The 72,089-nt window shown below is 51.9% G+C and overlaps 1 protein-coding gene across 5 annotated transcripts; it reads right to left on the reverse strand.

The window, feature by feature from the left end:
• Window positions 1-12,819: 12,819 nt before the first annotated feature.
• Window positions 12,820-35,834, reverse strand: KRAS (KRAS proto-oncogene, GTPase). 5 transcript variants are annotated; one of them, XM_078619786.1, is made up of 6 exons: window positions 35,669-35,824; window positions 34,805-34,879; window positions 26,821-26,954; window positions 21,998-22,176; window positions 13,843-14,002; window positions 12,820-12,973 (listed from the first exon to the last, which is right to left on the reverse strand). In XM_078619786.1, the coding sequence occupies exons 3-6, from the start codon at window positions 26,929-26,931 to the stop codon at window positions 12,857-12,859; spliced, it is 567 nt and encodes a 188-aa protein (XP_078475912.1). In that variant the 5' UTR covers window positions 26,932-26,954; window positions 34,805-34,879; window positions 35,669-35,824; the 3' UTR covers window positions 12,820-12,856. The 5 variants fall into 5 exon arrangements, with proteins under 5 accessions (XP_078475912.1, XP_078475911.1, XP_078475913.1 ...); XM_078619785.1 differs by having other exon boundaries at window positions 26,821-26,951; window positions 35,669-35,820; XM_078619787.1 differs by lacking the exon at window positions 34,805-34,879 and having other exon boundaries at window positions 26,821-26,948.
• Between the last annotated feature and the right edge of the window lie 36,255 nt (window positions 35,835-72,089).

Genomic DNA, 72,089 nt, shown 5'->3' on the forward strand with positions numbered 1-72,089 from the left:
ACCATCACTCATCACTCACCATCACTCATCACTCACCATCACCATCACTCATCACTCACCATCACTCACCACTACTCACCATCACTCATCACTCACCATCACTCATCACTCACCATCACCATCACTCATCACTCACCATCACTCACCATCACTCATCACTCACCATCACCATCACTCATCACTCACCATCACTCACCATCACTCATCACTCACCATCACTCACCATCACTCACCACTACTCACCATCACTCACCATCACTCACCATCACTCACCATCACTCACCACTACTCACCATCACTCACCATCACTCACCACTACTCACCACTACTCACCATCACTCACCATCACTCACCATCACTCACCATCACTCACCACTACTCACCATCACTCACCATCACTCATCACTCACCATCACTCACCATCACTCACCATCACTCAACACTACTCACCATCACTCACCACTACTCACCATCACTCATCACTCACCATCACTCACCACTACTCACCATCACTCAGCATCACTCACCATCACTCACCATCACTCAACACTACTCACCATCACTCACCATCACTCATCACTACTCACCATCACTCACCATCACTCACCATCACTCATCACTCACCATCACTCACCACTACTCACCATCACTCAGCATCACTCACCATCACTCACCATCACTCAACACTACTCACCATCACTCACCATCACTCATCACTACTCACCATCACTCACCATCACTCACCATCACTCATCACTCACCATCACTCACCACTACTCACCATCACTCACCATCACTCACCACTACTCACCATCACTCACCACTACTCACCATCACTCACCACTACTCACCATCACTCACCACTACTCACCATCACCACCATCACTCACCACCACCACCCCTCACTCAGACGCTGTGGCACGGATCAGCATAGCAGCGTAGTGTATAGTGTAGTGTATAGAAGTGTAGTGTATGTAGTGTATAATGTACACAGAGACCCAGAGACTCACACGGTGACCCACAGACTCACACAGAGACCCATAGACTCCCACAGAGACGCATAGACTCACACAGAGTCCCATAGACTCACACAGAGACCCATAGACTCACACAGAGACCCATAGACTCACACAGAGACGCATAGACTCACACAGAGACCCATAGACTCACACAGAGACCCATAGACTCACACAGAGACCCATAGACTCACACAGAGACCCATAGACTCACACAGAGACCCATAGACTCACACAGAGACCCATAGACTCACACAGAGATCCACAGACTCACACAGAGACCCATAGACTCACACAGAGACCCATAGACTCACACAGAGATCCACAGACTCACACAGAGACCCATAGACTCACACAGAGACCCATAGACTCACACAGAGACCCACAGACTCACACAGAGACCCATAGACTCACACAGCAGAAACCCATAGACTCACAGAGACCCATAGACTCACACAGAGACCCATAGACTCACACAGAGTCCCATAGACTCACACAGAGACGCATAGACTCACACAGAGACCCATAGACTCACACAGAGAGACATATACTCACACAGAGACCCATAAACTCACACAGAGACCCATAGACTCACACAGAGACACATAGACTCACACATAGACTCATAGACTCACACAGAGACCCATAGACTCACACAGAGAGACATATACTCACACATAGACCCATAGACTCACACAGAGACCCATAGACTCACACAGAGACACATAGACTCACACATAGACTCATAGACTCACACAGAGACCCATAGACTCACACAGAGACCCATAGACTCACACAGAGACCCATAGACTCACACAGAGACCCATAGACTCACACATAGACTCATAGACTCACACAGAGACCCACAGACTCACACAGAGACCCATAGACTCACACATAGACTCATAGACTCACACATAGACCCATAGACTCACACATAGACCCATAGACTCACACAGAGACCCATAGACTCACACAGAGACCCATAGACTCACACATAGACCCATAGACCCACACAAAGACCCGTAGACTCACACAGAGACCCATAGACTCCCACAGAGACGCATAGACTCACACAGAGTCCCATAGACTCACACAGAGACCCATAGACTCACACAGAGACCCATAGACTCACACAGAGACCCATAGACTCACACATAGACCCATAGACTCACACAGAGACCCATAGACCCACACAGAGACACATAGACTCACACAGAGACCCATAGACTCACACAGAGACCCATAGACTCACACATAGACCCATAGACTCACACAGAGACCCATAGACCCACACAAAGACCCGTAGACTCACACAGAGACCCATAGACCCACACAAAGACCCGTAGACTCACACAGAGACCCATAGACCCACACAAAGACCCGTAGACTCACACAGAGACCCATAGACTCACACATAGACCCATAGACTCACACAGAGACCCATAGACCCACACAAAGACCCGTAGACTCACACAGAGACCCATAGACTCACACAACTCACACATAGACTCATAGACTCACTGACCACCCATGTCCTCCCTAGCCCCGCCCCTCACTCCCCTGCCCCCGCTCTTCCTCCCTAGCCCCGCCCCTCACCCCCCTGCCTCCCTAGCCCCGCCCCTCACCCCCGTGTATAAGCAGGGAGCCAGAGGCACAGGAGGAGGTCGAGAAACAGCGAGAGTCTGTGCCTGTCTCTCAACCCCCCCGTGTCTCTCTCCCCCCGTGTCTCTCTCCCCGTGTGTCTCTCAACCCCGTGTGTCTCTCCCCGTGTCTCTCTCCCCGTGTGTCTCTCCCCCCCGTGTGTCTCAACCCCCCCGTGTCTCTCTCCCCGTGTCTCTCTCCCCGTGTGTCTCAACCCCCCCGTGTCTCTCTCCCCGTGTGTCTCTCAACCCCCGTGTCTCCCTCCCCGTGTCTCTCTCCCCGTGTGTCTCTCCCCCCCGTGTGTCTCAACCCCCCCGTGTCTCTCTCCCCGTGTCTCTCTCCCCGTGTGTCTCAACCCCCCCGTGTCTCTCTCCCCGTGTGTCTCCCCGTGTCTCTCTCTCCCCGTGTGTCTCTCCCCGTGTCTCGTTCCCCGTGTGTCTCACCCCCCCGTGTCTCTCTCCCCGTGTGTCTCTCCCACCCCGTGTGTCTCAACCCCCCCGTGTCTCTCTCCCCGTGTGTCTCCCCGTGTCTCTCTCTCCCCGTGTCTCTCTCCCCCCCCCGTGTCTCTCTTCCCCCCGTGTCTCTCTCCCCGTGTCTCTCTCCCCCCCGTGTGTCTCAACCCCCCCGTGTCTCTCTCCCCGTGTGTCTCCCCGTGTCTCTCTCCCCGTGTCTCTCTCCCACCCCGTGTGTCTCAACCCCCCCGTGTCTCTCTCCCCGTGTGTCTCCCCGTGTCTCTCTCTCCCCGTGTCTCTCTCCCCGTGTGTCTCTCCCACCCCGTGTGTCTCAACCCCCCCGTGTCTCTCTCCCCGTGTGTCTCCCCGTGTCTCTCTCTCCCCGTGTGTCTCTCCCCGTGTGTCTCCCCGTGTCTCAACCCCCCCGTGTCTCTCTCCCCCCGTGTCTCTCTCCCCCCGTGTATCTCTCTCCCCGTGTGTGTCTCTCTCCCCGTGTGTCTCCCCGTGTCTCTCTCCCCGTGTCTCAACCCCCGTGTCTCAACCCCCCCGTGTCTCTCTCCCCCCGTGTGTGTCTCTCTCCCCGTGTATCTCCCCGTGTCTCTCTCTCCCCGTGTCTCTCTCCCCGTGTGTCTCTCCCACCCCGTGTGTCTCTCCCCGTGTCTCTCTCTCCCCGTGTCTCTCTCTCCCCGTGTGTGTGTCTCTCCCCGTGTGTCTCCCCGTGTCTCTCTCCCCGTGTCTCAACCCCCCCGTGTCTCTCTCCCCCCGTGTCTCTCTCTCCCCGTGTGTGTCTCTCTCCCCGTGTGTCTCCCCGTGTCTCTCTCCCCGTGTCTCAACCCCCCCCGTGTCTCTCTCCCCCCGTGTGTGTCTCTCTCCCCGTGTATCTCCCCGTGTATCTCCCCGTGTATCTCCCCGTGTCTCTCTCCCCCCGTGTCTCTCTCCCCCCGTGTCTCTCTCCCCGTGTGTCTATCTCTCCGTGTGTCTATCTCTCCCCGTGTCTCTCTCTCCCCGTGTCTCTCTCCACGTGTCTCTCCCCCCGTGTCTCTCTCCCCGTGTCTCTCTCCCCGTGTGTCTCCCCGTGTCTCTCTCTCCCCGTGTCTCTCTCCCCGTGTGTCTCCCCGTGTCTCTCTCTCCCCGTGTGTCTCTCCCCGTGTCTCTCTCCCCGTGTCTCTCTCTCCCCGTGTCTCTCTCTCCCCGTGTCTCTCTCCACGTGTCTCTCCCCCCGTGTCTCTCTCTCCCCGTGTCTCTCTCTCCCCGTGTCTCTCTCTCCCCGTGTGTCTCTCTCTCCGTGTCTCTCTCTCTCCGTGTCTCTCTCCCCGTGTCTCTCTCTCCCCGTGTGTCTCTCTCCCCGTGTGTCTCTCTCTCCGTGTCTCTCTCCACGTGTCTCTCCGCCCGTGTCTCTCTCTCCCCGTGTCTCTCTCTCCCCGTGTGTCTCTCTCTCCCCGTGTCTCTCTCTCCCCGTGTCTCTCTCTCCCCGTGTGTCTCTCTCCCCGTGTCTCTCTCTCCCCGTGTCTCTCTCTCCCCGTGTCTCTCTCCGCGTGTCTCTCCCCCCGTGTCTCTCTCTCCCCGTGTCTCTCTCTCCCCGTGTCTCTCTCTCCCCGTGTCTCTCTCTCCCCGTGTCTCTCTCCCCCCGTGTCTCTCTCCCCCCCGTGTCTCTCTCCTCGTGTCTCTCTCCTCGTCTCTCTTTCCCGTGTGTGCCTTTCTCTCCCCGTGTCTCTCTCCGTGTCCCTCCATATCCCCGTATCTATCTCTGTGTGGTGTGTGTGGTTTGTGTGTGGACAAAGTCCCATCGGTGAGCTCCTCCATGTAGCTCGCATGCCCAGCCACCGCATGCCAAAACAGCTTTTGTTCGGCCGGATCGAGGGGGCTAAACGGGCGCGGCACGGGCTGGAGAAGAGATGGAGTGATGTGGTACAGGAGGACGTGGAGCTGAGTGGACTTGCCGATGACTGGTACCAGCGGTGTCACACACTCACCACACAAACCACACAGACAACACAGACACCACACCACACAAACCACACCACACAAACCACATACACTACAAACTACACACCACAACACACAAACACCACACACACACCAAACACACACCGCACACCACACACACCACACCACACACACCACACACATGGTAGCGATGTGATAGCTGAGGTGAGAGATGATAGAGATGAGATAGATGGTTGAGATGTGATAGAGAGAGATGGTGAAGATGAGATAGAGATGTAATACTGGTAGGAACCTCCTGGTTACACCAGCCCACAGGGGATTATTGTGTCCGTCCGTCGTGCAGGGAGGGGCTGGGTGGGGAGGGTGGGGAGGGGCTGGGTGGGGAGGGTGAGGAGGGGCTGAGTGGTGAGGGAGAGGTGGGGCTGGGTGGGGAGGGGCTGGTCACCCCGTGGTGCCCTTATAAAACTCAACGTTTCACCTACTCACGCCGGCTTGTGCCCGCCCTCACAGTCGGGCATATTTGCGGAATACACCACGCCGCCGTTGACCCTGCAGGCCATTGACCGAGCAACCCGACGTTCCTACCAGCTCCCCCCGCAGGAATGAGAGAGAGAGAGTTGAGGCTTTCCCAAGCAAAATAGAATCATCGATTAAAGTCACAAATGAAAAGAAAATCATATTCTTAGGTGTTTTCGGTAAAGTCACGTAGGTAAAAAATTACAATTATTAAAAGTAAAATAACATTTTTTACCTACCTGGTGACTTTACCGAAAAAACCTAAGATTATGAATCCTTGCAGTCACGAAAGCTTCAAATCTAGAAGGAAAGAAAATCACGCGTTCCAAAGTTGTTAGCATTCAGAATGCACCCACCTTCAACAAAACACACCGCACACACAGCAACAACCACAACACCACCACAACACGACCACCAACACTTTCAATTACGTATTGAATTGTTTGTTTATTAACAATGTGTACATTGAAATCTAGTCATTATACGAACCTTGCAGGTGTCTGGGGAGGTGTGGGAGGGAGGTGGCCCCCCTCCCCTCCCCCCCTTTACAGAGAGAATGGCAATGGTTTGGATGCAGCTCACAGATGCCCCCCCCCCACACACACTGGGAGGGGGGGGGGTGTTTGCCTGATAGCGCTGGGGGTAACGTGGGGGGAGGGGGTCACAGGATAAATTCACGGCGGCACCATCCAGGGATGGCCAAAACGCACGGATCTTCCATTCCCGCCTGGGATCCTTCCAACCCGATTTGGGGGGGCCTGGGGTTTGTCCCAGTAGAGAGGTGGGGGGGGTGGTGGTGGGGGGCTCTTGGGCGAGTGCCCCCCACCACTCGAGCGAGAGCCGTGGATGGCATGCCGAGTAAAGACGATGGGAGATGATGGCGAAGGCGAGTGAGATGAGTTTAGAGACGGGGTGTTTGCGCGCTGTGGACGAGCCATGAGATGGACAGACGGGCATGATGCAACAGAGAGAGAGAGTGAGAGAGTCGAGGCCAACTTTACCGAAAGTTGCCAAATGGCCTCTTTCGGCAAAGTTTCTGTTTCGGCCGAAGCCAAAAAGTTGACTTTCGGTTTCGGTCAAAAGTAAAAAAAAATTGACTTTTTGTCGAAAGTTGCCAAATGGCTTCTTTCGGCAAAGTTTCTGTTTCGGCCGAAGCCAAAAAGTTGACTTTCGGTTTCGGTCGAAAGTAAAAAATGTTTTACTTTCGAAAGTAAAAAATGTTTTACTTTCGACCGAAAGTTGCCAAATGGCTTCTTTCGGCGAAGTTTCTGTTTCGGCCGAAGCCAAAATGTCTTCTTTCGGTTTCGGCCGAAAGTCAATTTTTTACTTTTGGCTAAAAGTTGCCAAATGGCCTCTTTCGGCAAAGTTTCTGTTTCAACCGAAACCAAAACGTTCACTTTCGGTTTCGGTCGAGAGTCAATTTTTTTCACTTTCGGTCTGGTTCTCGCTTTCATCCGAAACCAGAAATTCAGTTTGGGTCGGACTCTTAATCGAGAGATCGAGGGGGGGGGGGGCGGTGAGGATGGAGAGCGCTAAGTGAGGGGGGGGGGGGTCGGAGAGCGCTGAATGAGCGTGAGGGTTTGCCCGCGGTGGCGAACAAACATGGCGGGTGCTGCGGTCACCGTGCACGTGGTAACGTGACGTCACAGAGTTGACGTCACAGAGTTGACGTCACGGCACAGGGCGACGTCACAACGGTGCTACACGTGGTGACGCGTTTCTCCACCCCACCACCAAACCCCTCCCCCCACACCCCCAGCGTCCAATGGGATCGCGACACGAGCCGGGGTCAATTTCGTAACCATGGGGGGGGGGGGGGGCCCTGACTGCACCTCCCCTCCCTCCCTCCCCCCTCCCTCCCCCCTCCCCCCTCCCTCCCTCCCATCGCCCCTGAAAGATGGTCGCCCAACGGTTCTTGCGGGAGGTCTCGGAATTCAATCTTGTTGTTGATGTTGTTGTTGATGCTGTTGTTGTTGATGTTGTTGCTGCTGTTGCTGCTCGTATCGTGGAGCCGACGGCCGTCTGGAACGCTCTTCCCCTTCCGACACGAGGGAAGCAACACGGGGAGCCGAGCGACTTGTAAACCGTCGTCGATAAATCGACGCGCCGATTCCTCGTCGCTCGCTCGGCCGCGTTTGGTCCGTCGCTCCTTTCCCCACCCGCACCGCCGATTGGAGTTCAACACAAAGACAAAGATTCCCCCCCCCGACCCCCCCATGTAGCCTGCAACAGACTGTAGGGGCAAGTGCTGTTAGCGAGCAGCACCTATGAAGGCCGGCACAGCACACGAGGGGGTGGGTGGCCAGCACCACGCCCGACCGCCTTTGTCTCCCCAGTGGCGATGTTTACTACACACCGCACCAGATACTCATTTGAGGCCGAGTCGACCTAGGGGAGGCCCAGGACCGGTTCAGATAATCGTCACTGGGTGTTGGCCGTGAGCGGGAATCGAACTCGGGTCGCCAGGTTCGTAGCGCAGCGCGCTAACCGCTGCACCACCGCTCCCCCTCTTACACACGCGCACCGACAACACACGTTCAGTTTCACCCCTCGTTCTCTTTAACCGTACGTCCCACCCCCTCCCCGTCGCAACCCACACGCGCGGCATGAGCCGCCCCGGGATGTCAAGGAACAACAACTCGACCCCCGTCAACCGCCAGGGTGCCAAGCGGCGGCGCCGTTAAACGAACCACAGGACGACAGCCGCCCTCCCCCTCGCTGAACCTCAATCACGTGACTCAGGCGGGGGCAGGGCGGGGGCCAAGCAGGGCCAGGGGAGGGGGGGGGGCCAGGGGAGGAGGGGGGTGGGGGAGGAGGGGCCCGGACGATGGATTCATCGCGGGGTTGACGTCGTTTCGGCTCGTTCACCGCGCGCGTCGCAAGCGACACGGCGTCGCGAGCGACACGGCGTCGCGAGCGACACGGCGTCGCGAGCGACACGGCGTCGCGAGCGACACGGCGTCGCGAGCGACACGGCGTCGCGAGCGACACGGCGTCGCGAGCGACACGGCGTCGCGAGCGACACGGCGTCACGGTGACGGCTTCTGCCTCCTCGAACTCGCACGGCGGTGGCGGCTGGCTCTGTTAGTGCCACGGGGTGTAGGGGGAGAGGTACCAAAGGTTTTTTTCACACCCAGCTGAAGCACAATTTTTTGCGATGGATATTAGGCGGTGGGGGGGTGAGCGCGCATCACCAAACAGGTAAAAACTTTGCTTCACTCAAATCGTTATAAAGCGTGGAGTTAAAATTCCCAACGTTCATCGTCCGTCCACCCCTCCCCGTCTCCTCCCAACACGAACGCCGGAGAGAGAAGGGTACAGCCGATGGCTCCGTCTCTCTCGCTCCGTGTCAACGTTCCCAGAAGAAAAAAAATATATAACGTCGGCAGAAATCGACTAATTTAAATTCCCTTCGCTCCACACATCACCACCACCACCCCCCAAGACAATTATTTAACAGCGGGGCACCTTCTTGGTTCTTTCGGTAAAGTCACGTAGAAGGGAAGTAATAAAATAATAAAAATAAAACATAATAAAGCTTTCGTGACTGCAGGGATTCATAAAATAATAATTTTATGTTTTATTTTTATTATTTTATTACTTCCCTTCTACGTGACTTTACCGAAAGAACCAAGAAGATGAATCCCTGCAGTCACGAAAGAAGCTTTAAATCGAAATTATTTTATTATGTTTTATTTTAATTATTTTATTACTTCCCTTCTAAGTGACTTTACCTAAAGAACCAAGAAGATGAATAATATGAATGATGAATAATAAAATAATTTCGATTTAAAGCTTCTTTCGTGACTGCAGGGATTCATCTTCTTGGTTCTTTCGGTAAAGTCACGTAGAAGGGAAATGATAAAATATTAAAAATAAAATATAATAAAATTTCGATTTAAAGCTTTCGTGACTGCAGGGATTCATCTTCTCGGTTCTTTCGGTAAAGTCACGTAGAAGGGAAACGTCGTGAGAATTATTTAATGTTTTATTTTCATTATTTTATTATTTCCATTCTACGTGACTTTACCGAAAGAACCAAGAAGATGGATTTATCTCGTACGCCAGTCGGAGTTGATGTGATTTGTAGGACTTTACTGGATGCGTGCGTGCGAGATCTGTATCGTTTTACTGAGTGCATCTTATACAGGCGGTGTGTGTGCGTGTGATCACGTGTGTGCGCGTGTGATCACGTGTGTGATCACGTGTGTGCGTGTGATCACGTGTGTGCGTGTGATCACGTGTGTGATCACGTGTGTGCGTGTGATCACGTGTGTGCGCGTGTGATCACGTGTGTGATCACGTGTGTGTGCGTGTGATCACGTGTGTGCGTGTGATCACGTGTGTGATCACGTGTGTGTGCGTGTGATCACGTGTGTGATCACGTGTGTGCGCGTGTGATCACGTGTGTGTGCGTGTGATCACGTGTGTGATCACGTGTGTGCGCGTGTGATCACGTGTGTGTGCGTGTGATCACGTGTGTGATCACGTGTGTGCGTGTGATCACGTGTGTGCGTGTGATCACGTGTGTGCGCGTGTGATCACGTGTGTGCGCGTGTGATCACGTGTGTGCGTGTGATCACGTGTGTGATCACGTGTGTGTGCGTGTGATCACGTGTGTGATCACGTGTGTGCGCGTGTGATCACGTGTGTGCGTGTGATCACGTGTGTGATCACGTGTGTGCGTGTGATCACGTGTGTGCGCGTGTGATCACGTGTGTGTGCGTGTGATCACGTGTGTGCGTGTGATCACGTGTGTGATCACGTGTGTGTGCGTGTGATCACGTGTGTGATCACGTGTGTGCGCGTGTGATCACGTGTGTGTGCGTGTGATCACGTGTGTGATCACGTGTGTGCGCGTGTGATCACGTGTGTGTGCGTGTGATCACGTGTGTGATCACGTGTGTGTGCGTGTGATCACGTGTGTGCGTGTGATCACGTGTGTGATCACGTGTGTGCGTGTGATCACGTGTGTGCGTGTGATCACGTGTGTGCGCGTGTGATCACGTGTGTGCGCGTGTGATCACGTGTGTGATCACGTGTGTGCGTGTGATCACGTGTGTGATCACGTGTGTGCGTGTGATCACGTGTGTGATCACGTGTGTGTGCGTGTGATCACGTGTGTGATCACGTGTGTGCGCGTGTGATCACGTGTGTGTGCGCGTGTGATCACGTGTGTGCGTGTGATCACGTGTGTACAGATTCATCATCCGATTGGCTGCGTGGGAGTGTGTCATCAAATGCGTGAAGCACTATGGGACAACGGTCGTGTCATCAGATCTGCGCATCTTCGTTTTGGTCCATCTGATCAACTAGTTTCATTTTACCAGGTTAAGGCTGTGTAGTAGATTACGAGGGCTTCAATCATTAAGCACTTTCAAAATAAATCTTTTTTTTTTTAAACTTGCTTTCAATCAGGATTTTCTTCCGCGTGCTATTACGTCTTTGCTCGAAATTTGTCCCGACGATTTTATTTTGCCGACGATTTTACTTTCATTGTTCATGCCTGCGAAGCATTTTTTTTTTTTTTACGAATAGTGCGATGGAAATAAAACGATCGGGGCCAACCACAAATGAGAGCTCGCACCAAGTGGTTTTTACCATCATCATCAACCACGTGGGATAATCTGAAAGTGTGGCGATGTCCATTCTAAAATGTGGAGCGGGGAGGGTTGGGGGGGGCAGAAAACCCGGTCAAAAAATCCACGCGACCACGGGGAGAGAGTGAACGCGCCAAGTCCAAATACGCAGCAGGTGTCAGAGTCGGGTACGAACCCACGACCTCCTGCGCACCAGGCGAGGTAGTCAACATCTCCACGGGGAGAGAGTGAACACGCCAAGACCAAATACGCAGCAGGCGTCAGGGTCGGGCGCGAACCCACGACCTCCTGCGCACCAGGCGAGGTAGTCAACATCTCCACGGCGAGAGAGTGAACACGCCAAGACCAAATACGCAGCAGGTGTCAGGGTCGGGTACGAACCCACGACCTCCCGCGCACCAGGCGAGGTAGTCAACATCTCCACGGGGAGAGAGTGTACACACCAACCTCAAATACGCAGCAGGCGTCAGGGTCGGGTACGAACCCACGACCTCCTGCGCACCAGGCGAGGTAGTCAACATCTCCCTCTGGAGTGGTGGTGGGTGGGGGAATTTCATTTCTCTCCGGAGTATCCCAGAACAGTATCCAGAGAATGCGGCGGTAAATAAATGACGGACCTCGCTTATATCTCTGGCGCACAGCAACAACAACCGTCAACAACATCACCACCACCACCATCATCATCATGATCATCAAATCGTTTTCACCGGGCATTTTCCACAAGCGCAAAAAAAAAAACCCAACAATCGTCTCAACCGAACGTTTACATTTTAGTAATTTTTGTTTTTTTCCGTTTCTTTCCATCAAACGCAAACTCTCCGCACTCCACCGATTCGCTCGCTCGCTTGCGTTCGAGAAATGCACAACAACAACCACCCCCCGCACCTCCCCCTCCCTCCCTCCCAAAATCGCACCCCCCCACACCCCCCCCTCCCCCGACCCCCCCCCCCCCCAATATCTACGACGGTTCTCATCGTTACAAAAAAATAAAACCTTAAAAGCCAAAAAAATTAACTGGCAACCAAATTAAATTTCTTTTCATTCTCCAAAGCCGTCACCGCCCCCCCCCCCGACCGACTCCCTCTGCCAGTTACCACTAGGAGGGAGGGAGGGAGGAGGGATGGAGGGAGGGAGGAGGGAGGGAGGGAGGGAGGGAGGGAGGGAGGGGAGGGAGGGAGGGAGGGAGGGAGGGAGGGAGGAGGGAGGAGGGAGGGAGGGGGGGGAGTGAGGAGGAGGAGGGAGGGAGGGAGGGGGGAAGGGAGGGGGGGGGGAGGGAGGAGGAGGAGGGATGGAGGGAGGGGAGGGAGGGAGGGAGGGAGGGAGAGAGGGATGTGTGGCCGGTCGATAATTTTTTTTTATTTCCCGCCTCCCCCTCAAAACCAGGGGAGGGAGGGGGGGGGTCAGATGGAGGGGGGGGGGACATTGAAATTCCTTCGCGAGTTAAAACCGGGCCCCAGTTTCAGCCGAGCTCAAAATCGTTTAGCGGTGGGCGGTCGCTGAGACACAGGGGGGGGAGTCTCCCCATCGTCGACACGTGTGGGTGGAGGTTTCGGTTCTGCGGTTCGACCCCCTCCCCTCCACCCCCCCCACGACCCCCCACGACCCCCCACCCCACCCCCCTCTGTTCTCTCGTCACCATCGGAGGGAGGGGAGAAAGGGGGGGGCGGGGAGGGAATGAAATTTACATGAGGACACACTTCCTCTTCGATTTCTTTTTCTTCTTGCGCCCGTCTTTGCTCATGCGGTCCTTGTACTTGCGGATCTCCCGCACCAGCGTGTAGAAGGCATCGTCCACGCCCTGCACGACACACGCACACACGCACACACACACACACACACAGACACACACACACAGCACACACACGCACACACACAGACAGACACACGCACACACACAGACACACGCACACACAGACACACGCACACACACACGCACACACACACGCACACACAGACGCACACACAGACGCACACACAGACACACACACACACGCACACAGACACACACACACACACGCAGGGCGAACACACACAGACACACGCGCACACACAGACACACGCACACACACACGCACGCACACACACACAGACACACGCAGTGGCAGCCGCCACCATCGCGGGGAGCTCTCGTTAGAGGGAGGGACTCGTGCGCAGAGACGCGGACACGCAGGGCCAACACTGGTAGCCTCACACACACAGACACACACACGGACACACACAGACTCTCACACGCACACAGACACTCACACACACACGCACACACACAGACACTCACACACACGCGGACACACACACACAGACACTCGCACACACACAGACACACGCGCACACACAGACACACACACACACACCCACTCACACACACCCACAGACACACACACACAGACACTCACACACACACAGACACTCACACACACGCACACACACACAGACACACACAGACACACTCACACAAACACACACACACACGCACACACACACTCACACACACAGACCAACACCGATAGACTCACACACACACACGTGTGGCCACGTGGGCACGCGACCTCCCAGGAACGTGGGAATCGAACCCCCCCCCCCCCCCCCCAATTGCCTCCACCTCCCCCGCCCCCTCCCCCCGCCCCCCTCCCCCCCGCCCCCCTCCCCCCCCCCCCGCCCCCCTCCTACCTGCCGAGTCTTGGCGGAGGTCTCGATGAAGGGGATGCCGTAGCTGCGTGCCAGCTCCTGGGCCTGCTTCGTGTCAACGGTCCGCGTGGGCAGGTCGCACTTGTTCCCCACCAGCACCATCGGCACGTCCTCCGAGTCCTTCACGCGCTTGATCTGTTCCCTGCAACAGAGAGCCGGCGGGAGGGCGCGCGGCAGAGGTCGGTCGCGCGTCGTGGTGGTGGTCGTGGTGGTCGAGGTGGTGGTGGCGGTGGTGGCAGCGGTGGTGGTCGTGGTGGTGGTGGTCATGGTGGCAGCAGTGGTGGCGGTGGTGGCGGTGGGTGCCGACGCTCCGAGCGAGGGCGCATCGCTGCCGACCTCTCGTCAAGGGGTCGTGGTGGTGGTCGTGGTGGTGGTCGTGGTGGTGGACGTGGTGGTGGTGGCAGTGGTCGTGGTGGTGATGGTCGTGGTGGTGGTGGTGGTGGTGGTGGTGGTCGTGGTGGTGGTGGTCGTGGTGGTGGTCGTGGTGGTGGTGGTCGTGGTGGTGGTCGTGGTGGTGAGTGGTGGTGGTCGTGGTGGTGGTGGTCGTGGTGGTGGTCGTGGTGGTGGTCGTGGTGGTGGTCGTGGTGGTGGTGGTCGTGGTGGTGGTGAGTGGTGGTGGTCGTGGTGGTGGTGGTCGTGGTGGTGGTCGTGGTGGTGGTCGTGGTGGTGGTGGTGGTGGTCGTGGTGGTGGTCGTGGTGGTGGTGGTGGTGGTCGTGGTGGTCGTGGTGGTCGTGGTGGTGGTCGTGGTGGTCGTGGTGGTGGTGGTGGTCGTGGTGGTGGTCGTGGTGGTGGTCGTGGTGGTGGTCGTGGTGGTGATGGTGGTCGTGGTGGTGGTCGTGGTGGTGGTGGTGGTCGTGGTGGTGGTCGTGGTGGTGGTGGTGGTGGTGGTCGTGGTGGTCGTGGTGGTGGTCGTGGTGGTGGTCGTGGTGGTGGTCGTGGTGGTGGTGGTGGTCGTGGTGGTCGTGGTGGTCGTGGTGGTGGTCGTGGTGGTGGTCATGGTGGTGGTGGTGGTCGTGGTGGTGGTCATGGTGGTGGTGGTGGTCGTGGTGGTGGTCGTGGTGGTGGTGGTGGTCGTGGTGGTGGTCGTGGTGGTGGTCGTGGTGGTGGTGGTGGTGGTCGTGGTGGTGGTCGTGGTGGTGGTGGTGGTCGTGGTGGTGGTCGTGGTGGTGGTCGTGGTGGTGGTGGTGGTGGTCGTGGTGGTCGTGGTGGTGGTGGTGGTGGTGGTGGTCGTGGTAGTGGTGGTGATGGTGGTGGTGGTGGTCGTGGTGGTGGTCGTGGTGGTGGTGGTGGTCGTGGTGGTCGTGGTGGTGGTGGTGGTCGTGGTGGTGGTGGTCATGGTGGTGGTGGTGGTCGTGGTGGTGGTGGTCATGGTGGTGGTGGTGGTCGTGGTGGTGGTCGTGGTGGTGGTGGTGGTCATGGTGGTGGTCGTGGTGGTGGTGGTCGTGGTGGTGGTCGTGGTGGTGGTCGTGGTGGTGGTGGTGGTGGTGGTGGTGGTGGTCGTGGTGGTGGTCGTGGTGGTGGTCGTGGTGGTGGTGGTGGTCGTGGTGGTGGTCGTGGTGGTGGTCGTAGTCGTGGTGGTGGTGGTGGTCGTGGTGGTGGTCGTGGTGGTGGTGGTGGTCGTGGTGGTGGTCGTGGTGGTGGTCGTGGTGGTGGTGGTCGTGGTGGTGGTGGTGGTGGTCGTGGTGGTGGTCGTGGTGGTGGTCGTGGTCGTGGTGGTGGTCGTGGTGGTGGTGGTCGTGGTGGTGGTCGTGGTGGTGGTGGTGGTCGTGGTGGTGGTCGTGGTGGTGGTGGTGGTGGTCGTGGTGGTGGTCGTGGTGGTGGTCGTGGTGGTGGTCGTGGTGGTGGTCGTGGTGGTGGTCGTGGTGGTGGTGGTCGTGGTGGTGGTCGTGGTGGTGGTCGTGGTGGTGGTGGTGGTCGTGGTGGTGGTCGTGGTGGTGGTCGTGGTGGTGGTCGTGGTGGTGGTCGTGGTGGTGGTCGTGGTGGTGGTGGTGGTCGTGGTGGTGGTGGTGGTGGTCGTGGTGGTGGTCGTGGTGGTGGTCGTGGTGGTGGTGGTCGTGGTGGTCATGGTGGTGGTGAGTGGTGGTGGTCGTGGTGGTGGTGGTCGTGGTGGTGGCAGTGGTCGTGGTGGTGATGGTCGTGGTGGTGGTGGTGATGGTCGTGGTGGTGGTCGTGGTCGTGGTGGTCGTTGTGGTGGTGGTCGTGGTGGTGGTGGTGGTCGTGGTGGTGGTCGTGGTGGTGGTGGTGGTCGTGGTGGTGGCCGTGGTGGTGGTGGTGATGGTCGTGGTGGTGGTCGTGGTGGTGGTCGTGGTGGTGGTCGTGGTGGTGGTGGTCGTGGTGGTGGTCGTGGTGGTGGTGGTGGTCGTGGTGGTGGTCGTGGTGGTGGTCGTGGTGGTGGTCGTGGTGGTGGTCGTGGTGGTGGTGGTCGTGGTGGTGGTCGTGGTGGTGGTCGTGGTGGTGGTGGTGATGGTCGTGGTGGTGGTCGTGGTGGTGGTCGTGGTGGTGGTAGTGATGGTCGTGGTGGTGGTCGTGGTGGTGGTCGTGGTCGTGGTGGTGGTGGTCGTGGTGGTGGTCGTGGTGGTGGTGGTGGTCGTGGTGGTGGTCGTGGTGGTGGTCGTGGTGGTGGTCGTGGTGGTGGTCGTGGTGGTGGTGGTGGTGGTCGTGGTGGTGGTCGTGGTGGTGGTCGTGGTGGTGGTGGTGGTGGTCGTGGTGGTGGTCGTGGTGGTGGTCGTGGTCGTGGTGGTGGTGGTCGTGGTGGTGGTCGTGGTGGTGGTGGTGGTCGTGGTGGTGGTCGTGGTGGTGGTCGTGGTGGTGGTCGTGGTGGTGGTCGTGGTGGTGGTCGTGGTGGTGGTGGTCGTGGTGGTGGTGGTCGTGGTGGTGGTCGTGGTGGTGGTCGTGGTGGTGGTCGTGGTGGTGGTGGTGGTGGTCGTGGTGGTGGTGGTGGTCGTGGTGGTGGTCGTGGTGGTGGTCGTGGTGGTGGTCGTGGTGGTGGTGGTGGTCGTGGTGGTGGTCGTGGTGGTGGTCGTGGTGGTGGTCGTGGTGGTGGTCGTGGTGGTGGTGGTGGTGGTCGTGGTGGTGGTCGTGGTGGTGGTCGTGGTGGTGGTCGTGGTGGTGGTGGTGGTCGTGGTGGTGGTCGTGGTGGTGGTCGTGGTGGTGGTCGTGGTGGTGGTCGTGGTGGTGGTGGTGGTGGTCGTGGTGGTGGTCGTGGTGGTGGTCGTGGTGGTGGTCGTGGTGGTGGTGGTCGTGGTGGTGGTCGTGGTGGTGGTCGTGGTGGTGGTGGTGGTGGTCGTGGTGGTGGTCGTGGTGGTGGTCGTGGTCGTGGTGGTGGTGGTCGTGGTGGTGGTCGTGGTGGTGGTCGTGGTGGTGGTCGTGGTGGTGGTCGTGGTGGTGGTCGTGGTGGTGGTGGTGGTGGTCGTGGTGGTGGTCGTGGTGGTGGTCGTGGTCGTGGTGGTGGTGGTCGTGGTGGTGGTCGTGGTGGTGGTGGTGGTCGTGGTGGTGGTCGTGGTGGTGGTCGTGGTGGTGGTCGTGGTGGTGGTGGTGGTGGTGGTCACGTCAACTTGCTACGGTCGTCATCCTCGCAGCAGCGGATTTTGGCTCGGCCGTCGAACAAAGACGTCGGTCACCACATCGCGCGGCGCTTTCAGATAATATACACTATGTACACTACACTATACACTACACTACTATACACTACACACTACACTACTATACACTACACACTACACTACTATACACTACACTATACACTACTATACACTACACTACTATACACTACACTACTATACACTACACTACTATACACTACACACAACACTACACTACACACTACACTACACTACACACACTACACTACACACACTACACTACACACACTACACTACTATACTATACACTACACACTACACTACTTTACACTACACACTACACTACACTACTATACACACTACACTATACACACTACACTATACACTACATTATACACACTACACTATACACTACACTACTATACACTACACACTACACTACTATACACTACACACTACACTACACACACTACACTACACACACTACACTACACACACTACACTATACACTACACTACTATACACTACACTATACACTACACTATACACTACACATACACTACACACTACTATACAGTACACACTACGATACACTACACACTATATAACACACTACAATACACTACGCACTGCACACACTACTATACACTACACTATACACTACACATACACTACACACTACTATACAGTACACACTACGATACACTACACACTATATAACACACTACAATACACTACGCACTGCACACACTACTATACACTACACACTACTATATAATACACTATACACTACTATACACACACCCTTCCTGCTGTACTGGTGAATACAGTAAGACACACACACACACCCTGCCACCTGTAGTGGTGGGTGGTGTAACACACACACACACACACCCTGTCACCTGTAGTGGTGGGTGGTGTTAGACACACACACACACACCCTGACACCTGTAGTGGTGGATGGTGTAACACACACACACACACCCTGCCACCTGTAGTGGTGGATGGTGTGAGACACACACACACACACCCTGCCACCTGTAGTGGTGGATGGTGTGAGACACACACACACACACCCTGCCACCTGTAGTGGTGGGTGGTGTTAGACACACACACACACACCCTGCCACCTGTAGTGGTGGATGGTGTGAGACACACACACACACACCCTGCCACCTGTAGTGGTGGGTGGTGTAACACACACACACACACCCTGCCACCTGTACTGGTGGATGGTGTAACACACACACACACCCTGACACCTGTAGTGGTGGGTGGTGTAACACACACACACACACACCCTGCCACCTGTAGTGGTGGGTGGTGTAACACACACACACACACACCCTGCCACCTGTAGTGGTGGATGGTGTTAGACACACACACACACACACCCTGCCACCTGTAGTGGTGGATGGTGTTAGACACACACACACACACACACCCTGCCACCTGTAGTGGTGGGTGGTGTTAGACACACACACACACACCCTGCCACCTGTAGTGGTGGGTGGTGTAACACACACACACACACCCTGTCACCTGTAGTGGTGGGTGGTGTAACACACACACACACACACCCTGTCACCTGTAGTGGTGGGTGGTGTAACACACACACACACACACACCCTGCCACCTGTAGTGGTGGGTGGTGTAACACACACACACACACACCCTGCCACCTGTAGTGGTGGGTGGTGTAACACACACACACACACACCCTGCCACCTGTACTGGTGGGTGGTGTAACACACACACACACACACCCTGCCACCTGTAGTGGTGGGTGGTGTAACACACACACACACACCCTGACACCTGTAGTGGTGGGTGGTGTAACACACACACACACACACACCCTGCCACCTGTAGTGGTGGGTGGTGTAACACACACACACACACACCCTGACACCTGTAGTGGTGGGTGGTGTAACACACACACACACACACCCTGACACCTGTAGTGGTGGATGGTGTAACACACACACACACCCTGACACCTGTAGTGGTGGGTGGTGTAAAACACACACACACACACCCTGCCACCTGTACTGGTGGGTGGTGTAACACACACACACACACACCCTGACACCTGTAGTGGTGGGTGGTGTAACACACACACACACCCTGCCACCTGTACTGGTGGATGGTGTGAGACACACACACACACCCTGACACCTGTAGTGGTGGGTGGTGTAACACACACACACATCCTGACACCTGTACTGGTGGATGGTGTGAGACACACACACACACCCTGACACCTGTAGTGGTGGGTGGTGTAACACACACACACACACCCTGCCACCTGTAGTGGTGGATGGTGTAACACACACACACACACACCCTAACACCTGTAGTGGTGGGTGGTGTAACACACACACACACATCCTGACACCTGTAGTGGTGGATGGTGTTAGACACACACACACACACCCTGTCACCTGTAGTGGTGGATGGTGTAACACACACACACCCTGACACCTGTACTGGTGGATGGTGTTAGACACACACACACACACCCTGCCACCTGTAGTGGTGGGTGGTGTAACACACACACACCCTGCCACCTGTAGTGGTGGGTGGTGTAACACACACACACACACACACACCTGACACCTGTAGTGGTGGGTGGTGTAACACACACACACACCCTGACACCTGTAGTGGTGGATGGTGTAACACACACACACACACACACCCTGTCACCTGTAGTGGTGGGTGGTGTAACACACACACACCCTGCCACCTGTAGTGGTGGATGGTGTAACACACACACACACACCCTGTCACCTGTAGTGGTGGATGGTGTGAGACACACACACACACACACCCTGTCACCTGTAGTGGTGGGTGGTGTAACACACACACACACACCCTGTCACCTGTAGTGGTGGATGGTGTGAGACACACACACACACACCCTGCCACCTGTAGTGGTGGGTGGTGTTAGACACACACACACACACCCTGACACCTGTAGTGGTGGGTGGTGTAACACACACACACACACCCTGCCACCTGTAGTGGTGGGTGGTGTAACACACACACACACACACACCCTGACACCTGTAGTGGTGGATGGTGTTAGACACACACACACACACACCCTGCCACCTGTAGTGGTGGATGGTGTTAGACACACACACACACACCCTGTCACCTGTAGTGGTGGGTGGTGTAACACACACACACACACCCTGTCACCTGTAGTGGTGGATGGTGTTAGACACACACACACACACACCCTGTCACCTGTAGTGGTGGATGGTGTTAGACACACACACACACACACCCTGTCACCTGTAGTGGTGGATGGTGTTAGACACACACACACACACCCTGACACCTGTAGTGGTGGATGGTGTAACACACACACACACACCCTGACACCTGTAGTGGTGGGTGGTGTAACACACACACACACACCCTGACACCTGTAGTGGTGGGTGGTGTAACACACACACACACACACCCTGCCACCTGTAGTGGTGGATGGTGTTAGACACACACACACACACCCTGACACCTGTAGTGGTGGGTGGTGTAACACACACACACACACCCTGACACCTGTAGTGGTGGGTGGTGTAACACACACACACACACACACCTACCTGTACTGGTGGATAGTGTTAGACACACACACACACACACCCTGACACCTGTACTGGTGGGTGGTGTTAGACACACACACACACACCCTGTCACCTGTACTGGTGGGTGGTGTTAGACACACACACACACACCCTGTCACCTGTACTGGTGGATAGTGTTAGACACACACACACACACACCTGTACTGGTGGATGGTGTTAGACACACACACACACACACACCTACCTGTACTGGTGGATGGTGTTAGACACACACACACACACCCACCTGTACTGGTGGATGGTGTTAGACACACACACACACACCTACCTGTACTGGTGGATGGTGTTAGACACAGACACACACACCCTGTCACCTGTAGTGGTGGATAGTGTTAGACACAGACACACACACACCCACCTGTACTGGTGGATGGTGTTAGACACACACACACACACACACCCTGACACCTGTACTGGTGGATGGTGTTAGACACACACACACACACACACCTACCTGTACTGGTGGATGGTGTTAGACACACACACACACACACACCTGTACTGGTGGATAGTGTTAGACACACACACACACCTACCTGTACTGGTGGATAGTGTGAGACACACACACACACACACACCTGTACTGGTGGATGGTGTTAGACACACACACACACACACCCACCTGTACTGGTGGATGGTGTTAGACACACACACACACACACCTACCTGTACTGGTGGATGGTGTTAGACACACACACACACACACCTACCTGTACTGGTGGATGGTGTTAGACACACACACACACACACACCCTGACACCTGTACTGGTGGGTGGTGTTAGACACACACACACACACCCTGCCACCTGTAGTGGTGGGTGGTGTTAGACACACACACACACACACCCACCTGTACTGGTGGATGGTGTGAGACACACACACACACACACACCCACCTGTACTGGTGGATGTCCTCGAAGGACTTGGAGTTGTTGATGGCGAAGACGCAGAGAAAGCCCTCTCCCGTGCGCATGTACTGGTCTCGCATGGCACTGTACTCTTCTTGCCCGGCTGTGTCCAGGATGTCCAGCAAACACGTCTCCCCGTCGATCACCACCTGCTTGCGGTACGAGTCCTGTGCACAAGGCACGCCCCGACCCCCCAACAGCCGACGGTAGCATTAGCCTCCCGCAGACGCGGACGTTCAGCCCCCGTGCCTCCCGCCACAAGGGCGGCGCGATGGATACGCGGCGCGATTGGGGAACGCATCTCTGTGGTTCTTTCGGTAAAAGTCTCTCTCTCTCTGTGTGTGTGTGCCCATGCGTGTTCTCTCTCTCTCTCTCTTATTCGTATTCTTAGGTTTTTTCGGTAAAGTCACCGTGTAGGTAAAAACATTAAAATTAATAAAAGTAAAATTAAAATAAAAATCACGACGTTTCGGAGGCAACAACACAAGCTTCCGTCTTCAGGTGGAACCGTCACAGCCACGACAGCTGTATCAAGTAAATGAGAGATTGCAAGAGCTACCACTCCGTATATATAATGGATATAATGAAGGGCCAAGTACGGCCCTTCCCCTCTTCAACCACTATATATACGGAGTGGTAGCTCTTGTAATCTCTCATTTACTTGATACAGCTGTCGTGGCTGTGACGGTTCCACCTGAAGACGGAAGCTTGTGTTGCCTCCGAAACGTCGTGATTTTTATTTTATTTTACTTTTATTAATTTTAATGTTTAACCTACCTGGTGACTTTACCGAACAAACCTACGAATATGAATCCTTGCAGTCACGAAAGCTTCAAATCTAGAAGAAATATTCTCTCTCTGTGTGTATCTTTGCGATATCTGTCCGCTTGTATGTCTGCCTATAGTTTCGTGGTTAGATTTGTGTTGCTATTTCTTTAATACCTGATGACGATTGCTTGCGTTGCAATCGAAACGTCGTAGTATGCTAGTATTTAATTTATTACTTTATCTTCATACGTCACTTTACCGAAAGAACCAAACAGTAACTCCTGCAGTCACGAAAGCTCCAAATGAAGATTGGGGAATGCATCGTGAAGGGGTTTGGAGGGGGGGTGGGAGAGGCGTTTGTTTTTGTAGTTTTCTCCCAACGAGGAGCGCTGCGTCGATGCTAAGGCGACGTGGGCCGAACGCGAGCGAGTGTGAACGAACGTGGACGAGCGTGGACGAGCGTGAACGAGCGTGAACGAGCGTGGACGAGCGTGAACGAGCGAGAACGAGCGTGAGCGAGCGTGAGCGAGCGTGGACGAGCGAGAACGAGCGTGAACGAGCGTGAGCGAGCGTGAACGAGCGTGAGCGAGCGTGAGCGAGCGTGAGCGAGCGTGAACGAGCGTGAACGAGCGTGGACGAGCGTGAACGAGCGTGGACGAGCGTGAGCGAGCGTGAGCGAGCGTGAGCGAGCGTGAACGAGCGTGAGCGAGCGTGAACGAGCGTGGACGAGCGTGGACGAGCGTGAACGAGCGAGAACGAGCGAGAACGAGCGTGGACGAGCGTGGACGAGCGTGGACGAGCGAGAACGAGCGAGAACGAGCGTGGACGAGCGTGGACGAGCGTGGACGAGCGTGAACGAGCGTGAGCGAGCGTGAACGAGCGTGGACGAGCGTGAACGAGCGTGGACGAGCGTGGACGAGCGTGAACGAGCGAGAACGAGCGAGAACGAGCGTGGACGAGCGTGGACGAGCGTGGACGAGCGAGAACGAGCGAGAACGAGCGTGGACGAGCGTGGACGAGCGTGGACGAGCGTGAACGAGCGTGGACGAGCGTGGACGAGCGTGAGCGAGCGTGAACGAGCGTGGACGAGCGTGGACGAGCGTGAACGAGCGTGGACGAGCGTGGACGAGCGTGGACGAGCGTGAGCGAGCGTGAACGAGCGTGGACGAGCGTGGACGAGCGTGAACGAGCGTGGACGAGCGAGAACGAGCGAGAACGAGCGTGGACGAGCGTGAACGAGCGTGAACGAGCGTGGACGAGCGTGGACGAGCGTGAACGAGCGTGAACGAGCGTGGACGAGCGTGGACGAGCGTGAACGAGCGTGGACGAGCGTGAACGAGCGTGAACGAGCGTGGACGAGCGAGAACGAGCGTGAACGAGCGTGGACGAGCGTGAACGAGCGTGAACGAGCGTGGACGAGCGAGAACGAGCGTGAACGAGCGTGGACGAGCGAGAACGAGCGTGAACGAGCGTGGACGAGCGAGAACGAGCGTGAACGAGCGTGGACGAGCGAGAACGAGCGTGAACGAGCGTGGACGAGCGTGAACGAGCGTGGACGAGCGAGAACGAGCGTGAACGAGCGTGGACGAGCGTGAACGAGCGTGGACGAGCGAGAACGAGCGTGAACGAGCGTGGACGAGCGAGAACGAGCGAGAACGAGCGTGAACGAGCGTGGACGAGCGTGAACGAGCGTGAACGAGCGAGAACGAGCGAGAACGAGCGTGAACGAGCGTGGACGAGCGTGGACGAGCGTGAACGAGCGAGAACGAGCGAGAACGAGCGTGAACGAGCGTGGACGAGCGAGAACGAGCGAGAACGAGCGTGAACGAGCGTGAACGAGCGTGAACGAGCGTGAACGAGCGTGAACGAGCGTGAACGAGCGTGGACGAGCGAGAACGAGCGAGAACGAGCGAGAACGAGCGTGGACGAGCGTGAACGAGCGTGAACGAGCGTGGACGAGCGAGAACGAGCGAGAACGAGCGAGAACGAGCGTGGACGAGCGTGGACGAGCGTGAACGAGCGAGAACGAGCGTGGACGAGCGTGGACGAACGTGGACGAGCGTGGACGAGCGTGAACGAGCGTGAACGAGCGTGGACGAGCGTGAACGAGCGAGAACGAGCGTGGACGAGCGTGAACGAGCGTGAACGAGCGTGAACGAGCGTGAACGAGCGTGAACGAGCGTGAACGAGCGTGAACGAGCGTGGACGAGCGTGGACGAGCGTGAACGAGCGTGAACGAGCGTGAACGAGCGTGGACGAGCGTGGACGAGCGAGAACGAGCGAGAACGAGCGTGGACGAGCGTGAACGAGCGTGAACGAGCGTGAACGAGCGTGAACGAGCGTGAACGAGCGTGGACGAGCGAGAACGAGCGAGAACGAGCGTGAACGAGCGTGAACGAGCGTGGACGAGCGTGAACGAGCGTGAACGAGCGAGAACGAGCGAGAACGAGCGTGGACGAGCGTGGACGAGCGTGAACGAGCGTGAACGAGCGTGAACGAGCGTGAACGAGCGTGGACGAGCGAGAACGAGCGAGAACGAGCGTGAACGAGCGTGAACGAGCGAGAACGAGCGAGAACGAGCGAGAACGAGCGTGAACGAGCGTGGACGAGCGAGAACGAGCGAGAACGAGCGTGAACGAGCGTGAACGAGCGAGAACGAGCGAGAACGAGCGAGAACGAGCGTGGACGAGCGTGAACGAGCGTGAACGAGCGAGAACGAGCGTGGACGAGCGAGAACGAGCGAGAACGAGCGTGAGCGAGCGTGGACGAGCGTGAGCGAGCGTGGACGAGCGTGAGCGAGCGTGGACGAGCGTGGACGAGCGTGAGCGAGCGTGGACGAGCGTGGACGAGCGTGAGCGAGCGTGGACGAGCGTGAGCGAGCGTGGACGAGCGTGGACGAGCGTGGACGAGCGTGAACGAGCGTGGACGAGCGTGAACGAGCGTGAACGAGCGTGAGCGAGCGTGGACGAGCGTGAGCGAGCGTGGACGAGCGTGGACGAGCGTGGACGAGCGTGAACGAGCGTGAGCGAGCGTGAACGAGCGTGAACGAGCGTGAACGAGCGTGAGCGAGCGTGGACGAGCGTGGACGAGCGTGAACGAATTTCGTGACTGCAGGGATTCATCTTCTTGGTTCTTTCGGTAAAGTCACGTAGAAGGGAAACAATAAAATAATAAAAATAAAACATAATAAAATAATTTCGATTTAAAGCTTCTTTCGTGACTGCAGGGATTCATCAAACATTATAAAATACAATTCTCACGACAGGGTGGGCGAGAGGGGGGTGGGCGAGTGGGTGGGCGAGGGGGTGGGCGAGGGGGTGGGCGAGGGGGTGGGCGAGTGAGTGGGCGGGCGAGCGGGGCGAGCGGGTGGGCGAGCGGGTGGCCAAAGGGGTGGGCGAGTGAGCGGGTGGGCGAGCGGGTGGGCGAGTGGGGGGGGCACCTAGGTGAGTAGGTGGGTGGGCGAGTAGCAGAGGTCGCAATCGGGTACCCGATACCCGTACCCTACCCGATACCCGTTTGCGACCCTGGTGCGGCCGGGTACGGGTTGGGTGAGTAGGTAGGTAGGTGGGTGAGCGAGTAGGTGGGCGAGTGAGTGGGTGGGCGAGCGGGTGAGCGAGTAGGTGGGCGAGTGGGTGGGCGAGCGGGTGGGGCGAGCGGGTGGGGCGAGCGGGTGGGCGAGCGGGTGGGGCGAGCGGGTGGGGCGAGCGGGTGGGCGAGCGGGTGGGCGAGCGGGTGGGGCGAGCGGGTGGGCGAGCGGGTGGGCGAGTGGGTGGGCGAGCGGGGGGGGCGAGTAGATGAGTGAGTGAGTGAGTGGATGAGTGACTGAGTAGGTGGGTTGGGTGAGTAGGTGGGTGGGTTATTAGGCGAGTGGGTGGGTGAATGAGTGGGTGGGCGAGTAGGTCGATGAGAGAGCGGGTGAGCAGGTGGGTGGACGGGTGGACGAGTAGGTTATTGGGTGAGGCGGGCGGGCGGGCGAGCGAGCGAGGGAGCGAAGCGTGCAGGCGAGTTCCAGTCTGCGAGGTCGCTGCGGCTCCACCGCTCACCTCGATGGTGGGGTCGTACTCATCCACAAAGTGGTTCTGGATGAGCTGGATGGTGAGGGCGCTCTTGCCAACGCCTCCAGCGCCCACCACCACCAGCTTGTACTCCGTCATGGCGCCCGCTGTCCCGCCTGCTGCTGCCACGACAACGACAACAACGACGACAACAACGACAACGACGACGACGACAACTTCACCCACGGCGCTTATGCGAGGCCACGTGAAGTTGTCCAACTGCCGCTGGCGGGAGGTCAAGGTTCAGACCCAGGTGGTGCCACGGGTTGACTGGCCGAGACCTGCATCAGATGCAAGTGGTGCATCTCTTGCGTCACGCGTGCACACACACACACACACAAAGACAAAGGTCCCCCGTGTAGCCTTAGCAGGCTGTTGGGGCAAGTGCTGTTAGCGAGTAGCAGCACCTATGAAGGCTACCGGCGCTGTGGCACACGAGGGGGTGTGTGGCCAGCACCACGCCCGGCCGCCTTTGTCTCCCCAGTGGCGATGTTTACTGCACACCGCACCAGGCACTCATTTGAGGCCGAGTCTACCTAGGGGAGACCCAGGACCGGCACTGGTGGTGTCGGTGGCCGTGAGCGCGGAATTTAACCCGGGTCGCCAGGTTCGTTACGCATCACACTACCGCTACACACAAGAGACAAAGATCCCTGGTATAGCCTTCAAAGACTGTAGGGGCAAGTGCTGTTAGCGAGTAGCACCTGTGAAGGTGGGGGGATGGATATCTTTGTCTGCTGTGTACAAAGATGACATTGCGTACGCGAGTACTGTACAACCTCATTTTACTGAACATCTGTAACAAAACACGCACTAAAGACCCTCGGATTCCTCCGTATTAATATTCTGATTATGTGCATACACATGGTGGTGCCACAAGGAGATGTTGACTACCTCGCCTGGTATACAGGAGGTCGTGGGTTCCATCTGGACCCTGACGCCTGCTGCTGTGTATTTGGAGTCTGCGTGTTTACTCTCCCCGTGGTCGCGTGGATTTAGGAGATGTTAACTACCTCGCCTGGTGTACAGGAGGTCCGTGGGTTCGATCCCGACTCTGACGCCTGCTGCTGTATAGTTGGAGTTTGCGTGTCTCTCTCTAATCATCATCACGGTGGCTAGGAGATGTTAACTACCTCGCCTGGTATACAGGAGGTCGTGGGTTCGATCCCGACTCTGACGCCTGCTGCTGTATATTTGGAGTTTGCGTGTCTCTCTCTCATCATCATCACGGTGGCTAGGAGATGTTAACAACCTCGCCTGGTATACAGGAGGAGGTCGTGGGTTCAATCTGGACCGTGACGTCTACTGTTCACTCTCCCCTCCACATTTTAGAATCGACGCGCATTCAGAGTGTTTGACTGCGACACATTCCCACGCGATTGGCCACTTCGTCGGGCTATCACGTGGCGAGAGCCGGGGTCGCTTCTCAAATAACCTCAGTGGGTCCTTACCTGGTAACGTAAAATAAACTCTTTTAAAAAAAGTTTTTTTTTTAAATAACAAAAAACAACAGTCTCTCAGTCACAACTTTGAGTAACTCGCCCCTCTAGAAGTACGCCAAAGATGCGGCTGCCGCTCACACATCAGGGAGGCCCAGGACCGGTTCAGACAATCGTCACTGGTGGTGTTGGCCGTGAGCGGGAATCGAACCCGGGTCGCCGGGTTCGTAGCGCAGCGTGGCGCTAACCGCTACACCCCCCCCCCGACAACAACAAAGACAAAGATCCCCCGTGTAGCCTTAACAGACTGTAGGGGCAAGTGCTGTTAGCGAGCACCTATGAAGGCCGGAACGGCACACGAGGGGGTGGGTGGCCAGCACCGCGCCCGACCGCCTTTGTCTCCCCAGTTGCGATGTTTACACACCGCACCAGGTACTCATTTGAGGCCGAGTCGACCTAGGGGAGGCCCAGGACCGGTTCAGATAATCGTCACGGATGTTGGCCGTGAGCGGGAATAGAACCCGGGTCGCCAGGTTCATAGCGCAGCGCGCTAACCGTTGCACCACCGCTCCCATAGACGTGACACACACACACACATCTACTAGACACATACACACATCTACTAGACACATACACACATCTACTAGACACATACACACATCTACTAGACACATACACACATCTACTAGACACATACACACATCTACTAGACACACACACACACATCTACTAGACACACACACACACCTACCTACTAGACACACACAACAACCGCCATTCGCCACTAAGGGGCGGTGACGTCACCACGACGCTTGTGCCAGGCCATGTGCACCTTGAGGCCACGTGAAGTGTCGAACGCCCGCTGGCAGGAGGTCACGGGGCAGACCCTGCAGGTGCCACGGGTCGACTGACCGAGATGACCGAGATGACTGGCTGATGCACCACCTGTGCCCCCTACTGTGCCAACTTGCTGTGCTTTAGCCACCCGGCGCTCCGCTCGTTGTTGTGAGCGTCGCTCCTCCGCCCTCCGTTGTTGCTGGAGGGCGACTGCCTCCAACTGCCCAGTAGCGTCCTTCACGAGCCTCCTCCACAGAGGCCGATCTTGACACCGCTGGTACCAGTCATCGGCAAGTCCACTCAGCTCCACGTCCTCCTGTACCACATCACTCCATCTCTTCTCTAGCCCGTGCCGTGCCCGTTTAGCCCCCTCGATCCGGCCAAACAAAAGCTGTTTTAGGCATGCGGTGGCTGGGCATGCGGGCTACATGACCCAGCCAACGCAGCCTTGCCTGCCGGAGGAGCTCACCGATGGGACTTTGCCCAGATCTTTCAAAGATTTGTGAGCTCCTCACACAATCCAGCCTGGTTAAACCCAGGATGGATGGTAGGCAGGTCAGCCTAAATGTTTCCAACCGGTGAAGATGCTCCATTAGGGGGGTCCACGTTTCGCAAGCGTAGAGAAGGGAGGGAATGACTGTGGCCAAGAAGACCCGAAGCTTCGTGCGGAGCGACAGACCAGGTAGCTTCCACACAGCGTTACGCAACCGATGAAAAGATTATACCGCTCGACTGATTCTGAGTGAGACCTCTGCTGTTAAACTGGAGCCGGTCATAAGCACACTGCCCAGGTAGGGGAAACTCTCCACTCTCTCCACTACTGCCCCATCACCGATTGGGAGTTGTGGGGGTGGAGTGTTCGATGGTACAAAATACCCAGGCAGGTGCTTAGTTTTGGTGGGGCTGAAGGTAAGGCCCCAACTCTTAGTGGCATGCTCCAGTCCCCACAGCAGCGTCTCCAACTCCTCCTCTGAATGAGCAGCTATTACCAAATCATCGGCATACATAACGTGGTTGACCAATAGGGAGCCATCCCTTGATCGCACCCGAGCATCAATCAGCCTCCCATTATATCTGTACCAAATGGAAATTCCCCCGGTACAGCTATTGAAGGCTTCACGAACTACGTGGTCAAAATAGATGTTAAATAATGTGGGAGCCAGAGGACATCCCTGTCGCACCCCAAGGTGTACAGGGAAAGGCTCCGACTCCCGGCCACGTAGTTTTACCCGGGCCCGCTCACCATCATGAAGGGCCTTAATGATCATGAGCAGAGGGTCAGGGACTCCGAAAGCACGAAGAACAGCCCAGAGCCCAGGCCTACTGATGGCATAATAGGCCTTGACCAGGTCAATAAAGCAGAGATGTAGGTCTTGTTGGAATTCCCTACACCTCTGCTGTAGCAGACTGACAGAAAATATGGCATCTGTGCAGGATCGCCCTTTCCTGAAACCACATTGGGGATCCTTGCCAGGACCTTTCCCGGCACACTGAGGAGTGAGATGCCCCTGTAGTTGTTACAGCCTGTGCGGTCCCCCTTCTTAAAGAGCGGGACCACCAGGGCATCCTTCTAGTCCTGTGGAACCCGTCCAGTGATCCAGACTGTTGTTATGATGTAATATAGGGCACTCTGTTCAAAAACGCCACCCTCCCTCAGCATTTCGCTTGGGAGATCATCTCTGCCCGGTGCCTTTCCTGGTCTCAGACTCCGGATCGCCTTCAGTACTTCCTCAACAGATGGCACCTCAGCCAGCCACTCACAGGGGGTGACTTCTTCCTATATTTGAGGCACCGCAGCCTCAGCAGGGTTATCCCCACTTTGTGCCATGATGTTTTCCTGGCTGAGGGATTTCCCCTCCCCTAGGACCTCACAGAAATGCTCAGCAAATCTGCAAACCTGTTCCTGGGGGTCGGAGATTGGATCACCGTTCTTTCCCTTAATTATGGTAATAGGTGTGGCGCTGCAGGTTACTTTTTTGATGGAATTAAAAACTGATTTGTGATCACGGGTCATTGAAGCAGACTCCATCTCCTCAGCAACCCGCGACCACCACCCATCCTTGCAGCGCCTTACGGCTCTCCGAACCTCTGAGCGAAGGCTGCGGTAAGCCTCCTCACACACACACCTACCTACACACACACCTACCTACACACACACACACCTACCTACCCACACACACACCTACCTACCTACACACACACACCTACCTACACCCACACACACCTACCTACACACACACACACACCTACCTACACACACACACACCTACCTACACACATCTAGACACACACCTACCACACGTGACGCGCCTACAACACGTGACGTGCCTACCACACGTGACGCGCGCCTACCACACGTGACATGCCTACTACACGTAACATGCCTACTACACGTGACACACTACACGTGACACGCTACACGACACACGTGACACACCTACTACACGGGACACACCACACGTGACGCGCCTACCACACGTGACGCGCCTACCACACGTGACACACCACACGTGACGTGCCTACTACACGTGACACGCTACACGACACACGTGACACACCTACTACACGGGACACACTACACGTGACACGGGACACACTACACGTGACACGCGCCTACCACACGTGACGCGCGCCTACCACACGTGACATGCCTACTACACGTAACATGCCTACTACACGTGACACACTACACGTGACACGCTACACGACACACGTGACACACTAGACGTGACACACCTACTACTCATGACACACCTACTACACGTGACACACCTACTACACGTGACACATCTACTACACGTGACACATCTACTACACGTGACACACTAGACGTGACACATCTACTACACGTGACACACTAGAGGTGCCACATCTACTACACGTGACACATCTACTACACGTGACACACTAGACGTGACACACTAGAAGTGACACACTAGAGGTGACACATCTACTACACGTGACACACTAGACGTGACACATCTACTACACGTGACACATCTACTACACGTGACACACTAGAGGTGACACACTAGAGGTGACACATCTACTACACGTGACACATCTACTACACGTGACACATCTACTACACGTGACACACTAGAGGTGACACATCTACTACACGTGACACACTAGAGGTGACACATCTACTACACTTGACACACTAGACGTGACACATCTACTACACGTGACACACTAGAGGTGACACATCTACTACACGTGACACACTAGACGTGACACATCTACTACACGTGACACACTAGACGTGACACATCTACTACACGTGACACACTAGAGGTGACACATCTACTACACGTGACACAGTAGAGGTGACACATCTACTACACGTGACACACTAGAGGTGACACATCTACTACACGTGACACACTAGAGGTGACACATCTACTACACGTGACACACTAGACGTGACACATCTACTACACGTGACACATCTACTACACGTGACACACTAGAGGTGACACACCTACTACACGTGACACACTAGAGGTGACACACCTACTACACGTGACACACTAAAGGTGACACATCTACTACACGTGACACACTAGAGGTGACACATCTACTACACGTGACACACTAGAGGTGACACATCTACTACACGTGACACACTAGACGTGACACATCTACTACACGTGACACTAGACGTGACACATCTACTACACGTGACACACTAGAGGTGACACATCTACTACACGTGACACACTAGAGGTGACACACCTACTACACGTGACACACTAGAGGTGACACATCTACTACACGTGACACACTAGAGGTGACACATCTACTACACGTGACACACTACACGTGACACATCTACTACACGTGACACATCTACTACACATGACACATCTACTACACGTGACACACTAGACGTGACACAACTACTACACGTGACACACTAGAGGTGACACATCTACTACATGTGACACATCTACTACACGTGACACACTACACGTGACACATCTACTACACGTGACACAGAGGTGACACATCTACTACACGTGACACACTAGACGTGACACATCTACTACACGTGACACATCAACTACACGTGACACATCTACTACACGTGACATACTAGAGGTGACACATCTACTACACGTGACACACTAGAGGTGACACATCTACTACACGTGACACACTAGAGGTGACACATCTACTACACGTGACACACTAGAGGTGACACATCTACTTGACACATCTACTACACGTGACACATCTACTACACGTGACACATCTACTACACGTGACACACTAGACTTGACACATCTACTACACGTGACACACTAGACTTGACACATCTACTACACGTGACACATCTACTACACGTGACACATCTACTACACGTGACACATCAGAGGTGACACATCTACTACACGTGACACATCTACTACACGTGACACATCTACTACACGTGACACACTAGAGGTGACACATCTACTACACGTGACACACTAGGTGACACCTACTACACGTGACACATCTACTACACGTGACACACTAGACTTGACACATCTACTACACGTGACACATCTACTACACGTGACACATCTACTACACGTGACACATCTACTACACGTGACACATCTACTACACGTGACACACTAGAGGTGACACATCTACTACACGTGACACACTAGACGTGACACATCTACTACACGTGACACACTAGAGATGACACATCTACTACACGTGACACATCTACTACACGTGACACATCTACTACACGTGACACACTAGAGGTGACACATCTACTACACGTGACACACTAGACGTGACACATCTACTACACGTGACACACTAGAGGTGACACATCTACTACACGTGACACGCTAGAGGTGACACATCTACTACACGTGACACACTAGAGGTGACACATCTACTACACGTGACACATCTACTACACGTGACACATCTACTACACGTGACACACTAGAGGTGACACATCTACTACACGTGACACACTAGGTGACACATCTACTACACGTGACACATCTACTACACGTGACACACTAGACTTGACACATCTACTACAAGTGACACATCTACTACACGTGACACATCTACTACACGTGACACACTAGAGGTGACACATCTACTACACGTGACACACTAGACGTGACACATCTACTACACGTGACACACTAGAGGTGACACATCTACTACACGTGACACATCTACTACACGTGACACATCTACTACACGTGACACACTAGAGGTGACACATCTACTACACGTGACACATCTACTACACGTGACACATCTACTACACGTGACACACTAGAGGTGACACATCTACTACACGTGACACATCTACTACACGTGACACACTAGAGGTGACACATCTACTACACGTGACACACTAGAGGTGACACATCTACTACACGTGACACACTAGAGGTGACACATCTACTACACGTGACACACTAGAGGTGACACATCTACTACACGTGACACACTAGAGGTGACACATCTACTACACGTGACACACTAGAGGTGACACATCTACTACACGTGACACATCTATTACATGTGACACACTAGAGGTGACACATCTACTACACGTGACACATCTACTACACGTGACACATCTACTACATGTGACACACTAGAGGTGACACATCTACTACACGTGACACACTAGACTTGGCACACACACCTACTAGACGCTATACCTTGATTACACGAGACACAAATCCACGCGCTTAGTCCACGACGCCGCGACGGACGACCACCGCAGAGATCTGAGACTGAGAAGAAGAAAGAAAAAAAAACACACACAAAGCGCTTCATAGCTCATCGGATTCCTCCGGTCAACACAAACACTCTCATTCTTCCCGCGGAAGAGCGATGTTCATTGCGTTCGCTTCACGTTGTAGCAGCAGCAGCAGCGTTTGAATGCAGGCCTGGGTGATGATGATGGTGATGATGGTGATGATGAGATCGGTTCACGTGTAGCGAAGGTACAGCGAGGTTTGGAAGAGATGGGGGTAGCAGGCAAAGGTGGGGAGGATAGGCGGGCGAGGGTTGTGATGGGTGGGTGGTTACGGGGCGTTGATGATGGGGCCGTGCATCATCCAGCAGTAGAGAGACCCACGGAAGATCAGGGACAACACGTAGGAGGTTGGCGTGAAGATCGATCGATGTCTTGTGCGGTTAAGCGGCGAGCAGGCGAGACCCAATCGGTTCGTTCGTTTCGATCGGATCGATAATCGATCTCCGGACGCGGCAGTTCAAAACACGGAGAAGGGGGGGGGTGGGTAAGATGATGAGGAGGAGGAGGAGGTTGTTGAATTTTTTTTGTGTGTCGACTTTACGGGGGACGGGAAAACGCACGCCGGCTCGCCTGAAAGCCCCTACCGCGAGCCTGCGCTAGGCCGCAGGCAGGCCAGGGCGGGGACGACGGTGAACGCGGGCGGGCGGGCGGGTGTTGTGTGTGTGTGTGGGGGGGGTGGGTGGGTTGAGATTGCCACCCACCACCACCCCCCCACGCCGTTCCCGAACGGGGGGCTCGTGCCGGGCCCCCTACGCCGACTTACCCCCGGGTGTCCCCGACGGAACGAAAGGCCGAGAGCCGCCGTAGCCGCTATGGAGTCCGTCGCTGCCGGCGGTAGGAGAGTGTCAGGGACATGGAGGTTGGGGAGCCTTCGACTCGCACGGAGAGAGGGGTGGTGGGGGAGGGAGGGGTGCGGTTAGAAAGGGGGCGGGGCGAAGAGGAAGAGGGCGGGGCGAATGAAAAGAGGGCGGGGCGAAAGAAAAGAGGGCGAGGCGAGTGGAAAGGGGGCGGGGCGAGTGGATAGAGGGCGGGCGAGTGGAAAGGGGGCGGGGCGTGTTGAGGGGTGGGCGGGGCGGAGAGGGTGAAAGGGGGCGGGGCGAGTGGAAAGAGTGCGGGGCGAAGAGAAAGGGGGCGGGCGTATTGAGGGGTGGGCGGGGCGAAGAGAAGGGGGGCGGGGCGACGTGGAAGGAGGCGTGGTCGGACTGGGTGGGGTGGGGGGGACGTGGGTGGAGGGGGTGGGGGAACTCCCCACTGTGGAGGCGATTGCCGCGGTCTCTCGATTGGTCGAGAGGCGCTCACGTGACCCGCTTTCGGCAGAGCGTTCGTTAGGGTGAGGGGTGGGGGGGTGAGCGATACCGCTGTCCCCCGATTGGTCGAGAGGCGCACGTGACCGCGTTCCTCTCCCCGTGCAGCGTTAGTTGGGGGGAGGGGATGGGGAGGGCGATTCCACGTCTCCGATTGGTCGAGAGGCACGCACGTGACCACGATCTGCTGTGGGTGCAGCAGCGTTAGTTGGGGGGAGGGGATGGGGTGGGCGATTCCACGTCTCCGATTGGTCGAGAGGCACGCACGTGACCACGATCTGCTGTGGGTGCAGCAGCGTTAGTTGGGGGGAGGGGATGGGGTGGGCGATTCCACGTCTCCGATTGGTCGAGAGGCACGCACGTGACCACGATCTGCTGTGGGTGCAGCAGCGTTAGTTGGGGGGAGGGGATGGGGAGGGCGATTCCACGTCTCCGATTGGTCGAGAGGCACGCACGTGACCACGATCCGCTGTGGGTGCAGCAGCGTTAGTTGGGGGGAGAGGATGGGGTGGGCGATTCCACGTCTCCGATTGGTCGAGAGGCACGCACGTGACCACGATCCGCTGTGGGTGCAGCAGCGTTAGTTGGGGGGAGGGGATGGGGTGGGCGATTCCACGTCTCCGATTGGTCGAGAGGCACGCACGTGACCACGATCTGCTGTGGGTGCAGCAGCGTTAGCTGGGGGGAGGGAGGTGGGGGTGGGTGAGCGATTTCGCGGTCCTCTGATTGGTCGAGAGGGCGTGTCACGTGACCGATTCAGGGTGATGGGTGAGCGAATTCGCGGTCCCCTGATTGGTCGAGAGGGGGTGTCACGTGACCGATTCAGGGTGATGGGTGAGCGATTTCACGGTCCCCTGATTGGTCAAGAGGGGGTGTCACGTGACCGATTCAGGGTGATGGGTGAGCGAATTCGCGGTCCCCTGATTGGTCGAGAGGGGGTGTCACGTGACCGATTCAGGGTGATGGGTGAGCGAATTCGCGGTCCCCTGATTGGTCGAGAGGGGGTGTCACGTGACCGATTCAGGGTGATGGGTGAGCGAATTCGCGGTCCCCCGATTGGTCGAGAGGGGGTGTCACGTGACCGATTCAGGGTGATGGGTGAGCGAATTCGCGGTCCCCTGATTGGTCGAGAGGGGGTGTCACGTGACCGATTCAGGGTGATGGGTGAGCGAATTCGCGGTCCCCTGATTGGTCGAGAGGGGGTGTAACGTGACCGATTCGGGGAGGGGATGGGTGAACGATTTTGCGGTCCCCTGATTGGTCGAGAGAGAATATAACGTGACCGATTCGGGGTGCAGAGGGGCCGAGTGCGTTTGTGTTTACGGCGGTTGTAAGGGGGGGAAGGGGCGATTCCCGCGTCTCTGATTGGGCCAAAAAGTCACACAACGTGATTCAGTTCAGAGCAGTTAAATGTCATCTTCTTCTTGGTTCTTTCCGTAAAGTCACGTAGAAGGGAAATAATAAAATAATAAAAATAAAACATAATAAAATACAATTCTCACGACGTTTCGGCCACAACGCAAGCAGCCGTCCTCAGGTGAAGACCAGGTCTGTCGGAAAGACGAAATTCAATTCAATTTCGTTAATTTGTTTCTCAGTCCGCTCGTCCTGTTGAGGGTCGCGGTGGTGACATTGAGTAGTGGCGGTCCAGGCCTCCCTTTCCCTGGCGACAGACTCTAGCTTCCTCCTGGAGAATTCCCAGGCGTTCCCAGGCCACCCCGAGCGTGCTATTCTTCTCTTTGATTGCCGGTGCTTAGCCAGATTCCGATCTTTCTATTGGGTTCGAGCTCGTGTCTCACGTGACCCCAGTCCGTTGGCTCGCCATGTTGGATGCGGTCCTTTTTTCAACGGTTTTACTTCATAATTGTTTTTTTACCCTTCTATCTGGCAACAAAACTGACACCTTTTTACAAGGAGTCATGTTTGCATTGACCGCAATACCTGCAGTCATAAATACAAACAAAAGACACAACTCTGATAATGTGCACTGTCCTTGAAGTTGATTGGTCCACACCCAAGACAGCTTTCCTTAGAGCCTAGTCTCACATGAGGTTCCCATAAGGTTTTACTTCACTTCACTCCGATGTGTGCCGTGGTCAAATCTTGTCATCAACATTTAGTCTACTTCCTGTTGTCCAATCGATTAAAAAAATTGCACACGTACTCAGATCCGGTGACGATGCATGCCTGTATCAAAACCAATTAATCAATTAATTCGCTACTTGAAAGCGATTTACATTTTGAATGAACGCCTCATTATTTAAATATATTTGTGTAGATGTAGAGGAGTAGAAGAGGGTAGTGACGTCACGTGCGCTGTCCGGTGCGATGGCGTCACGGGACGTGGGGTCACGCGCTCTGGACGGCGCACACGACGACACTGCTCCTCGAGTATAAAGGGGCGACCCCGTGACGTAAGCAGGGTCATGGCTGGAGTCAAGGGTCAGAGTAGGGTGGAACGGGGGGAGCCAGGGCAGAGGTCGCAAATGGGTTTTGATTCCTTACCCGTACCCGTACCCGGCCGCACCAGGGTCGCAAATGGGTACCCGTACCCGTACCCGGCCGGGTACGGGTACCCGTTCCCTACCCGTACCCTACCCGAAATGAGTGACAAACGGTTACTCACCAGTGACTCACGGCCTACCCGTACCCATACCCGGCCGCACCAGGGTCGCAAACGGCTACCCGTACCCGTACCTGGCCGGGTACGGGTAGCCGGGTATCGGGTAGGGTACGGGTATCGGGTACCCGGTTGCGACCTCTGAGCCAGGGGCAAGAGGGTAGGAATAGGGGATAGACAGCGTCAGAGCCGGACGTGGCTGTGCTCCTCGGTCGGCCGTGTTGGCTGATCCCACGGCCGGCGCAGAGGAGACGGCACGGGGCAGCCGGCTTTGTCGGGACCGAGTGGGACCTCTAACCCCTGGGAAGTGCCCCATTGGAACCTCATTTGCTAGTAAAAAATATGATAATTGTTTTTTTACCCTTCTATCTGGCAACGAAACTGACACCTCATCTCCAAAGCTGTCTCGGGTGTGGACCAATTAACTTCAAGGACAGTGCACATACATTATCAGAGTTGTGTTTTTTTGTTTGCATTATGACTGCAGGTATTGCGGTCTATCATATTTTTTACTGGCAAATGAGGTTCCAATGGTATAATGATCGTTATCTCTGTGGCACGCGGTCACCCCCCCCCCCCCACAGCTTGCCTCACGTGATCTCCGTCAGCCAATCGCGACGGGGCATATTCTTGTGCCGTGCACCGGAACCAGAAGCGGTGGGGGGGATTCGCGATGAACAAGCGACAGCCAATCAGAACCCTCCCCCCCCCACAGCTTGCCTCACGTGATCTCTGATTAGCCAATCGCGAGGAAGTTATATTGTGCAGTGCCGGTTAGTGACGTAGGCAAGCGGGGGAGGGGGGGAGATGGAGGAAGGGGCGGGGAAGGTGGGCGGGGCATAGGGAGGTGGGCGGGGCATAGGGAGGTGGGCGGGGCAAGGTGTAGGGATTCATTCTAGATTTGAAGCTTTCGTGACTGCAAGGATTCATATTCTTAAGTTTTTTCGGTAAAGTCACCAGGTAGGTAAAACATCAAAATTAATGAAAATTTAAACAAAAATCATGTGTTGCCTCCGAAACGTCGTGATTTTTGTTTATTTTATTTTCATTAATTTTGATGTTTTACCTACGTGACTTTACCGAAAAAACCTAAGAATAAGGTGTAGGGATGGTCACGCTGACGTCACCTGGTCTAATACACTTACAGATGACCCCCTCTTAACTATAATAGAGGAAAATTATCGAGCAAATTACATTTTATAACAAAGCGTCCCCCCCTTCTCTGTACGTCTCTCGCCATACCGATGTCAACGCTTTTATTATTTTCAATGTATTATTTTTTAATTTTTAATTTCGTGACTTTACCGAAATAACGAAATAAAACACGCAGTACACTCGTTAAAAGCGCTCTAAACAAAACGCGTCCTCGTTCTACGCGAACGAGACACCCACCTGGGTCCATAGAACACGTCGCCGCGCAGACTTTAGACTCCGCGCTGCGCACAGAGCAACCCTCCCGGTCACCACGAGCCTCACGAATACATCTTAATCAATGACAATGAAGGCCTCCATCCAGCAGTAGAATGATCATGGCTGCTGTGATGATGATGATGATGATGGTGGTGGTGGTGGTTTAGAGAGGCCTTCATCCAGCAGTAGATCGACCCTGGCTGCTGTGGTGATGGTGGTGGCTTAGTGAGGCCTCCATCCAGAAGTGGAATGACCCTGGCTGCTGTGATGATGATGGTGGTGATGGTGGTGGCTTAGAGAGGCCTTCCCTTCATCCAGCAGTCGATTGACCCTGGCTGCTATGATGATGATGGTGGTGGAGTGACCCTGGCTGCTATGATTATGATAGTGGTGGCATAGAGAGGCCTTCATCCAGCAGTGGAGTGACCCTGGCTGCTGTGATGATGATGATGATGGTGGTGGTGGTGGTTTAGAGAGGCCTTCATCCAGCAGTGGATCGACCCTGGCTGCTGTGATGATGATGATGGTGGTGGTGGTGGCTTAGAGAGGCCTCCATCCAGCAGTGGAGTGACCCTGGCTGCTGTGATGATGATGATGGTGGTGGTGGTGGCTTAGTGAGGCCTCCATCCAGCAGTAGATTGACCCTGGCTGCTGTGATGATGATGGTGATGGTGGTGGTGGCTTAGAGAGGCCTCCATCCAGCAGTAGATCGACCCTGGCTGCTGTGATGATGATGATGGTGGTGGTGGTGGCTTAGAGAGGCCTCCATCCAGTAGTGGAGTGACCCTGGCTGCTGTGATGATGATGGTGATGGTGGTGGTGGCTTAGAGAGGCCTCCATCCAGCAGTAGATCGACCCTGGCTGCTGTGATGATGATGGTGGTGGTGGTGGTGGCTTAGAGAGGCCTTCATCCAGCAGTGGAGTGACCCTGGCTGCTGTGATGCTGATGGTGATGGTGGTGGCGTAGAGGGGCCTTCATCCAGAAGTGAATTGACCCTGGCTGCTGTGATGATGGTGGGGGTGGTGGTGGCGTAGAGGGGCCTTCATCCAGCAGTGGAGTGACCCTGGCTGCTGTGATGATGATGATGATGGTGGTGGTGGAGTGACCCTGGCTGCTGTGATGATGGTGGTGGAGGTGGTGGTGACTTAGAGAGGCCTCCATCCAGCAGTGGAGTGACCCTGGCTGCTGTGATGATGATGATGGTGGTGGTGGCGTAGAGGGGCCTTCATCCAGCAGTGGAGTGACCCTGGCTGCTGTGATGATGGTGGTGGTGGTGGTGGCGTAGAGGGGCCTTCATCCAGCAGTGGAGTGACCCTGGCTGTTGTGATGATGATGATGATGGTGGTGGTGGAGTGACCCTGGCTGCTGTGATGATGGTGGTGGTGGTGGTGGTGACTTAGAGAGGCCTCCATCCAGCAGTGGAGTGACCCTGGCTGCTGTGATGATGATGATGGTGGTGGTGGCGTAGAGGGGCCTTCATCCAGCAGTGGAGTGACCCTGGCTGCTGTGATGATGGTGGTGGTGGTGGAGTGACCCTGGCTGCTGTGATGCTGATGGTGGTGATGGTGGTGGCTTAGAGAGGCCTCCATCCAGCAGTGGAGTGACCCTGGCTGCTGTGATGATGATGATGATGGTGGTTTAGAGAGGCCTCCATCCAGCAGTCGATTGACCCTGGCTGCTGTGATGATGGTGGTGATGGTGGTGGTGGCGTAGAGGGGCCTTCATCCAGCAGTGGAGTGACCCTGGCTGCTGTGATGATGGTGGTGGTGGTGGAGTGACCCTGGCTGCTGTGATGCTGATGGTGGTGATGGTGGTGGCTGAGAGAGGCCTCCATCCAGCAGTCGATTGACCCTGGCTGCTATGATGATGATGGTGGTGGCTTAGAGAGGCCTTCATCCAGCAGTGGAGTGACCCTGGCTGCTGCGATGATGATGATGGTGGTGGAGTGACCCTGGCTGCTATGATTATGATGGTGGTGGCTTAGAGAGGCCTTCATCCAGCAGTGGAGTGACCCTGGCTGCTGCGATGATGATGATGGTGGTGGAGTGACCCTGGCTGTTGTGATGATGATGATGGTGGTAGTGGCTTAGTGAGGCCTCCATCCAGCAGTGGAGTGACCCTGTCTGCTGTGATGATGATGGTGGTGGTGGTTTAGAGAGGCCTTCATCCAGCAGTGGATTGACCCCGGCTGCTATAGCCTCTAACAGGCTGTTAGGGCAAGTGCTGTTAGCGAGCACTTATGAAAGCCGGCACGGCAAACACGACGGGAAGGTTTTGGTAAGCACTACGCCCGGACGCTTTTGTCTCCCCAGCGCTGGCATTTAAGGCTGAGCCGACCTAGGGGAGGCCCGCCATAACCACGGCTCAGATATTCGCCACTGTTCTGATGGGCGCGTGAGCGGGCATCGAAGTCGGGGCACGGGATTTTTCGACCGCAGTGCGCTTCACCACTGCGCCACCGCTCCTCACAACTTCCACCCCTCCCCCCAACGACCACCCCTCCCCCTCACCGCCAGCACCTGGCCGACTCGGAGAGTGAATTTGCATTAAAATGCCATCACGACAATCGCACTTCCTAGTTTCAGATGCACTGATCACACGCAGTGAAGGAGACATGAGAATGGACCCTTCCCTCCCAGGTGCCAGTTAAGAAGAACACAAAAGGTTTTGTTGAGAAACACGGTTTTTAAATCCTTTATATTAAGTTCACTTGCTTGCTTGCGCGCTTACGACCGTGCAAATCTTTCGGTCGTTTTTTAACCCACTTCCCGTGATCCAATCGAGCTGACATTTTGGTGAAATTTTTTGTTCCAAAATTTTACACTTTTTAGGATAAAATAAATTATATTTAATTACCAATAGCTTAATGGTGGCAGGCAATCATCTGACCCATAGGTGGCAGCCATCTCAAGCCAGAGGACGAGAGGACTCTAGCCGCCACGCATATAAAGGATTTATAGTGAAAAACTTTGTTTTTACGGGTTATACTTGTATTAAGTTCACTTGCTTGCTTTCTTACGACCGTGCAAATCTTTCGGTCGTTTTTTAACCCACTTCCCGTGATCCAATCGAGCTGACATTTTGCACACAGACTCGTTGTGCGTGACAATTTATTTTCGTGAACATTTTTTTCCAAAATTTTACACTTTTTAGGATAAAATAAATTATATTTAATTACCAATAGCTTAATGGTGCCATGCATTCATCTGACCCATAGGTGGCAGCCATCTCAAGCCAGAGGACGAGAGGACTCTAGCCGCCACGCATATAAAGGATTTATAGTGAAAAACTTTGTTTTTACGGGTGAATTTGTTTTCTCCCCAACGCGCACAATTTTATTAGGAGCTCAACGGTAGAAAATAAATGAATTTGACCCCAGAATGAATCAAATTTCACGCGATCAATAAAAGTGGGTGGATTGCGTTAACAAAATTAGACGCGTCGAAAGGAAACCACCCACTTTTATTGAGCACATCAAATTTGATTAATTCTGGGGTCAAAATAATTATTGTTCTAATTTTGAGTGCAAAAACTAGTCAATAACGTAAAGTTTTAAACGTAATTTTTAAAAATGTTTTGTTTGTACATATTCATTCTGAGATCTCAATCCCAGACAATAACAACAGTTCATTATTGTCTGGATAATTCGGACATATTTTTGAAAAGGTGAAATAAAAAAATGAAGTTTAACACGTAGGCTTCAGCGACCAATATCATCCAATATAGAGGTTTTATTTGGAATAGATCGCGTAAATATATAAATGTGTCGTTAAAACCCGCCACCACCCGACACAGCCAACGAGTAAGGGTTGTCACGATAACAGAACGTGACCAATTAGTCACTAGTACAGCACTAGTGTGTAGTGTAGTGTATAGTGTAGAGTGTAGTGTATAGTGTAGTGTGTAGTGTAGAGTGTAGTGCAGTGTATAGTGTAGTGTATAGTGTAGAGTGTAGTGCAGTGTATAGTGTAGTGTATAATGTAGTGTGTAGTGTAGTGTATAGTAGTGTATTATGTAGTGTATAGTGTAGTGTATAGTGTAGTGTATAGTGTAGTGTATAGTAGTGTATAGTGTAGTGTATAGTGTAGTGTATAGTAGTGTATAGTGTAGTGTATAGTGTAGTGTATAGTAGTGTATAGTGTAGTGTATAGTGTAGTGTATAGTAGTGTATAGTGTAATGTATAGTGTAGTACACTAGTACAGCACTAGTGTATAGTGTAGTGTATAGTGTAGTATACTAGTACAGCACTAGTGTATAGTAGTGTATAGTGTAGTGTATAGTGTAGTGTATAGTGTAGTATATAGTGTAGTATACTAGTACAGCACTAGTGTATAGTGTAGCGTATAGTGTAGTATACTAGTACAGCACTAGTGTATAGTAGTGTATAGTGTAGTGTATAGTGTAGTGTATAGTGTAGTATATAGTGTAGTATACTAGTACAGCTACACCGGTGTGTTTGGAGAGCCAAGCCACAACATTTACAATCTGAGCACGACGTTTCGTCAGTAATTACAACTAGCTTCATCAGGCGACAGCCATCACAACAATCACACTTCCTCGTGGCTTGGCTCTCCAGCACACAACCGGTGTACTAGTACACTACACTACTATACACTACACTATACACTACACTATACACTACACTATACACTACACTATACACTACACTATACACTACTACACTACACTATACACTACACTATACACTACACTATACACTACTACACTACACTATACACTACACTATACACTACTACACTACACTATACACTACACTATACACTACACTATACACTACTACACTACACTACACACTACACTACTATACACTACACTATACACTACACTATACACTACACTATACACTACTACACTACACTATACACTACTACACTACACATTACACTACACTATACACTACACTATACACTACTCTACACTATACACTACTCTACACTATACACTACTATACACTGCACTATACACTACACTATACACTACACTATACACTACTATACACTACACTATACACTACACTACTACACACTACACTATACACTACACTATACACTACACTATACACTACTATACACTACTGTACACTACACTATACACTACTATACACTACACTATACACTACTCTATACACTACACTATACACTACTATACACTACACTATACACTACTCTTTCCACTACTATACACTACACTACTATGCACTACACTACTATACACTACACTACTATACACTACACTACTATACACGACACTATACACTACACTATATATGTCTACGAAATGTCAGCTGGCTGGTTTTCGTACATCCGAACATATTAAGCGTCAAAAAATTAGAAAGAATATAAACAGACAACAGAGGGCAAGTGAAATAAAAGTGCGTAAAAAAATGTTTTTAAACAGTTTTTGTAATCATTCGGATCATGGTATATGCATTGCTGGATGAAGATCGGCGTCATTAAACATTCGTGTCTTCTTGGTTCTTTCGGTAAAGTCACGTAGAAGTGAAATAATAAAATAATATAAATAAAACATTATAAAAAACAATTCTCCCGACGTTTCGGCCACAACGCAAGCAGCCGTCCTCAGGTGAAGAAACACAGAGCTGTCGGAAAGACAGCGTCTGCAGTCACGAAAGCTTTAAATCGAAATTTAAACCTTCGTGTGTTTAATGCTTAGTAGTAGTGTGGCTTTCACGACCAATATTATACATAATAGAGGTGATCTTTCGTGAGGTTTAGATCGCGTAATGACTATAGATACAACTTTCGATGTAAAGCTTTCGTGACTGCAGGGATTCATCTTCTTGGTTCTTTCGGTAAAGTCACGTAGAAGGGAAATAATAAAATAATAAAAATAAAACATAATAAAATAATTATCACGACGTTTCGGCCACAACGCAAGCAGCCGTCCTCAGGTGAAGAACAGGTCTGTCGAGAAGACAGCGTCTGAATGAAACACCCCAGGCTTGGAGCGTCTAAATTCCTCTTGATATGCAAATTATTTTGTCAAGGCGCTCTTCCCCCTCCAACCCAGCTTAAATACACGCTGCCAAGCCTGGTGGTGTTTCATTCAGACGCTGTCTTCCCGACAGACCTGTTCTTCACCTGAGGACGACTGCTTGCGTTGTGGCCAAAACGTCGTGAGAATTGTATTTTATTATGTTTAATTTTGTATTATTTTATTATTTCCCTTCTACGTGACTTTACCGAAAGAACCAAGAAGACTATAGATGTGTCGCTAAACCCGCCACGTCAACAGAATGTGGCCAATTCGTTACGACACCGGTTGTGTGTTGGAGGGTAAACACACAGCCACATTTACGATTTGAGCGCCGTGACCTTTCGCGAGTAGTGACAACTGGCATCATCATCATGTTCGTTGTGGTTACGCCATCGAACCCGAGAAAGAAGAAAACAAACAAACCATGATAATTGTTTTGTTACCCTTTAAACTGGTACAAAACTGACACGTTTAGACAAGGGATCATGTTTGCAATAACCACAACACAAGCAGTCAAAATGCAAACAAAAATAAACAACTCTGATAATGATAATGTATGATAATTGGTTTTTTACCCTTCTATCTGGCAACAAAACTGACACCTTTTTTTACGAGGAGTCATGTTTGCATAGACCACAATACCTGCAGTCGTAATGCAAACAAAAAACACAACTCTGATAATGTATGCAATGTCCTTGAAGTTGATTGGTCCACACCCGAGACAGCTTTCCTTAGAGCCTTGTCTCACATGGTGTTGGACCAGATGACGCCAAAAGTTGCATACATTATCAGAGTTGTGTTTTTTGTTTGCATTATGACTGCAGGTATTGTGGTCTATGCAAACATGACTCCTTGTAAAAAAAGGTGTCCGTTTTGTTGCCAGATAGAAGGGTAAAAAACCAATTATCATATTTTTTACTGGCAAATGAGGTTCCAATGGTACAAACAAACCACTTACCGATAATATTGGTTCGCGAAAGCATTCGTGTTAAACGTACATTTAGGGGCCGTCCATAAATGACGTCACGCGCGTGTATGTGTACCTATGGACGCGCCCGTGTTTTTGTGTGCGGGGAGCGGTGGTGCAGCGGTTAGCGCTACGCCGCGCTACGAACCCGGCGACCCGAGTTCGATTCCCGCTCACGGCCAACGCCGGTGACGATTATCTGAACCGGTCCTGGGCCTCCCCTAGGTCGACTCAGCCTCAAACGAGTAACTGGTGCGGTGTGTGGGGAGACAAAGGCGGTCGGGCGTGGTAAATTCCAAGTCCCGGGCGAAGCCGGGTAGTACAGCTAGTGACTAATGTAGGTCGCGAAAGCCTCCGCGTCTCTCCGTAATTTCTCAACACGTAGCTCCGTCGATGACGTACTTCTTTGGATACTTACCAGCCTGCGATGTTACGTCAATAACCTGTCACGCATCTGGACCATGGCATTAGCAGGTGGCACACACCGATTTTTTTTTATACTGCAGGAGGAATACGATGAGATATCAAGATATTTTTCACGTATGTCCCAGTAAGGGGCACGGCAGAGGTGGGACAAAGTCATTGTTATGCAAGTCCAAGTCGAGTCGCAAGTCATCAAATTCATGACTCGAGTCTGACTCGAGTCCAAGTCACATGACTCGAGTCCACACCTCTGGGGCACGGGGTCAGAGAGTAAAAACTTAACCCGTAAAAACAAAGTTTTTCACGATAAATCCTTTATATGCGTGGCGGCTAGAGTCATCTCGACCTCTGGCTTGAGATGGCTGCCACCTATGGGTCAGATGATTGCCTGCCACCATTAAGCAATTGGTAATTAAATATAATTTATTTTTTCCTAAAAAGTGTAAAAATTTAGAAAAAAAAATTTTCACGAAAATAAATTGTCACGCACAACGAGTCTGTGTGCAAAATGTCAGCTCGATTGGATCACGGGAAGTGGGTTAAAAAACGACCGAAAGATTTGCACGGTCGTAAGCGTGCAAGCAAGCAAGTGAACTTAATATAAAGGATTTAAAAACAACACGCACAATGCGAAAACACGATAGGAGTGCAAAAGTACAGGGTGCTTAACATTTTTTGTGAACACTTTCTGAGAATTTGCAACTATATCACGACGAGAAATGGGCCTTCGTGCACTGGAGACGACCTGGAGATGATTCTAGGCACGCGTTGACAACGATGCTAAAAAATTTTCGCTTTAAAGCTTTCGTGACTGCAGGGATTCATCTTCTTGGTTCTTGCGGTAAAGTCACGTAGAAGGGAAGAAATAAAATAAAAAAATAAAACATAATAAAATTTCGATTTAAAGCTTTCGTGACTGCAGGGATTCATCTTCTTGGTTCTTTCGGTAAAGTCACGTAGAAGGGAAATAATAAAATAATAAAAATAAAACATAATAACATAATTTCGATTTAAAACTTTCGTGACTGCAGGGATTCATCTTCTTGGTTCTTTCGGTAAAGTCACGTAGAAGGAAAATAATAAAATAATAAAAATAAAACATAATTAAATAATTTCGCTTTAAAGCTTTCGTGACTGCAGGGATTCATCTTCTTGGTGCTTTCGGTAAATTCACGTAGAAGGGAAGTAATAAAATAATGAAATAAAACATAACAAAATAATATTATGTTAGATTTTTTATTATTATTATTTTATTATTTCCAATCTACGTGACTTTACCGAAAGAACCAGAAAGAAAAATAATGGTGAACACGTGGGAGATGATTTGACTTTGTGAAGCGATTGACATTACATTTGTACTGGTAGGAACCTCCTGGTCACACCAGCCCACAGGGGATTATTGTGTCCGTCGTGCAGGGAGGGGCTGGGTGGGGAGGGTGGGGAGGGGCTGGGTGGGGAGGGAGGGGTTGGGTGGGGAGGGTGGGGAGGGGTTGGGTGGGGAGGTTGGGGAGGGGCTGGGTGGGGAGGGTGGGGCTGGGTGGGGAGGGGCTGGGTGGTGAGGGGAGGGTGGGGAGGGGCTGGGTGGGGAGGGTGAGGAGGGGCTGGGTGGGGAGGGTGAGGAGGGGCTAGGTGGGGAGGGTGGGGCGGGGCTGGGTCGGGAGGGGCTGGGTGGGGAGGGGAGGGAGGGGCTGGGTGGGGAGGGTAGGGAGGGGCTGGGTAGGGAGGGTGGGGTGGGGCTGGGTGGGGGGTGGGAGGGGTGGGGCTGGGTGGTGAGGGGCTGGTCACCCCGTGGTGCCCTTATAAAACTCAACGTTTCACCTACTCACGCCGGCTTGTGCCCGCCCTCACAGTCGGCCATATGTGCGGAATACACCACGCCGCCGTTGACCCTGCAGGCCATTGACCGAGCAACCCAACGTTCCTACCAGCTCCCCCCGCAGGACAATGTGTTTATCACGTGGCAGTGTATTATCCGTTCGTTTTCCATTTAAAACGACAGTCCCATATAAGTGTCCAAAAGTAGTTGAAGCAGTCTGTGTAGGAATACTGAGCTACGAGCTTATTTTTCAGAAGCGAACTGTCCATCACAAATGATAGCTGCTCAACGGAGAGGCTTAGAATCATCATCATCATCACCATCACGTGGACGCGTATTGTCGCCAAATGCTCTAAACGCGTGATGTTGATTCTGAAATTTGGAGGGGAAAACCCAGAGAATCCCAGAGACGTAATAATAGGGGTTTTCCTCCTTATATTTTAGTGCTGGCAAAGGAGGTCTAATGATCGTCTTGGTTCTTTCGGTAAAGTGACTTAGAATGGAAATAATAAAATAAAAATAATTATTATATTAAATTTTATTATGTTTTATTTATATTTTTATTATTTTATTATTTCCATTCTACGTGACTTTACCGAAAGATCCAAGAAGATGAATCCCTGCAGTCACGAAAGCTTTAAATCGAGGTCTAATGATGTAGATGCTCACCCCGAGGCCTCATTACTTTGCTAGTGCAGCATCGTCTTTGAGCTGTGCGCCTTTTGAGCACCAATTGGGTCGAGGCTCAAAAGAAAGCCGTCCCTTGGTGTGGACCAATCAGTTTCAAGGACAATGCAAATATTTTTTATAGTGTGTTTTTTTACACCATTGGAACCTCATTTGCCAGTAAAACATATGATAATTGTTTTTTTTACCCTTCTATCTGGCAACAAAACTGACACCTTTTTTACAAGGAGTCATGTTTGCATAGACCACAATACCTGCAGTCATAATGCAAACAAAAAACACAACTCCGTATACACTGTCCTTGAAGTTGATTGGCCCACACCCGAGACAGCTTTCCTTAGAGCCCAGTCTCACATGGGTTGGACCAGATGACGCCAAAAGGCGCACAACTCAAAGACAATGCACCATCAGAGTATGAGAGCTCTGGGTAAGCATTTACACCATTGGATCCTCATTTGCCAGTAAAACATATGATTTTTGTTTGCATTTTGACTGCAAGTATTGTGGTTAATGCAGTTACATGAATCCTCGTAAAAAGGTTTCAGTTTTGTTGCCAGAAAAAATGGGAAACACCCCTATTATTATATTTTGGTACTGGCAAAGGAGGTCTAATGATGATGATCCTAGAGACGTGCAAACTCCAAGTATTCAACAGACGTCAGGATTGGGATCAAACCAACGCCCTCCAGTACACCAGGAGAGGTAGTTGACATCTCATGGCTGCCAAACGATAAAAAGAAGTAATATTAAACATTTTTTTTCTAAACTCGCTTTTATTAAATGTACTTGTAATGGCAGAACTCCACGACTCCAGGAAGTGGTCCCGAAGCTTGCCATGACGTAAGGGACCGTGGCCAATTACAGCCAACGTCAGTTGAGCGTGGACAATTAGACCCAAGCTGCCAAGCATGGTGGTGCCCATTCAGACGCTGTCTTTCCGACAGACCTGTTCTTCACTTGAGGACGGCTGCTTGCGTTGTGGCCGAAACGTCGTGAGAATTGTATTTTATTTAGTTTTATTTTTATTATTTTATTATTTCCCTTCTACGTGACTTTACCGAAAGAACCAAGAAGATGAATCCCCGCAGTCACGAAAGCTTTAAATCGAAATTTGTTCATTCAGACGCTGTCTTTCCGACAGACCTGTTCTTCACCTGAGGACGGCTGCTTGCGTTGTGGCCGAAACGTCGTGAGAATTGTATTTTATTATGTTTTATTTTTATTATTTTATTATTTCCCTTCTACGTGACTTTACCGAAAGAACCAAGAAGATGAATCCCTGCAGTCACGAAAGCTTTAAATCGAAATTTGTTCATTCAGACGCTGTCTTTCCGACAGACCTGTTCTTCACTTGAGGACGGCTGCTTGCGTTGTGGCCGAAACGTCGTGAGAATTATTTTATTATGTTTTATTTTTATTATTTTATTATTTCCCTTCTATGTGACTTTACCGAAAGAACCAAGAAGATGCATCCCTGCAGTCACGAAAGCTTTACATCGAAATAAAAAATAATGTTTAAAAATATAGATTTTTATTTTTTATGATAGAATATAGTATTGTCATCAGTATGACACAAGTATACCAAGTTTGCAGTCGATACCACTTTGGGAAGTGGGTTAAAATTGAGTTACAAGATGTGTGGTTTTCACACCTGATGACGATTGCTTGTGTTGCAATCGAAACGTCGTGATTTTATTTTATTTTTATTATTTTATTATTTCCCTTCTACGTGACTTTACCGAAAGAACCAATAATATGAATCCCTGCAGTTAATTATATAATTGGTGATGTGTAAAACTATACGGCACCTTGGTTATTTTTGAAGGTGTGGACAAACGTGTGGATTACCTCTTATCTATTGATATTCATAGCTCAAGGTTATCGTGTTTACCTTAATCAGGAAAGACTCACCGAGTCTCAAAACCACTTTATCAAGAGGGTCCTGCCAAGTGAAGTTTTATTTATTGGGCCAGCAGATGTTAACTCCCTTCCCTGGTGTACAGGAGGTCGTGGGTTCCATCCCAACCCTGAGGCCTGCTGTAGACTGCAGTTTTCGTGTCTCTCTCTCTCCTTGTTCAGACCTCATGGGTCACCCCGTGGCCATTACACATCTCAACGATCATCCTATACAGAGTCCCATCACAGGGAGAAACACACAAACAAATGGACACTCACCACTACACTCACCACTGGTACACTCACCACTAGCACACTCACCACTAGTACACTCACCACTAGTACACTCACCACTAGTACACTCACTACTACACTCACGACTACTAAACTCACTACCACTACACTCACCACTAGTACACTCACCACTAGTACACTCACCACTAGTACACTCACCACCACTACACTCACCACCACTCACTCACCACTAGTACACTCACCACTAGTACACTCACCACTACTACACTCACCACCACTACACTCACCACCACTACACTCACCACCACTCACTCACCACTACTACACTCACCACCACTACACTCACCACTACACTCACCACCACTCACTCACCACTACTACACTCACCACCACTACACTCACCACTACACTCACCACCACTCACTCACCACTAGTACACTCACCACCACTCACCACAAGTACACTCACCACCACTACACTCACCACCACTACACTCACCACTAGTACACTCACCACTAGTACACTCACCACCACTACACTCACCACCACTAGTACACTCACCACTAATACACTCACCACTAGTACACTCACCACCACTACACTCACCACCACTCACTCACCACTACTACACTCACCACCACTACACTCACCACCACTACACTCACCACCACTCACTCACCACTAGTACACTCACCACTAGTACACTCACCACCACTCACTCACCACTACTACACTCACCACTACTACACTCACCACCACTACACTCACCACAAGTACACTCACCACCACTACACTCACCACCACTCACTCACCACTAGTACACTCACCACTAGTACACTCACCACCACTACACTCACCACCACTCACTCACCACTACTACACTCACCACTAGTACACTCACCACCACTACACTCACCACCACTCACTCACCACTACTACACTCACCACTAGCACACTCACCACTAGTACACTTGTAATGTAGTAACTCGGCGGGAGACGACTTCACGGGTAACACACTCTTTATTTTATCAAACTCGTTTACAGGTGACTAACACCTACTTTGTATCTCGGGTGACAAACACCCACTTAGTATCTCGGGTGACAACCACCCACTTAGCTACTTGGCGACTAACGCCCACTGAGCTACTCGGATGACCAACATCCACTTAGTATCTCGGGTGACAAACACCCACTTAGCTACTCGGCGACTAACGCCACTGAGCTACTCGGATGACCAACATCCACTTAGCTACTCGGCGACTAACGCCACTGAGCTACTCGGGACACTCCCTGCCCGGGGTATCCGTCTCGACTGTGGGTCCCCAGCCCGACCCACGGGGGCGTCGGACCCCGGGTCCCACAGCCTCGCCTCCGAGCCACACAGGGCCCCGGTCCCCACAAGGACGGCGGGACTAGGGGTCTCGGGGCACTAGGTCTTCAGCTCCGTCTTCGGGTCTTCAACTGGGTAACTCTCCCCGAGTGCTCTCGCGCGTCCCCCTTTATACCCCACCTGCGGACGTCGCTGCGAGCACCCACTTATTCGACCAATCGCCGGGCGCTGGCTACGATCCTGTTTTCCCACATCTCATCGTGCCTCACCACCCACGCCGCGCCGCCCCGTCATCTGTCACTCCCGGCGCGCGCGTCCACACCACGCCCACAACGCGTGCCCAACCCCGCACCCCGCGCCGCCCCGTGATCCATCACTGTCACAGTCGGCGCACGTCAATACCACCACTACACACTCACCACCACTCACTCACCACTACTACACTCACCACTAGCACACTCACCACCACTCACTCAACACTACTACACTCACCACTACTACACTCACCACTAGCACACTCACCACTAGTACACTCACCACCACTACACTCACCACCAGTACACTCACCACTAGCACACTCACCACTAGTACACTCACCACCACTACACTCACCACTAGCACACTCACCACTAGTACACTCACCACCACTACACTCACCACCAGTACACTCACCACTAGCACACTCACCACTAGTACACTCACCACCACTACACTCACCACCACTACACTCACCACTAATACACTCACCACCACTACACTCACCACTACAATCACCACTAATACACTCACCACTAGTACACTCACCACTAGTACACTCACCACTACTACACTCACCACTAGTACACTCACCACTAGTACACTCACCACCACTACACTCACCACTAGTACACTCACCACTAGCACACTCACCACTATACTCACCACTACAACACTCACCACTAGTACACTCACCACTAGTACACTCACCACTAGTACACTCACTAGTACACTCACCACTAGTACACTCACCACCACTACACTCACCACTAGTACACTCACCACTAGTACACTCACCACCACTACACTCACCACTAGTACACTCACCACTAGCACACTCACCACTATACTCACCACTACAACACTCACCACTAGTACACTCACCACCACTACACTCACCACTAGTACACTCACCACTACTACACTCACCACCAGTACACTCACCACAAGTACACTCACCACCACTACACTCACCACTAGTACACTCACCACTACTACACTCACCACCACTACACTCACCACTAGTACACTCACCACCACTACACTCACCACTAGTACACTCACCACTAGTACACTCACCACTAGTACACTCACCACCACTCACTCACCACCACTACACTCACCACTAGTACACTCACCACCACTCACTCACCACCACTCACCCACCACTAGTACACTCACCACCACTACACTCACCACCACTCACTCACCACTAGTACACTCACCACCACTACACTCACCACTAGTACACTCATCACCACTACACTCACCACTAGTACACTCACCACTACACTCACCACTAGTACACTCACCACTACTACACTCACCACTACACTCACGACTACTACACTCACCACCACTACACTCACCACTAGTACACTCACCACTACTACACTCACCACTAGTACACTCACCACTAGCACACTCACCACTACACTCACCACTAGTACACTCACCACTACTACACTCACCACCACTACACTCACCACTACTACACTCACCACTATCACTACACTCACCACTATCACTACACTCACCAACACTACACTCACCACTATCACTACACTCACCAACACTACACTCACCACTACTACACTCACCACCACTACACTCACCACCACTACACTCACCACCACTACACTCACCACTACTACACTCACCACCACTACACTCACCACTACTACACTCACCACTACTACACTCACCACTACCACACTCACCACTACTACACTCACCACCAGTACACTCACCACCACTACACTCACCACCAGTACACTCACCACCACTACTACACTCACTACTACAAACGTGGTTGCCCCTATAGCCAGCCCGATACAGCCTCCAGCTTACTTCCCCTATAGCCAGCCCTATACAGCCTCCAACTCACTGCCCCTATAGCCAGCCCTATACAGCCTCCAACTCACTGCCCCTATAGCCAGCCCTATACAGCCCCCAACTCACTGCCCCTATAGCCAGCCCTATACAGCCTCCAGCTCACTGCCCCTATAGCCAGCCCTATACAGCCTCCAGCTTGCTGCCCCTATAGCCAGCCCTATACAGCCCCCAACTCACTGCCCCTATAGCCAGCCCTATACAGCCTCCAGCTCACTGCCCCTATAGCCAGGCCTATACAGCCTCCATCTCACAGCCCCTATAACCAGCCCTATACAGCCTCCAACTCACTGCCCCTATAGCCAGCCCTATACAGCCTCCAGCTCACTGCCCCGATAGCCAGCCCTATACAGCCTCCAACTCACTGCCCCTATAGCCAGCCCTATACAGCCTCCAACTCACTGCCCCTATAGCCAGCCCTATACAGCCTCCAGCTCACTGCCCCTATAGCCAGCCCTATACAGCCTCCAACTCACTGCCCCTATAGCCAGCCCTATACAGCCTCCAACTCACTGCCCCTATAGCCAGCCCTATACAGCCTCCAGCTTGCTGCCCCTATAGCCAGCCCTATACAACCTCCAGCTCACTGCCCCTATAGCCAGCCCTATACAGCCTCCAACTCACTGCCCCTATAGCCAGCCCTATACAGCCTCCAACTCACTGCCCCAATAGCCAGCCCTATACAGCCTCCAACTCACTGCCCCTATAGCCAGCCCTATACATCCTCTAGCTCGCTGCCCCTATAGCCAGCCCTATTCAGCCTCCAGTTCACTGCCCCTATAGCCAGCCCTATACAGCCTCCAACTCACTGCCCCTATAGCCAGCCATATACAGCCTCCAGCTGCCCCTATAGCCAGCCCCATACAGTCCCCAGCCTCCAGCTCACTGCCCCTATAGCCAGCCCTATACAGCCTCCAGCCTGCAGCTCGCTGCCCCTATAGCCAGCCCCATACAGTCTCCAGCCTGCAGCTAGCTGCCCCTATAGTCAGCCCTATACTGCCTCCAGCCTGCAGCTCGCTGCCCCTATAGCCAGCCCTATACAGCCTCCAGCCTGCAGCTCGCTGCCCCTATAGTCAGCCCTATACTGCCTCCAGCCTGCAGCTCGCTGCCCCTATACCCAGCCCTATACAGTCTCCAGCCTGCAGCTCGCCTCCCCCACCGCTCCCCCACCGCTCCCCGCCCCCAGCAGCAGCAGCAGCGCGGGTTGTGTCGCCACTGCCGCCGCGCTCCGCTCTATTTATACCCCGACGCTTTTAGCTCCCCGCTATTTAGGGCCCCGCTACGTCACGCGTCGCCCCTGGCAACCGCGGGGAGGGGGGGGGAGTGGGGGCCGCACGAGGGAGAGGGAGGGCGGGGCATGAGTGTAGGGGGGTGGGGCATGAGGGTGGGGGGGTGGGGCACAAGGGTGGGGGGCGGGGCAGCTCGATGGAAAGGGAGGGCGGGGCACGCGGTATAGTTGGGGAGCACGAGAGCGAGGGGCGGGGCATGAGGGAAAGGAGGCGGGGCACGAGAAAAGGGGGCGGGGCAATAGAGAGAGAGGCGGGGCACTAGAGAATGGGTCGCTGAGCACGAGGGGGCGGGGCGGGGCATAAGGGTGGGGCGCGGGGCATGAGGGAAAGGAGGCGGGGCATGATGGAAAGGAGGCGTGGCATAAGGGAAAGGAGGCGGGGCATGAGGGAAAGGAGGCGGGGCATGAGGGAAAGGAGGCGGGGCTTCCACGGCCGTGCATTCTAAGCGGCTTGTGATAGGTGGAGGTGACGCAAGATTTCAGATGTTTCAACTCAGAGGGGTTTACCTGATAAGATACCATTATTTTTCTAGTAGTTGCATTAGGTTTAGTGATTTGCTTACCTTTGATTTGGGGCCGTCCATAAATGACGTCACGCACCTGGGGGGGGAGGGGGGTCAGATATTTGTGACGATGTGTGACGAGGGGTTGGGGGGGGGGGTTGAGAAATGTGACGTCACATCAAAATGCGCAACTTTATAAATAAATATAGACAACACGTTCTACTTAATTAAATAGACTTTTTAATGAATGTTTTCTCCTACAACATCAGAGTGCAGCGCCACATTAAATACGCACTACAATGACAATAGTTTAAAGCGATTTGAAGCATGTTTTATTTTCAAAATGTAAATATGGTTTTGGGGGGGGGGGGGTGGGGGCAGAGCTTTGTGACGTCATATTTGAGGGGGGGGGGTCTGACTTTTTGTGACGTCGTGTGACGAGAGGGGGGGGGGGCAAAAATCGTCCAAAATCGCATGACGTCATTTATGGACGGCCCTTTTGCACACCCGTCGAGTTTTTAAATCCTTTATATTAAGTTCACTTGCTTGCTTGCTTAGGACCGTGCAAATCTTTCGGTCGTTTTTTAACCCACTTCCCGTGATCCAATCGAGCTGACATTTTGCACACAGACTCGTTGTGCGTGACAATTAATGTTCGTGGAAATTTTTTTCCAAAAAATTAAACTTTTTACGACAAAAATATTATATGTAATTACCAATTGCTTAATGGTGCAATGCAATAGTCTGACCCATAGGTGGCAGCCATCTCAAGCCAGAGGACGAGAGGACTCTAGCCGCCACGCATATAAAGGATTTATAGTGAAAACCTTTGTTTTTACGAGTTATACTTATTTGATTATTTGTCGTGGTTCTGCCCCCCCCCCCCCCCCCCGTGCTCCCTACTGGACATCTGTGAAGAAAGAGCTTCATAGCTCATCAGATTCGTCCTGGATAAAGGGGTCTTTCGGTAAAGTCACGTAGATAGGTTCAGAGAAAATAACAAAAAATAACATTTCTACGCGACTTTACCGAAAGACCCAAAGAATATGAATTCCTGCAGTCACGAAAGTCAAGATTTTCTGGTTATTACGAAAATAACCAGAAAATCTTATTACGAAAATAACATGAATAATTGAGAGATGTGTACGTTGTCAGGTTTTAGAGGTTTTACCTCCAGATCTGTGACAGAGTTTTACCTCTAGATCTGCCACAGAGGTTTTACCTCTAGATCTGTCACAGAGGTTTTACCTCTAGACCTGTCACAGAGGTTTTACCTCTAGACCTGTCACAGAGGTTTTACCTCTAGATCTGTCACAGAGGTTTTACCTCTAGATCTGTCACAGAGGTTTTACCTCTAGATCTGTCACAGAGGTTTTACCTCTAGATCTGCCACAGAGGTTTTACCTCTAAATCTGTCACAGAGGTTTTACCTCTAGATCTGACACAGAGGTTTTACCTCTAGATCTGCCACAGAGGTTTTACCTCTAGATCTGTCACAGAGGTTTTAACTTTAGACCTGACACAGAGGTTTTACCTCGAGATCTGCCACAGAGGTTTTACCTCTAGATCTGCCACAGAGGTTTTACCTCTAGATCTGTCACAGAGGTTTTACCTCTAGATCTGTCACAGAGGTTTTACCTCTAGATCTGTCACAGAGGGTTTACCTCTAGATCTGTCACAGAGGTTTTACCTCTAGATCTGTCACAGAGGGTTTACCTCTAGACCTGTCACAGAGGTTTTACCTCAAGACCTGACACAGAGGTTTTACCTCTAGATCTGTCACAGACGTTTTACCTCTAGATCTGACACAGAGGTTTTACCTCTAGATCTGTCACAGAGGTTTTACCTCTAGATCTGACACAGAGGTTTTACCTCTAGACCTGACACAGAGGTTTTACCTCTAGACCTGCCACAGAGGTTTTACCTCTAGATCTGTCACAGAGGTTTTACCTCTAGATCTGACACAGAGGTTTTACCTCTAGATCTGTCACAGAGGTTTTACCTCTAGATCTGACACAGAGGTTTTACCTCTAGATCTGTCACAGAGGTTTTACCTCTAGACCTGACACAGAGGTTTTACCTCTAGACCTGCCACAGAGGTTTTACCTCTAGATCTGTCACAGAGGTTTTACCTCTAGATCTGACACAGAGGTTTAACCTCTAGATCTGTCACAGAGGATTTACCTCTAAATCTGTCACAGAGGTTTAACCTCTAGATCTGTCACAGAGAATTTAACTCAAGATCTGTCACAGAGGTTTTACCTCTAGATCTGTCACAGAGGTTTTACCTCTTGATCTGTCACAGAGGTTTTACCTCTAGATCTGTCACAGAGGGTTTACCTCTAGACCTGTCACAGAGGTTTTACCTCTAGATCTGTCACAGAGGTTTTACCTCTAGATCTGTCACAGAGGTTTTACCTCTAGATCTGTCACAGAGGGTTTACCTCTAGATCTGTCACAGAGCTTTTACCTCTAGATCTGTCACAGAGGTTTTACCTCTAGATCTGTCACAGAGGTTTTACCTCTAGATCTGTCACAGAGGTTTTACCTCTAGATCTGTCACAGAGGTTTTACCTCTAGATCTGTCACAGAGGGTTTACCTCTAGATCTGGCACAGAGCTTTTACCTCTAGATCTGTCACAGAGGTTTTACCTCTAGATCTGTCACAGAGGTTTTACCTCTAGATCTGTCACAGAGGGTTTACCTCTAGACCTGTCACAGAGGTTTTACCTCTAGATCTGGCACAGAGGTTTTACCTCTAGATCTGCCACAGAGGGTTTACCTCTAGATCTGTCACAGAGGGTTTACCTCTAGATCTGTCACAGAGCTTTTACCTCTAGATCTGTCACAGAGGTTTTACGAGTCTTTTATTGACACTACTGATGAAGTAAAAACTGAAAGACACAAACCAGAGTCTATTAATTTGACTAAGGGGCCGTCCATAAATGACGTCACGCACCTAGGGGGGGGGGTCAGACATTTGTGACGATGTATGACGAGGGGGGGGGTGTTTGAGAAACGTGACGTCACATCAAAATGCGCAACTTTATAAATAAATATAGACAACACGTTCTACTTCATTAAATAGACTTTTTGATAAATGTTTTCTCCTACAACATCAGAGTGCAGCGCCACATTAAATACGCACTACAATGACAATAGTTTAAAGCGATTTGAAGCGTGTTTTATTTTCAAAATGGAAATATTTTTTGGGGAGTGAGGGGGGGGGCAGAGCTTTGTGACGTCATATTTGTGGGGGGGGGGGGGTCAAAAATCCTCCAAAATCGCGTGACGTCATTTATGGACGGCCCCTAATCACTGCCGAGGAGGAATGTCTGTAGGGCTGGCTGACGACGAAGACGATGATGATAAGATGCAGTGCTACAACAGAGAGACACGATTACGCAATTGCATTTTTAAATTTTGACTTAAAACTTTTCACGGCTGCAGAAATTCATCTTCTTGGTTCTTTCGGTAAAGTCACGTAAAAGGGAAATACTAAAATAATAAAAATAAAACATAATAAAATAAAATAATTCTCACGACGTTTCGGCTACAACGCAAGCAGCCGTCTTCAGGTCAAGAATGAGACACTGCCAAGCTAGAAGCTTATATATAAGCTGAGTTGGGGGTGTAAGAAGAGCGCCTTAACAAAAAGAATGTGCATATCAAGAGGAATTTAGCATATTCATGGGAAATGCGTAGGAGGTGGGCGGGGGGGGTTTCAAAGTCATATTATGCCCATGCGTTATGCAGGATCAGCAGCACCAAGGGAGGGTGCAGGGAGTAGCATTAACAAAGGAAATGAATGTTAATAGTATGTAGCTGCATTTACTAAACAACCACGTAGAAAACTAAAGTATAAACTACATAAAAAAAAACTAAAGTGGTTGTTTGCTTGGCAGTGTCTCATTCTTCACCTGAAGACGGCTGCTTGCGTTGTAGCCGAAACGTCGTGAGAATTATTTTATTATGTTTTATTTTTATTATTTTATTACTTCCCTTCTACGTGACTTTACCGAAAGAACCAAGAAGATAATTTATTATTTTAATTTTATTTTCATTTCATTTTTTGTTTTCTATTTACGCGACTTTACCGATAAAAAAAAAACTCCAAGAATATGCTTTTTAAAACCCCGTAATATTACCGGTGAGATCGTGCAAAAGAGTAAACGCCAAATTTTCTTACGCAACTCACTGATGGCAAAGAGCGCCACTCCCAGTTCCCAGCTCACTCAGCGATTGTCATGCCCAAGTCCGATGTGACTTAGTGTGTGGATGGTGGTGGTGATGGTGGTGGTGATGGTGGTGATGTTGATGGTGGTGATGGTGGTGATGTTGATGGTGGTGGTGATGGTGGTGATGTTGATGGTGTTGATGGTGGTGATGGTGGTGATGTTGATGGTGTTGATGGTGGTGATGGTGGTGATTTTGATGGTGTTGATGGTGGTGATGGTGGTGATGGTGGTGATGGTGATGATGATGTTGATGGTGGTGGTGATGTTGATGGTGGTAGTGATGTTGATGGTGATGATGATGTTGATGGTGGTGGTGATGTTGATGGTGGTAGTGATGTTGATGGTGGTGATGATGTTGATGGTGGTGGTGATGTTGATGGTGATGATGGTGGTGATGATGTTGATGGTGGTGATGATGTTGATGGTGGTGATGTTGATGATGTTGATAGTGGTGATGGTGGTGATGTTGATGTTGATGGTGATGATGTTGTTGATGGTGGTGATGATGTTGATGTTGTTGATGTTGTTGATGGTGGTGATGATGTTGATGGTGGTGGTGGTGATGTTGATGATGTTGATGGTGGTGATGGTGGTGATGGTGGTGATGATGATGTTGATGGTGATGATAGTGGTGATGATGTTGATGGTGGTGATGATGTTGATGATGGTGGTGGTGATGTTGATGATGTTGATGGTGGTGGTGATGTTGATGATGTTGATGGTGGTGGTGATGATGTTGATGGTGGTGGTGGTGGTGATGATGATGATGTTGATGGTGGTGATGTTGATGATGTTGATGGTGGTGGTGATGTTGATGATGTTGATGGTGATGATGATGTTGATGGTGGTGGTGATGATGGTGGTGGTGATGATGTTGATGGTGGTGGTGATGTTGTTGATGGCGATGGTGGTGATGGTGGTGATGTTGATGATGTTGATGGTGGTGATGTTGATGGTGGTGATGTTGTTGGTGGTGGTGGTGATGTTGTTGATGGTGGTGGTGATGTTGATGATGTTGATGGTGATGATGATGATGTTGATGGTGGTGGTGATGATGATGGTGGTGGTGGTGGTGATGTTGATGGTGGTGGTGATGTTGTTGATGGCGATGGTGGTGATGTTGATGATGTTGATGGTGGTGATGGTGATGGTGGTGATGATGTTGATGGTGGTGGTGATGTTGTTGATGGCGATGGTGGTGATGTTGATGATGTTGATGGTGGTGATGTTGATGGTGGTGATGTTGTTGGTGGTGGTGATATTGATGATGCGGCCGTCTGGAACGCTCTGCCACCCGATTAGCGACGGCGCGAAAGAAGTTCAACGTGCAGACATACAACATACACGCAACATGCTACATGTAAACATCAAATTGTCATTTCACTTCCACATTTTAAAACCACTAGAGAGGTTTTTTAAACAACAAAAAACCTCTGCTCTGGCAACGGGTATAGATTCACCCCCCTTGACGTGTCAGCCCATACGTTCTACGTTTTCTCATCGCCTCTCAAACCCCCCCCCCCCCATGACACGTGACCACGTCTCGACCATTCCTGAGAGGGGAGACGTCGCATGCCCCGCCCCCCTGAATAACCGATGCCAGGTTACGGAGGGTTTTTACCTCTGGGTAAATACAAAAAAACCTTGATTTTTATCGCGTTATAATTAGGGTCCGTCCCTAAATGACGTCATGCTGTTTTTGACGATTTTTGACCCCCCCCCCCTTCGTCATATGACGTCACAAAAAATCAGACCCCCCCCTCAAATATGACGTCACAAAGCTCTGCCCCCCCCCATCCCAAAACCATATTTCCATTTTGAAAATAAAACATGCTTCAAATCGCTTTAAACTATTGTCATTGTGTAGTGCGTATTTAATGTGGCGCTGCACCCTGATGTTGTAGGAGAAAACATTTATTACAAAGTCTATTTAATTCAGTAGAACGTGTTGTCTGTATTTATTTATAAAGTTGTGCATTTTGATGTGACGTCACATTTCTCAAACCCCCCCCCCCTTCGTCACACATCGGCACAAATGTTTGACCCCCCCCCCTAGGTGCGTGACGTCATTTATGGACGTGATGTTGACTCTAAATGTGGAGGGGAAAGACCGGAGAATAAGTAATATTTAAAATAAACTTTTGTAAAAACTCGCTTTAATGAAATGTACCGTACTAAATTTCGATGTAAAGCTTTCGTGACTGCGGGGATTCATCTTCTTGGTTCTTTCGGTAAAGTCACGTAGAAGGGAAATAATAAAATAATGAAAATAAAACATAATAAAATAATTTCGATTTAAAGCTTTCGTGACTGCAGGGATTCATCTTGTTGGTTCTTTGGGTAAAGTCACGTAGAAGGGAAATAATAAAATAATGAAAATAAAACAATTAAATTTCGATTTAAAGCTTTCGTGACTGCAGGGATTCATCTTCTGGGTTCTTTCGGTAAAGTCACGTAGAAGGGAAATAATAAAATAATAAAAATAAAACATAATAAAATAATTTCGATTTAAAGCTTTCGTGACTGCGGGGATTCATCGTCTTGGTTCTTTCGCTAAAGTCACGTAGAATGGAAACAATAAAGACCTGGTCTTCACCTGATGACGGCTGCTTGCGTTGTGGCCGAAACGTCGTGAGAATTATTTTACTGTTTTATTTTATTATGTTTATTGTTTACATTCTACGTGACTTTACCGAAAGAACCAAGAAGTTGTACAGTACTAGTAATGGCAGAACTCCACGACTCCAGGAAGTGGTCCCGAAGCTTGCCATGACGTCAGGGACCGTGGCCAATCACAGCCAACGTCAGTTGAGCGTGGACAATTAGACCCAAGAATAAACATAACATATACAAAAAATTGTTTAAAAATACTTCTTTTATATTTTTATGATAGAACATAGTATTGTCATCAGTTTGACAAAAGTATACCAAGTTTGCAGTCGATAGCACATTGGGAAGTGTGTTAAAATTGAGTTACAAGATTTGAGGATACAACAACAGAGTGAGTTCATAGAACGCGTATAAAAATATCGTATGCAATTTTTTTTTTATGATAGAATATAGTTTTAAGTCATCAGTGTGACATAACTATAATACGTTTGCAGTCGATACCACGTTGGGAAGTGTGTTAAAATTGAGTTACAAGATTTGAGAATACAACAACGACAACAACAGAGTGAGTTCATAGAAAGCGTGTAAACATATCGTATACAATTTTTATTTTTTATGATAGAATATAGTTTTGTCATCAGTGTGACATAACTATACCAAGTTTGCAGTCAATACCACATTGGTAAGTGGGTTAAATTGAGTTACAAGCTTTGAGGATACAACAACAACGACAACAACAACAGAGTGAGTTAAATAAAAGCGTATCATAAAAAAGGAGAAAGAGAGAGAGACTCAAACTCCAAATATAGACTGTTTTTAAAAGACTGCTATTTTTATCTGACCATCTCAGGCCCTACTGGGCTCCTATTTTGTTATTTTCGGATGCGACCAGCCTCTCACAACTGATAGCAAGCTAAACAAAGTGGCTCATCATCATCATCACCACGTGAACATTTATAGCATCAGACTCCTAAACGCGTGATGTCGATTCTAAATGTGGAGGGGGGAAAAATAAACAGGTCCCTGCGGGGTGGGCTGGTAGGAACGAACAACCAAAGAATATAAACATAATGTATTATTACACTTGTTTAGCCAGGAAAGCCTCACTGATTGTAAAGGTTTTTGTAGGGTCCTGCCAAGTGTTTGCAGTAGGGGGCGATGTTGCTACACCTAATCGGACGATACGAAGGGAGAGTTTGAGGCCTAGTTCTAGGCATTAGGCCTAGCTGTAGGCTTTAGGCCGCTGTGAGTTAATTTTTAATTTAAATGTTTTAATTATTAATGGAAAAGCTTTAAATTTAAATGTTTCTATTTAAAAACATCAGGGAATGTAACATTGTTAAACATTAACTCCCTTTCACACACGCGGGGGTACGATACGAAGGGAGAGTTTGAGGCCTAGTTCTAGGCTTTAGGCCTAGCTGTAGGCTTTAGGCCGCTGTGAGTAAATTTTTAATTTAAATGTTTTAATTAAAAACTATCTCAGGGAATTATAAGGGAATGTTACACTTGTTTAGCCAGGAAAGCGTCACTGAGTCTAAAGGTTTTTGTAGGGTCCTGCCAAGTGTTTTCAGTAGGGGGCGATGTTGCTACACCTAATCGGACATCGGACGGACGGACGATATAATCTATTGTAGGCTGGTTCACTTCGTTCCTACGAGTATCAGAGAACCTGGAGAGAGAGAAACACGCCAACTCCAAATATAAACTATTTAAAAAATTCAATTTTTAGCTTACCAGTCAAGGGGCCGTCCATAAATGACGTCACGCACCTAGGGTGGGTCAGACATTTGTGACGATGTGTCACGTGGGGGGGAGGGGGGTTGAAAAATGTGACGTCACATCAAAATGCGCAACTTTAAATAAACATAGACAACACGTTCTACACGGGGGGTCGGGGGGGGGGGGATCTTTGTCTTTTGTGTGAGACCAGATTTGTCTAACTTCATGTCAAAGCATCTTGTCAATCAGAACAACTTCATTGACTAAGGGGTCAGGGTCGGGATCGAACCCACGACCTCCTGGGTACCAGGCGAGGTAGTTAACATCTCCTAGTCACTGTGGCGTCAGGGTCAGGATCGAACCCATGACCTACTGCGTACCAGGCGAGGTAGTTAACATCTCCTAGCCACTGTGGTGTCAGGGTCGGGATCGATCCCACGACCTCCTGCGTACCAGGCGAGGTAGTTAACATCTCCTAGCCACTGTGGCGTCAGGGTCGGGATCGATCCCACGACCTACTGCGTACCAGGCGAGATAGTTAACATCTCCTAGCCACTATGGCGTCAGGGTCGGGATTGAACCCACGACCCCCTGCGTACCAGGTGAGGTAGTTAACATCTCCTAGCCACCGTGGCTTCAGGGTCGGCGAGGTAGTTAACATCTGGTAGCGAACATCTGGTGCGGTTCATCTGATATATATGCATAGTTGTTAACCCATTACAGGTTTACCCCGTGTTCTTGTCCAGAGAAATTAAGTTAAGTTCTATATGGCATAAAACCGTTTTAACACTAGCAAAAATCATGTGTTAGTCTATTTGTTTGTGTTTCTCTCCTTGTGATGGGACTTTGTAGGATGAACATTGAGATTTTTAAGGGGGGTGACCAATAAGGTCTGAATTGTTCTGTAATAAGTTAGGGCACCCATAAGGAGTTGACAGCTATGTAATGGTGAATGTCGTAGTGAATGTGTAGTGACACAGCGCAGACTGCTGTACAGCAGCTGCAACTGCAGGTGGACACTTAGCGCACACGCCGTTGAGCACATACACGGCTGTGTGTGCCGGCAGGGCGGAGGAACTGGGGCAAGATTCAGGGTAGACCTGACAGCTGGGGTGGGGAACGTCCGGCCCGCGGGCCGTACAAGGCCTACAAAATCATTTGGTGTGGCCCTGCCAAGGCAATCGCAGGCGGGACTCGAAATTCAATAAATCTAGGAGCAAACCTGGAAAAGCAGTTGCGATGAGCAGCAGCATCATCAATACCAGCTAACATCACACGCCTCACCAAAGAGAAGCAGTACCAGCCATCACATTCGGGGCGAGTTAATTAAAGGTTTGACCAAATATAACGGGCTAATTTTGAAGTTGATAACTTTGTATGGCCCGCGAATGATGTTATAAATATCCAAATGGCCCTTGGCAGAAAAAAGATTCCGCACCCCTACCTTACCGGGAGGCCCCTGGAGCCCTCTAGAGGGTTCGAGAAGGGAACCCTCTAGAGGGTTCCCTTCGCCCTTGCCGCGCCGAGGGGAATAAAAGCAGCGGAGAGCGGGGAGCTCCGGGCTGCCGGTTCTGGGAGTGGAGTCGTCACCGTCGTCGCTGTCGTCGCCGCCGCCTTCGCCCGATCATCGCGCGGCCGAGCAGCGGTTGGCGAGGGCGGAGCCAAGCCACGCCGAGGGGAATAAAAGCAGCGGAGAGCGGGGAGCTCCGGGCTGTCGGTTCTGGGAGTGGAGTCGTCGCCGTCGTCACTGTCGTCGCCGCGGTCTTTGCCCGAACGTCACGCGGGCCGAGCAGCGGTTGGTGGGGGCGGAGCCAAGCCGCGCCGAAGGGAATAAAAGCAGCGGAGAGCGGGGAGCTCCAGGCTGTCGGTTCTGGGAGTGGAGTCGTCATCGTCGTCGCTGTCGTCGCCGCGGCCTTCGCCCGATCGTCGCGCGGCCGTGCAGCGGTTGGCGGGGGTGGAGCCAAGCCGCGCCGAGGGAAATAAAAGCAACGGAGTGCGGGGAGCTCCGGGCTGTCGGTTCTGGGAGTGGAGTCGTCTCGTCATCGCTGTCGTCGCCGCCGCTTTCGCCCGATCGTCGCGCGGCCGAGCAGCGGTTGGCGGGGGCGGAGCCAAGCCGCGCTGAGGGGAATAAAAGCAGCGGAGAGCGGGGAGCTCCGGGCTGTCGGTTCTGGGAGTGGAGTCGTCACCGTCGTCGCTGTCGTCGCCGCCGCCTTCGCTCGATCATCGCGCGGCCGTGCAGCGGTTGGCGGGGGTGGAGCCAAGCCGCGCCGAGGGAAATAAAAGCAACGGAGTGCGGGGAGCTCCGGGCTGTCGGTTCTGGGAGTGGAGTCGTCTCGTCATCGCTGTCGTCGCCGCCGCTTTCGCCCGATCGTCGCGCGGCCGAGCAGCGGTTGGCGGGGGCGGAGCCAAGCCACGCCGAGGGGAATAAAAGCAGCGGAGAGCGGGGAGCTCCGGGCTGTCGGTTCTGGGAGTGGAGTCGTCGCTGTCGTCGCTGTCGCCTTCGCCCGATCGTCGCGCGGCCGTGCAGCAGTTGGCCGTCCCGGTCGACGCCGCCGGTGCAACGCGGTCAGGGTGGTGTCTGAGCCGTGCGGCCGCGTGGTCGCGAGAGAGAGGGGGGGAAACGGGGCCGCAGGTGTTGGTGGAGTGAACATGACGAAGGGGAAGACGGTGCCTCCTGCGTCTACCTCGTCTCCGACTGAGTGTGTGTGACGCACGCACAACAACAACAACGGCCATTCGCCACTAAGTGGCGGTGACGTCACCACGACGCTTGTGCCAGGCCATGTGCACCTTGAAGCCACGTGAAGTGTCGAACGCCCGCTGGCAGGAGGTCACGGGGCAGACCCAGTAGGTGCCACGGGTCGACTGACTGAAATGACCGAGATGAGTGGCTGATGCACCACCTGTGCCCCCTACTGTGCCAACTTGCTGTGCTTTAGCCACCCGGTGCTCCGCACACACGCACACACACACGCACGCACACACGCACGCACACACACACCCACACACGCAGGCACGCACACACACACGCACACACGCACACACACGCACGCACACACGCGCACACACGCACACACGCACACGCACGCACACACGCACGCACACGCGCGCACACACGCACACACACACACACGCACACACGCGCACGCACACACACACACGCACACACACTCACACACACACACGCACACACACGCACACACACACACGCACACACACGCACACACACACACAGTTTGTGTTTGTCTACTTGTTTGTGTTCCTCTCCTTGTGATGGGACGTCGTAGGATGAACGTTGAGATTCGTAAGGGACACGGGGTGACCAGTCAGGTCTGAATTGGTCTGTCACAGGGTAGGGGCACTGATAAGGAGTTGACAGCTTTGTATATCTTGATGTGGTTCTTTCGGTAAAATCACGTAGGTAGAAAAATAACACTGATCAACAAAAAAATCTCCTTGATCAATAATCGGTGAGTCTCCCTGATCAATAATCGGCGAGTCACCCTGATCAATAACACTGGTCAACAAAAAAATCTCCTTGATCAATAATCGGTGAGTCTCCCTGATCAATAATCGGCGAGTCACCCTGATCAATAACACTGGTCAACAAAAAAATCTCCTTGATCAATAATCGGTGAGTCTCCCTGATCAATAATCGGCGAGTCACCCTGATCAATAACACTGGTCAACAAAAACATCTCCTTGATCAATAATCGGTGAGTCTCCCTGATCAATAATCGGCGAGTCACCCTGATCAATAACACTGGTCAACAAAAAAATCTCCTTGATCAATAATCGGTGAGTCTCCCTGATCAATAATCGGCGAGTCACCCTGATCAATAACACTGGTCAACAAAAAAATCTCCTTGATCAATAATCGGTGAGTCTCCCTGATCAATAATCGGCGAGTCACCCTGATCAATAACACTGGTCAACAAAAAAATCTCCTTGATCAATAATCGGTGAGTCTCCCTGATCAATAATCGGCGAGTCACCCTGATCAATAACACTGGTCAACAAAAAAATCTCCTTGATCAATAATCGGTGAGTCTCCCTGATCAATAATCGGTGAGTCTCCCTGATCAATAATCGGTGAGTCACCCTGATCAATAACACTGGTCAACAAAAAAATCTCCTTGATCAATAATCGGTGAGTCTCCCTGATCAATAATCGGCGAGTCACCCTGATCAATAACACTGGTCAACAAAAAAATCTCCTTGATCAATAATCGGTGAGTCTCCCTGATCAATAATCGGCGAGTCACCCTGATCAATAACACTGGTCAACAAAAAAATCTCCTTGATCAATAATCGGTGAGTCTCCCTGATCAATAATCGGCGAGTCACCCTGATCAATAACACTGGTCAACAAAAAAATCTCCTTGATCAATAATCGGTGAGTCTCCCTGATCAATAATCGGTGAGTCTCCCTGATCAATAATCGGTGAGTCACCCTGATCAATAACACTGGTCAACAACAAAAACATTTTTTTTTTCTGGCCTGGACTTTTGCAGCTGTTCTAGACTAATTTCAGGGTGCTGATTCTAAATCTGATCTCAAATTTTCTCCATCACATTTCATTTTATGCTATCGGCATACCCCATTTTCATTGATTTTACCCGAAATTAACTCTGTCACTTATGATTGCAAGTTGTTGATGCGAGTCAGTGACTGCTTTGGTGTTAAAATATGGTGCTGTATTTTTAGGATAGTGTGTTTATAATATCAGTTTATGTAGATAGCCACATTTATTTAATATTTTTCTTCCGCAGTTTTTATTTAAAATGCAATATTTTATATCTCAAAAACCTGATGTTGATAGACAAAAACCGATGCCAGATTTGGAATCAGCACCCCAAAATTACCTTAAAGCCGTTGGAATAGCTCATGCCAGAAAAAGTGTATTGACCGGTGAATTATTGATCACGGGATGAGATTAGACCACCCACACACCCTTACCCAAGCAAAATGTACAACAATTTTCAGCCGAAAGGGTGAGATAAATAAGGAGACAGATATATCGAAGATAGAGAGATAGAGGGAGATAAAGTAAAATAGATAGATAGAGAGACAAAAGCCACGATAATAAGATCACCAGATTGTTCTTGTCGCCCAGAGGGTTTCCTATCCTCATCTCTGGCAACAGGAGGCAGGGATTTGTGGAAGTGCTGAGCTGGGGATTGGGAGAGAGGGTGGAGGGAGAGGAGAGAGAGAGGGAGTGGAGAGGGGAGGGAGAGCGTGGGGAGAGAGGAGAGAGTGGAGGGAGAGGAAAGAGAGAGGGAGGAGAGAGGGGAGGGAGAGCGTGGGGAGAGAGGAGAGAGTGGAGGGAGAGGAGAGAGAGGAGAGGGAGGAGAGAGAGTGGAGGGAGAGGAAAGAGAGAGAGTGGAGAGTGGAGGGAGAGCGTGGGGAGAGAGGAGAGGGGAGATAGGAGAGAGTGGAGGGGAGAGAGTGGAGAGAGGGAAGAGAGAGTGGAGAGTGGAGAGAGGGGAGAGAGTGGAGGGAGAGGAAAGAGAGAGGGAAAGAGAGAGGGGAGGGAGAGCGTGGAGAGAGGGAAGAGAGAGTGGAGAGAGGGGAGAGTGGAGAGAGAGGAGAGGGTGGAGAGAGAGTGGAGAGAGAGGAGGGGAGAGTGGAGGGAGAGGAGAGAGAGGAGAGGGTGGAGAGAGCGTAGGGGAGAGTGGAGAGAGTGGAGAGTGGAGACGAAGGAAAGTGCCGACTACACCGATCATCGTTTTGTTTCCTCTCATCGTAAAAGAGAGAGAGAGACACGGGAGAGTGGAGAGAGTGATGGGGAGAGAGTGATGGGGAGAGAGTGATGGGGAGAGAGTGATGGGGAGAGAGTGATGGGGAGAGCGGTGGTGGTGTTGCGATGATGACGATGATGATGTGGCTGATGGTGGTGGTGTGACGATGATGTGGCTGATGATGATGATGATGTTGATGATGATG

Source organism: Lampetra planeri, chromosome 64 (genome assembly GCF_965212315.1).
Source record: "Lampetra planeri chromosome 64, kcLamPlan1.2.h2, whole genome shotgun sequence".
In the NCBI taxonomy this organism is placed as follows: Eukaryota; Metazoa; Chordata; class Hyperoartia; order Petromyzontiformes; family Petromyzontidae; genus Lampetra; species Lampetra planeri.

Bases quoted from the DNA above. Each gene is read 5' to 3' on its own strand.
- KRAS (XM_078619787.1), bottom strand. From the start codon at position 26,931: ATGACGGAGTACAAGCTGGTGGTGGTGGGCGCTGGAGGCGTTGGCAAG. The intron at 14,003-21,997 runs GTGGGTGTGTGT...TCTCTGTTGCAG, and splicing joins GAGGACATCCACCAGTACAG to GGAACAGATCAAGCGCGTGA. The intron at 12,974-13,842 runs GTAGGAGGGGGG...TGTGTCGTGCAG, and splicing joins CCTCCGCCAAGACTCGGCAG to GGCGTGGACGATGCCTTCTA.